The 63,691-nt window shown below is 38.4% G+C and overlaps 3 protein-coding genes across 15 annotated transcripts; 2 read left to right on the top strand and 1 right to left on the bottom strand.

The window, feature by feature from the left end:
• Positions 1–17,370: 17,370 nt before the first annotated feature.
• Positions 17,371–23,297, top strand: LOC110880328 (probable inactive DNA (cytosine-5)-methyltransferase DRM3). Of its 6 annotated transcripts, none has more exons than XM_022128923.2 (12): positions 17,371–17,523; positions 17,710–17,796; positions 17,872–18,000; positions 18,218–18,314; positions 18,492–18,538; positions 19,068–19,157; positions 19,641–19,751; positions 20,005–20,083; positions 20,628–20,725; positions 21,366–21,468; positions 21,622–21,701; positions 21,775–23,297. In XM_022128923.2, exons 2-12 carry the CDS (start codon positions 17,794–17,796, stop codon positions 23,137–23,139), a joined length of 2,202 nt encoding a protein of 733 aa, XP_021984615.1. In that variant the 5' UTR covers positions 17,371–17,523; positions 17,710–17,793; the 3' UTR covers positions 23,140–23,297. The 6 variants fall into 6 exon arrangements, with proteins under 6 accessions (XP_021984615.1, XP_021984611.1, XP_035833974.1 ...); XM_022128919.2 differs by having other exon boundaries at positions 21,363–21,468; XM_035978081.1 differs by having other exon boundaries at positions 17,372–17,466.
• Positions 23,298–25,650: 2,353 nt separating this feature from the next.
• On the bottom strand, positions 25,651–31,021 carry LOC110880326 (protein HIGH CHLOROPHYLL FLUORESCENCE PHENOTYPE 173, chloroplastic). Of its 4 annotated transcripts, none has more exons than XM_022128918.2 (13): positions 30,423–31,021; positions 30,147–30,359; positions 29,656–29,860; positions 29,514–29,589; positions 29,312–29,441; positions 29,134–29,238; positions 28,942–29,022; positions 27,038–27,127; positions 26,897–26,962; positions 26,729–26,785; positions 26,574–26,651; positions 26,440–26,487; positions 25,651–25,906 (listed from the first exon to the last, which is right to left on the bottom strand). In XM_022128918.2, exons 1-13 carry the CDS (start codon positions 30,945–30,947, stop codon positions 25,835–25,837), a joined length of 1,746 nt encoding a protein of 581 aa, XP_021984610.1. In that variant the 5' UTR covers positions 30,948–31,021; the 3' UTR covers positions 25,651–25,834. The 4 variants fall into 4 exon arrangements, 2 of the variants coding, with proteins under 2 accessions (XP_021984610.1, XP_021984609.1); XM_022128917.2 differs by having other exon boundaries at positions 29,312–29,459; positions 30,423–31,018; XR_004868314.1 differs by having other exon boundaries at positions 25,667–25,906; positions 26,729–26,809.
• Positions 31,022–34,306: 3,285 nt separating this feature from the next.
• Positions 34,307–38,146, top strand: LOC110880325. Of its 5 annotated transcripts, none has more exons than XR_004868313.1 (6): positions 34,307–34,591; positions 34,896–35,046; positions 35,128–35,391; positions 36,180–36,261; positions 37,184–37,609; positions 37,696–38,146. XR_004868313.1 is itself a non-coding variant. In XM_022128916.2 (6 exons), exons 1-6 carry the CDS (start codon positions 34,413–34,415, stop codon positions 37,930–37,932), a joined length of 1,110 nt encoding a protein of 369 aa, XP_021984608.1. In that variant the 5' UTR covers positions 34,309–34,412; the 3' UTR covers positions 37,933–38,146. The 5 variants fall into 5 exon arrangements, 3 of the variants coding, with proteins under 3 accessions (XP_021984606.1, XP_021984608.1, XP_021984607.1); XR_002559348.2 differs by having other exon boundaries at positions 34,893–35,046; XM_022128916.2 differs by having other exon boundaries at positions 34,309–34,591; positions 37,184–37,380.
• Positions 38,147–63,691: the final 25,545 nt, after the last annotated feature.

The raw sequence follows: 63,691 nt of genomic DNA, 5'->3' as shown, positions 1-63,691 counted from the left end.
GGTCTAGAAGGCGTCCGTTCAAGACCCTACGCAATAGCGGATCCAGAGAAATCCAGAACATACCTTTGACTCGTTAAAAATTTTATAGTTTTGCCAATACCAGGTACACGACACTTCCCTATAACAGACCTATAACACGGGTTCATGGATCGGCTCATTACTTAGGTCTAGGAGCATCCGTGGACCCTTCCAAGACCTACGCAAGAACGGATGAATAGAATTCCCAAGACCTACCCTTTGACTCGTTCCAAAAATTTTTATAGTTTTGCCAATACCCGGGTACACGACACTTCCCTTATATCAGACCTATAACACGGGTTTGTGAATCGGCTCATTACTTGGGTATAGAAGGCGTCCGTGGACCATTCCAAGACCCTACGCAAATACCGCATCTCAGAGAAATCCCTAGAACTACCCTTTGACTCGTTCCAAAATTTTTATAGTTTTGCCCAATACCCGGGTACACGACACTTCCCTTATAACAAACCTATAACACGAGTTCGTGGATCGGCTCATTACTTAGGTCTAGGAGGCATACGTGGACCCTTCCAAGACCCTACGCAAGAACCGGATGAAGTAGAATTCTGAAGACCTACCCTTTAACTCGTTCCAAAATTTTTATAGTTTTGGCAATACCCGGGTATACGACACTTCCCTTATAACAGACCTATAACACGGGTTTGTGAATCGGCTCATTACTTGAGTCTAGAAGGCGTTCGTGGACCCTTCCAAGACCCTATGCAAATACCGGATCTCAGAGAAATCCCTAGAACTACCCTTTGACTCGTTCCAAAATTTTTATAGTTTTGCCCAATACCCGGGTACACGACACTACCCTTATAACAGACCTATAACACGGGTTCATGGATCGGCTCATTACTTAGGTCTAGTTGGTATCCGTGGACCCTTCCAAGACCCTACGCAAGAACCAGATGAAGTAGAATTCCCAAGACCTACCCTTTGACTCGTTCAAAATTTTTATAGTTTTTCCAATACCCGGGTACGCGACACTTCCCTTATAACAGACCTATAACACGGGTTTGTGAATCGGCTCATTACTTGGGTCTAGCAGGCGTACGTGGACCATTCCAAAACCCTACGCAAATACCGGATCTCAGAGAAATCCCTAGAACTACCCTTTGACTCGTTCGAAAATTTTTATAGTTTTGCCCAATACCCGGGTACACGACACTTCCCTTATAACAGAACTATAACACGGGTTCATGGATCGGCTCATTACTTAGGTCTAGGAGGCATCCGTGGACCCTTCCAAGACCCTACGCAAGAACCGGATGAAATAGAATTCCCAAGACCTACCCTTTGACTCGTTCCAAAATTTTTATAGTTTTGCCAATACCCGGGTACACGACACTTCCCTTATAACCGACCTATAACATGGGTTTGTGAATCGGCTCATTACTTGGGTCTAGAAGGCGTCCGTGGACCATTCCAAGACCCTACGCAAATAGCGGATCTCAGAGAAATCCAGAGAACTACCCTTTGACTCGTTCCAAAATTCTTATAGTTTTGCCCAATACCCGGGTACACGACACTTCCCTTATAACAGACCTATAAACGCGTTCATGGATCGGCTCATTACTTAGGTCTAGGAAGGCATCCGTGGACCCTTCCAAGACCCTACGCAAGAACCGGATGAAGTAGAATTCCCAAGACCTACCCTTTGACTCGTTCCAAAATTTTTATAGTTTTGCCAATACCCGGGTACACGACACTTCCTTATAACTGACCTATAACATGGGTTTGTGAATCGGCTCATTACTTGGGTCTAGAAGGCATCCGTGGACCATTCCAAGACCCTACGCAAATACCGCAACTCAGAGAAATCCCTAGAACTACCCTTTGACTCGTTCCAAAATTTTTATAGTTTTGCCCAATACCCGGGTACACGACACTTCCCTTATAACAAACCTATAACACGAGTTCGTGGATCGGCTCATTACTTAGGTCTAGGAGGCATACGTGGACCCTTCCAAGACCCTACGCAAGAACCGGATGAAGTAGAATTCTGAAGACCTACCCTTTAACTCGTTCCAAAATTTTTATAGTTTTGGCAATACCCGGGTATACGACACTTCCTTTATAACAGACCTATAACACGGGTTTGTGAATCGGCTCATTACTTAGGTCTAGGATGCATCCGTGGACCCTTCCAAGACCCTACGCAAAAACCGGATGAAGTAGAATTCCCAAGACCTACCATTTAACTCGTTCCAAAATTTTTATAGTTTTGCCTAATACCCGGGTACACGACACTTCCCTTATAACAGACCTATAACACGGGTTCATGGATCGGCTCATTACTTAGGTCTAGGAGGCATCGTGGACCTTCCAAGACCCTACGCAAGAACCGGATGAAATAGAATTTCCCCTACCCTTTGACTCGTTCCAAAATTTTTATAGTTTTGCCAATACCCGGGTACACGACACTTCCCTTATAACCGACCTATAACATGGGTTTGTGAATCGGCTCATTACTTGAGTCTAGAAGGCGTCCGTGGACCCTTCCAAGACCCTACGCAAATAGCGGATCTCAGAGAAATCCAGAGAACTACCCTTTGACTCGTTTCAAAATTTTATAGTTTTGCCCAATACCCGGGTACACGACACTTCCCTTATAACAGAACTATAACACGGGTTCATGATCGGCTCATTACTTAGGTCTAGGAGGCATCCGTGGACCCTTCCAAGACCTACGCAAGAACCGGATGAAAGTAGAATTCCCAAGACCTACCCTTTGACTTGTTCTAAAATTTTTATAGTTTTGCCAATACCCGGGTACACGACACTTCCCTTATAACAGAACTATAACACGGGTTCATGGATCGGCTCATTACTTAGGTCTAGGAGGCATACGTGGACCCTTCCAAGACCCTACGCAAGAACCGGATGAAGTAGAATTCTAAAGACCTACCCTTTAACTCGTTCAAATTTTTATAGTTTTGGCAATACCCGGGTATACGACACTTCCCTTATAACACACCTATAACACGGGTTTGTGAATCGGCTCATTACTTGAGTCTAGAAGTCGTTCGTGGACCCTTCCAAGACCCTATGCAAATACCGGATCTCAGAGAAATCCCTAGAACTACCCTTTGACTCGTTCCAAAATTTTTATAGTTTTGCGCAATACCCCGGTACACGACACTACCCTTATAACAGACCTATAACACGGGTTCATGGATCGGCTCATTACTTAGGTCTAGTTGGTATCCGTGGACCCTTCCAAGACCCTACGCAAGAACCAGATGAAGTAGAATTCCCAAGACCTACCCTTTGACTCGTTTCAAAATTTTTATAGTTTTTCCAATACCCGGGTACGCGACACTTCCCTTATAACAGACCTATAACACGGGTTTGTGAATCGGCTCATTACTTGGGTCTAGCAGGCGTCCGTGGACCCTTCCAAGACCCTACGCAAGAACCGGATGAAATAGAATTCCCAAGACCTACCCTTTGACTCGTTCCAAAATTTTTATAGTTTTGCCAATACCCGGGTACACGACACTTCCCTTATAACCGACCTATTACATGGGTTTGTGAATCGGCTCATTACTTGAGTCTAGAAGGCGTCCGTGGACCCTTCTAAGACCCTACGCAAATAGCGGATCTCAGAGAAATCCAGAGAACTACCCTTTGACTCGTTTCAAAATTCTTATAGTTTTGCCCAATACCCGGGTACACGACACTTCCCTTATAACAGAACTATAACACGGGTTCATGGATCGGCTCATTACTTAGGTCTAGAAGGCATCCGTGGACCCTTCCAAGACCATACGCAAGAACCGGATGAAGTAGAATTCCCAAGACCTACCCTTTGACTTGTTCCAAAATTTTTATAGTTTCGCCAATACCCGGGTACACGACACTTCCCTTATATCAGACCTATAACACGGGTTTGTGAATCGGCTCATTACTTGGGTATAGAAGGCGTCCGTGGACCATTCCAAGACCCTACGCAAATACCGCATCTCAGAGAAATCCCTAGAACTACCCTTTGACTCGTTCCAAAATTTTTATAGTTTTGCCCAATACCCGGGTACACGACACTTCCCTTATAACAAACCTATAACACGAGTTCGTGGATCGGCTCATTACTTAGGTCTAGGAGGCATACGTGGACCCTTCCAAGACCCTACGCAAGAACCGGATGAAGTAGAATTCTGAAGACCTACCCTTTAACTCGTTCCAAAATTTTTATAGTTTTGGCAATACCCGGGTATACGACACTTCCCTTATAACAGACCTATAACACGGGTTTGTGAATCGGCTCATTACTTGAGTCTAGAAGGCGTTCGTGGACCCTTCCAAGACCCTATGCAAATACCGGATCTCAGAGAAATCCCTAGAACTACCCTTTGACTCGTTCCAAAATTTTTATAGTTTTGCCCAATACCCGGGTACACGACACTACCCTTATAACAGACCTATAACACGGGTTCATGGATCGGCTCATTACTTAGGTCTAGTTGGTATCCGTGGACCCTTCCAAGACCCTACGCAAGAACCAGATGAAGTAGAATTCCCAAGACCTACCCTTTGACTCGTTTCAAAATTTTTATAGTTTTTCCAATACCCGGGTACGCGACACTTCCCTTATAACAGACCTATAACACGGGTTTGTGAATCGGCTCATTACTTGGGTCTAGCAGGCGTACGTGGACCATTCCAAAACCCTACGCAAATACCGGATCTCAGAGAAATCCCTAGAACTACCCTTTGACTCGTTCGAAAATTTTTATAGTTTTGCCCAATACCCGGGTACACGACACTTCCCTTATAACAGAACTATAACACGGGTTCATGGATCGGCTCATTACTTAGGTCTAGGAGGCATCCGTGGACCCTTCCAAGACCCTACGCAAGAACCGGATGAAATAGAATTCCCAAGACCTACCCTTTGACTCGTTCCAAAATTTTTATAGTTTTGCCAATACCCGGGTACACGACACTTCCCTTATAACCGACCTATAACATGGGTTTGTGAATCGGCTCATTACTTGGGTCTAGAAGGCGTCCGTGGACCATTCCAAGACCCTACGCAAATAGCGGATCTCAGAGAAATCCAGAGAACTACCCTTTGACTCGTTCCAAAATTCTTATAGTTTTGCCCAATACCCGGGTACACGACACTTCCCTTATAACAGACCTATAAACGCGTTCATGGATCGGCTCATTACTTAGGTTTAGAACGCATCCGTGGACCCTTCCAAGACCCTACGCAAGAACCGGATGAAGTATAATTCCCAAGACCTACCCTTTGACTCGTTCCAAAATTTTTATAGTTTTGCCAATATCCGGGTACACGACACTTCCTTTATAACTGACCTATAACATGGGTTTGTGAATCGGCTCATTACTTGGGTCTAGAAGGCATCCGTGGACCATTCCAAGACCCTACGCAAATACCGCAACTCAGAGAAATCCCTAGAACTACCTTTTGACTCGTTCCAAAATTTTTATAGTTTTGCCCAATACCCGGGTACACGACACTTCCCTTATAACAAACCTATAACACGAGTTCGTGGATCGGCTCATTACTTAGGTCTAGGAGGCATACGTGGACCCTTCCAAGACCCTACGCAAGAACCGGATGAAGTAGAATTCTGAAGACCTACCCTTTAACTCGTTCCAAAATTTTTATAGTTTTGGCAATACCCGGGTATACGACACTTCCCTTATAACCGACCTATAACATAGGTTTGTGAATCGGCTCATTACTTGAGTCTAGAAGGCGTTCGTGGACCCTTACCCGATGCAAATACCGGATCTCAGAGAAATCCATAGAACTACCCTTTGACTCGTTCCAAAATTTTTATAGTTTTGCCAATACCCGGGTACACGACACTTCCCTTATATCAGACCTATAACACGGGTTTGTGAATCGGCTCATTACTTGGGTATAGAAGGCGTCCGTGGACCATTCAGAGACCCTACGCAAATACCGCATCTCAGAGAAATCCCTAGAACTACCCTTTGACTCGTTCCAAAATTTTTATAGTTTTGCCCAATACCCGGGTACACGACACTTCCCTTATAACAAACCTATAACACGAGTTCGTGGATCGGCTCATTACTTAGGTCTAGGAGGCATACGTGGACCCTTACAAGACCCTACGCAAGAACCGGATGAAGTAGAATTCTGAAGACCTACCTTTAACTCGTTCCAAAATTTTTATAGTTTTGGCAATACCCGGGTATACGACACTTCCTTTATAACAGACCTATAACACGGGTTTGTGAATCGGCTCATTACTTAGGTCTAGGATGCATCCGTGGACCCTTCCAAGACCCTACGCAAAAACCGGATGAAGTAGAATTCCCAAGACCTACCATTTAACTCGTTCCAAAATTTTTATAGTTTTGCCTAATACCCGGGTACACGACACTTCCCTTATAACAGACCTATAACACGGGTTCATGGATCGGCTCATTACTTAGGTCTAGGAGGTATCCGTGTACCCTTCCAAGACCCTACGCAAGAACCGGATGAAGTATAATTCCCAAGACCTACCCTTTGACTCGTTACAAAATTTTTATAGTTTTGCCAATACCCGGGTACACGACGCTTCCCTTATAACAGACCTATAACACGGGTTTATGAATCGGCTCATTACTTGAGTCTAGAGGGCGTCCGTGGACCATTCCAAGATCCTACGCAAATACCGGATCTCAGAGAAATCCCTAGAACTACACTTTGACTCGTTCCAAAATTTTTATAGTTTTGCCCAATACCCGGGTACACGACACTTCCCTTATAACAGAACTATAACACGGGTTCATGGATCGGCTCATTACTTAGGTCTAGGAGGCATCCGTGGACCCTTCCAAGACCATACGCAAGAACCGGATGAAGTAGAATTCCCAAGACCTACCCTTTGACTTGTTCCAAAATTTTTATAGTTTCGCCAATACCCGGGTACACGACACTTCCCTTATATCAGACCTATAACACGGGTTTGTGAATCGGCTCATTACTTGGGTATAGAAGGCGTCCGTGGACCAATACAAGACCCTACGCACATACCGCATCTCAGAGAAATCCCTAGAACTACCCTTTAACTCGTTCCAAAATTTTTATAGTTTTGCCCAATACCCGGGTACACGACACTTCCCTTATAACAAACCTATAACACGAGTTCGTGGATCGGCTCATTACTTAGTTCTAGGAGGCATAAGTGGACCCTTCCAAGACCCTATGCAAATACCGTATCTCAGAGAAATCCCTAGAACTACCCTTTGACTCTTTCCAAAATTTTTATAGTTTTGCCCAATACCCGGGTACACGACACTACCCTTATAACAGACCTATAACACGGGTTCATGGATCGGCTCATTACTTAGGTCTAGTTGTTATCCGTGGACCCTTCCAAGACCCAACGCAAGAACCAGATCAAGTAGAATTCCCAAGACCTACCATTTGACTCGTTTCAAAATTTTTATAGTTTTTCCAATACCCGAGTACGCGACACTTCCCTTATAACAGACCTATAACACGGGTTTGTGAATCGGCTCGTTACTTGGGTCTAGCAGGCGTACGTGGACCATTCCAAAACCCTACGCAAATACCGGATCTCTGAGAAATCCCTAGAACTACCCTTTGACTCGTTCGAAAATTTTTATAGTTTTGCCCAATACCCGGGTACACGACACTTCCCTTATAACAGAACTATAACACGGGTTCATGGATCGGCTCATTACTTAGGTCTAGGAGGCATCCGTGGACCCTTCCAAGACCCTACGCAAGAACCGGATGAAATAGAATTCCCAAGACCAACCCTTTGACTCGTTCCAAAATTTTTATAGTTTTGCCAATACCCGGGTACACGACACTTCCCTTATAACCGACCTATAACTTGGGTTTGTGAATCGGCTCATTACTTGGGTCTAGAAGGCGTCCGTGGACCCTTCCAAGACCCTACGCAAATAGCGGATCTCAGAGAAATCTAGAGAACTACCCTTTGACTCGTTCCAAAATTCTTATAGTTTTGCCCAATACCCTGGTACACGACACTTCCCTTATAACAGACCTATAAACGCGTTCATGGATCGGCTCATTACTTAGGTTTAGAACGCATCCGTGGACCCTTCCAAGACCCTACGCAAGAACCGGATGAAGTATAATTCCCAAGACCTACCCTTTGACTCGTTCAAAATTTTTATAGTTTTGCCAATATCCGGGTACACGACACTTCCTTTATAACTGACCTATAACATGGGTTTGTGAATCGGCTCATTACTTGGGTCTAGAAGGCATCCGTGGACCAATCCAAGACCCTACGCAAATACCGCATCTCAGAGAAATCCCTAGAACTACCCTTTGACTCGTTCCAAAATTTTTATTGTTTTGCCCAATACCCGGGTACACGACACTTCCCTTATAACAAACCTATAACACGAGTTCGTGGATCGGCTCATTACTTAGGTCTAGGAGGCATACGTGGACCCTTCCAAGACCCTACGCAAGAACCAGATGAAGTAGAATTCTGAAGACCTACCCTTTAACTCGTTCCAAAATTTTTATAGTTTTGGCAATACCCGGGTATACGACACTTCCCTTATAACCGACCTATAACATAGGTTTGTGAATCGGCTTATTACTTGAGTCTAGAAGGCGTTCGTGGACCCTTCCAAGACCCTATGCAAATACCGTATCTCAGAGAAATCCCTAGAACTACCCTTTGACTCGTTCCAAAATTTTTATAGTTTTGCCCAATACCCGGGTACACGACACTACCCTTATAACAGACCTATAACACGGGTTCATGGATCGGCTCATTACTTAGGTCTAGTTGGTATCCGTGGACCCTTCCAAGACCCTACGCAAGAACCGGATGAAGTAGAATTCCCAAGAGCTACCCTTTGACTCGTTTAAAAATTTTTATAGTTTTTCCAATACCCGGGTACGCGACACTTCCCTTATAACAGACCTATAACACGGGTTTGTGAATCGGCTCATTACTTCGGTCTAGCAGGCGTACGTGGACCATTCCAAAACCCTACGCAAATACCGGATCTCAAAGAAATCCCTAGAACTACCCTTTGACTCGTTCGAAAATTTTTATAGTTTTGCCCAATACCCGGGTACACGACACTTCCCTTTTAACAGAACTATAACACGGGTTCATGGATCGGCTCATTACTTAGGTATAGGAGGCATCCGTGGACCTTTCCAAGACCCTACGCAAGAACCGGATGAAGTAGAATTCCCAAGACCTACCCTTTGATTTGTTCCAAAATTTTTATAGTTTCGCCAATACCCAGGTACACGACACTTCACTTATATCAGACCTATAACACGGGTTTGTGAATCGGCTCATTACTTGGGTATAGAAGGCGTCCGTGGACTATTCCAAGACCCTACGCAAATACCGCATCTCAGAGAAATCCCTAGAACTAACCTTTGACTCGTTCCAAAATTTTTATAGTTTTGCCCAATACCCGGGTACACGACACTTCCCTTATAACAAACCTATAACACGAGTTCATGGATCGGCTCATTTCTTAGGTCTAGGAGGCATACGTGGACCCTTCCAAGACCCTACGCAAGAACCGGATGAAGTAGAATTCTGAAGACCTACCCTTTAACTCGTTCCAAAATTTTATAGTTTTGGCAATACCCGGGTATACGACACTTCCTTTATAACAGACCTATAACTCGGGTTTGTGAATCGGCTCATTACTTAGGTCTAGGATGCATCCGTGGACCCTTCCAAGACCCTACGCAAAAACCGGATGAAGTAGAATTCCCAAGACCTACCATTTAACTCGTTCCAAAATTTTTATAGTTTTGCCTAATACTCGGGTACACGACACTTCCCTTATAACAGACCTATAACACGGGTTCATGGATCGGCTCATTACTTAGGTCTAGGAGGCATCCGTGGACCCTTCCAAGACCCTACGCAAGAACCGGATGAAGTATAATTCTCCAGACCTACCCTTTGACTCGTTACAAAATTTTTATAGTTTTGCCAATATCCGGGTACACGATGCTTCCCTTATAACAGACCTATAACACGGGTTTGTGAATCGGCTTATTACTTGAGTCTAGAGGGCGTCCGTGGACCATTCCAAGATCCTACGCAAATACCGGATCTCAGAGAAATCCCTAGAACTACCCTTTGACTCGTTCCAAAATTTTTATAGTTTTGCCCAATACCCGGGTACACGACACTTCCCTTATAACAGAACTATAACACGGGTTCATGGATCGGCTCATTACTTAGGTCTAGGAGGCATCCGTGGACTCTTCCAAGACCATACGCAAGAACCGGATGAAGTAGAATTCCCAAGACCTACCCTTTGACTTGTTCCAAAATTTTTATAGTTTCGCCAATACTCGGGTACACGACACTTCCCTTATATCAGACCTATAACACGGGTTTGTGAATCGGCTCATTACTTGGGTATAGAAGGCGTCCGTGGACCATTCCAAGACTCTACGCAAATACCGCATCTCCGAGAAATCCCTAGAACTACCCTTTGACTCGTTCCAAAATTTTTATAGTTTTGCCCAATACTCGGGTACACGACACTTCCCTTATAACAAACCTATAACACGAGTTCGTGGATCGGCTCATTACTTAGGTCTAGGAGGCAGCTTTTTTCTTGCCACCAGACCTTTCTCCATCAATTATAAATCTGATGCCGTCACTAAACACATTCCTAAAATTGTAGCCATTTGTTGAGTTTTTTTTTGGTGTCTAATCCGCTTATATATATCACGATTGCCCTTGATTTTCTTGACTGTATATCTTTTAAATGTCAACATATACACGTGTGATTTAGTTTACGAAGATGTTTCAATGCCGAGAACCTCGATCAGAGAGTAAAAAAGGCTTAAGGTTCACAATGGTGTAAAAAGAAAATGGGATATACCGGGCTAGGATTCGAGTTACAGGAACAAGGGCCAAACCAACCACCCAAGAATGGAATCGTCGAGCGAAAACACTTGACAACCTCCTAGAAGCAGCTTTTCTTGCCACCAGACCTTTCTCCATCAATTAGGAATCTGATGCCGTCACTAAACACAATACTTAAATTGTAGCCATTTGTTGAGTGTCTTTTTGGTGTCTAATCCGCATATATATCACCATTACCCTTAATTTTCTTGACTGTATATCTCTTAAATGTCAACATGTACACGTATGATTTACTTTACGAAGATTTTTCAATGCTGAGAACCTCGATCAGAGAGTAAAAAAAGCGTAAGGTTCACAATGGTGTAAAATTAAAATGGGATATACCGTGCTAGGATTCGAGTTATAGGAAAAGGACCAAAACAACTACCAAAGAATGGAATCATCGAGCGAAAACACTTGACAACCTCCTAGAATCAGCTTTTTTATTGCCACCAGACCTTTCTCCATCAATTAGAAATCTGATGCCGTCACTAAACACAATCCTTAAATTGTAGCTATTTGTTGAGTGTTTTTTTTTGTGTCTAATCCGCATATATATCACCATAGCCCTTGATTTTCTTGACTGTATATCTCTTAAATGTCATCATATACACGTGTGATTTAGTTTACGAAGATTTTTCAATGCCGAGAACCTCGATCAGAAAGTAAAATAGGCGTAAGGTTCACAATGGTGTAAAATTAAAATGGGATATACCGGGCTAGGATTCGAGTTACAGGAACAAAGGCCAAACCAACCACCCGAGAATGGAATCGTCGAGCGAAAACTCTTAACAACCTCCTAGAAGCAGCTTTTCTTGCCACCAGACATTTCTCCATCAATTAGAAATCTAATGCCATCACTAAACACATTCCTTTAATTGTAGCCATGTGTTGAGTGTTTTTTTTTGTGTCTAATCCGCATATATATCACCATTGCCCTTAATTTTCTTGACTGTATATCTCTTAAATGTCAACATATACACGTGTGATTTATTTTACGAAGATTTTTTAATGCCGAGAACCTCGATCAGAGTGTAAAAAAGGCGTAAGGTTCACAATGGTGTAAATTAAAATGGGATACACCAGGCTAGGATTCGAGTTATAGGAACAATGGCCAAACCAACCACCCGAGAATGTAATCGTCGAGCGAAAACACTTGACAACCTCCTAGAAGCAGCTTTTTTCTTGCCACCAGACCTTTCTCCATCAATTAGAAATCTGATGTCGTCACAAAACACATTCCTAAAATTGTAGCCTTTTGTTGAGTTTTTTTTGTGTCTAATCCGCATATATATCACGATTGCCCTTGATTTTATTGACTGTATATCTTTTAAATGTCAACATATACACATGAGATTTAGTTTACAAAGATGTTTCGATGCCGAGAACCTCGATCAGAGAGTAAAAAGGCATAAGGTTCACAATGGTGTAAAATTAAAATGGGATATATCGGGCTAGGATTCGAATTACAGGAACAAGGGCCAAACCAACCACACAAGAATGGACTCGTCGAGCGAAAACACTTGACAACCTCCTAGAAGCAGCTTTTCTTGCCACCAGACCTTTCTCCATCAATTAGGAATCTGATGTCGTCACTAAACACATGCCTTAAATTGTAGCCATTTGTTGAGTGCTTTTTTTGTGTCTATTCCCATATATATCATCATTGCCCTTGATTTTCTTGACTGTATATCTCTTAAACGTCAACATATACACGTGTGATTTAGTTTACGAAGATTTTTCAATGCCAAGAACCTCGATCAGAGAGTAAAAAAGGCGTAAGGTTCACAATGGTGTAAAATTAAAATGTGATATATCGGGCTAGGATTCGAGTTATCGTAATAAGGGCCAAACCAACCACCCAAGAATGGAATCGTCGAGCGAAAACACTTGACAACCTCCTAGAAGCAGTTTTTCTTGCCACCAGACCATTCTCCATCAATTAGGAATCTGATGCCGCCACTAAACACATTCCTTAAATTGTATCCATTTGTTGAGTGTTTTTTTTGGTGTCTAATCCGCATATATATCACCATTGCCCTTGATTTTCTTGACTGTATATCTCTTAAATGTCAACATATACACGTGTGATTTAGTTTACGAAGTTTTTTCAATGCCAAGAACCTCGATCAGAGAGTAAAAAAGGCGTAAGGTTCACAATGGTGTAAAATTAAAATGTGATATATCGGGCGAGGATTCGAGTTATCGGAACAAGGGCCATACTAACCACCCAAGAATGGAATCATCGAGCGAAAACACTTGACAACCTCCTAGAAGCAGTTTTTCTTGCCACTAGACCTTTCTCCATCAATTAGGAATGCGATGCCGTCACTAAACACATTCCTTAAATTGTAGTCATTTGTTGAGTGTTTTTTTTTGGTGTCTAATCCGCATATATATCACCATTGCCCTTGATTTTCTTGACTGTATATCTCTTAAATGTCAACATATATACACGTGTGATTAGTTTACGAAGATTTTTCAATGCCGAGAACCTCGATCAGAGAGTAAAAAAGGTGTAAGGTTCACAATGGTGTAAAATTAAAATGGGATACACCGGGCTAGAATTCGAGTTACAGGAACAAGGGCCAAACCAACTACCCAAGAATGGAATCGTCGAGCGAAAACACTTGACAATCTCCTAGAAACAGCTTTTCTTGCCCCCAGACCTTTCTCCATCAATTAGGAATATGTTTAGGAATCTGATGCCGTCACTAAACATATTCCTTAAATTGTAGCCATTTGTTGGGTGTTTTTTTTGGTGTCTAATCCGCATATATATCACCATTGCCATTGATTTTCTTGACTGTATATCTCTTAATTGTCAACATATACACGTGTGATTTAGTTTACGAAGATTTTTCAATGCCGTGAACCTCGATCAGAGAGTAAAAAAGGCGTAAGGTTCACAATGGTGTATAATTAGAATGGGATATACCGGGCTAGGATTCGAGTTATAGGAACAAGGGCCAAACCAACCACCCAAGAGTGGAATCGTCAAGCGAAAACACTTGACAACCTCCTAGAAGCAGCTTTTCTTACCACCAGACCTTTCTCCATCAATTAGGTATATGATGCCGTCACTAAACACATTCCTTAAATTATAGCCATTTGTTGAGTTTTTTTTTTGGTGTAGGATCGTTGTGACGACTAATTGAGTCGATCAGAAGAGTTTTTGATCAAAACGAGAGGCGGAAACAGACGTTTTGATGAAGAATCAGCTAGATTTGCACTAAGAAGTAGTTTAATTGTCTTCTGTATTGATTTGACAACGTTTACAACCTGGAGACACTTCGGCAGAGCTTCGCTACCGGAATTTCCAAAGTTACAAATGAAATGATCAAGCACACTATATATAGGCATTCCATTCCGCACGAAATGGTACAAATCCATTTCGCACGAAATGGTCCATTTCGTGTGAGCATGCCATTTCGTGGGGAATGGCCATTTTGCATGAACTGGTCAATCAGCACTAAAACCCTATTTCTTTGACTACCTGCTCTGGATTATCCTATCTAGATACAAGACTCGATACAAGACGAAGTCGACAAACATATGCACCAACAGACTCCCCCTTGGATGTTGACGAAGTCTTCGGTGTCGAGTCTTCAGTATGACAAGTCTTCAGACTTGATCAGTCTTCTCGCTCTTTCCAAAGTGTCTAACATTGTAAGCATCCTCAATCTTCTCTCTTCTCTTTATCAGCATTTATACTCCCCTTGAATGTTGATCTTACAATCTTCAAGCTTAAATCTCGAGCTCTGTTCCAAGATCTGAATCTAGCTCTTACGTCCTTAGACTCCCCTTTGCTAGTAGACTCCCCCTTAAATTGTTCCGGGATCGCAAACTGACATAGCACTTTCACAGGTTCAAGAACGATTCCTGGCTCTCCAAGGATATATATGTTGACATTTAAGAGATATACAGTCAAGAAAATCAAGTGCAATGGTGATATATATGCGGATTAGACACCAAAAAAACACCCAACAAATGGCTACAATTTAAGGAATATGTTTAGTGACGGCATCAGATTCCTAATTGATGGAAAAAGGTCTGGTGGCAAGAAAAGCTGCTTTTAGGAGTTTGTCAAGTGTTTTCGCTCGACGATTCCATTCTTGGGTAGTTGGTTTGGCCATTTTTCCTGTAACTCGAATCCTAGCCCGGTATATCCCATTTTAATTTTACACCATTGTGAACCTTATGCCTTTTTACTCTCTGATCGAGGTTTTTGGCATTGAAAAATCTTCGTAAACTAAATCACACGTGTATATGTTGACATTTAAGAGATATACAGTCAAGAAAATCAAGGGCAATGGTGATATATATGCGGATTAGACACCAAAAAAAAAACACTCAACAAATGACTACAATTTAAGGAATGTGTTCAGTGACGGCATCACATTCCTAATTGATGGAGAATGGTCTGGTGGCAAGAAAAGCTGCTTCTAGGAGGTTGTCAAATGTTTTCGCTCGACGATTCCATTCTTGGGTGGTTGGTTTGGCCCTTGTTCCTATAACTCGAATCCTAGCCCGGTATATCACATTTTAATTTTACACCATTGTGAACCTTACGCCTTTTTTACTCTCGGATCGAGGTTCTTGGCATTGAATAATCTTCGTAAACTAAATCACACGTGTATATGTTGACATTTAAGAGATATACAGTCAAGAAAATTAAGGGCAATGGTGATATCTATGCAGATTAGACACAAAAAAAAAACACTCAACAAATGGCTACAATTTAAGGAATGTGTTTAGTGACGGCATCAGATTCCTAATTGATGGAGAAAGGTCTGGTGGCAAGAAAAGCTGCTTCTAGGAGGTTGTCAAGTGTTTTCGCTCGACGATTCCATTCTTGAGTGGTTGGTTTGGCCCTTGTTCCTGTAACTCGAATCCTAGCCCGGTATATCCCATTTTAATTTTACACCATTGTGAACCTTACACCTTTTTTACTTTCTGGTCGAGGTTCTCGGCATTGAAAAATCTTTGTAAACTAAATCACACGTGTATATGTTGACATTTAAGAGATATACAGTCAAGAAAATCAAGGGCAATGGTGATATATATGCGGATTAGACACCAAATGTTGGTGCATATGTCTGTCGACTTCGTCTTGTATCGAGTCTTGTATCTAGATAGGATAATCCAGAGCTCGGTAGTCAAAGAAATAGGGTTTTAGTGCGGATTGACCAGTTCATGCGAAATGGCCATTCCCCACGAAATGGCCATTCTCCACGAAATGGCATGTTCACATGAAATGGCATGTTCACATGAAATGGACCATTTCGTGCGAAATGGACTTGTACCATTTCGTGCGGAATGGAATGCCTATATATAGTGTGCTTAATCATTTCATTTGTAACTTCGGCAATTCCGAGGTGCCTATATATAGCGAAGCTCTGCAGAGGTGTCTCTAGGTTGTAAATCGTTGTCAAATCAATACAGAAGACATTTAAACTACTTCTTAGTGCAAATCAAGCTGATTCATCATCAAAACGTCTGTTTCCGCCTCTCGTTTTGATCAAAACTCTTCTGATCGACTCATTTGGTCGTCACAACGATCCTACATGTGGTATCATAGCTCAGGAGGAAGAGTTCTTACTGATTTAAGCTTGATTTCATCGAAATTCTGACTTTTACACCTTCTTTTTCACATTTTTCAAAATTAAACAAGATTTTACGGATAAAATGGTTTGATTTTCACATATAACGTGCGAAATACAGTTTTAATCAATCCTTGAAGGAATCAGACCTAAAATCGAACTAAAAGTTGATCAATTTGACAAAAATCCGACTGATTGGGTGACATCATCATTCATTTCGTACGTATTGAACTCTCATTTTGCACGAAATGGATTTTTAGTGTGACCATTTCGCTTGAAAAGCCCATTTCGTGTGAAACATTGTTTCATTTCACACGAAAAGCCCATTTCGTGTACATGGTCTTCAGATTAGTGGGTAGGGTGCTGGCGGTGGTGGTAGGTGGTGATTGTATGGTTGATGGTGGTTGGTTGTCTTCAGATTAGTTGGTAGGGTGCTGGTAGGTGATAGAAGAGGTTGAGGGAGAAAGGGATGAGAGTAAAAAAAGGTTTTAATGATTAATTATAAATAGAGTTTTTTACAAACTAGTCCCTAAACTTTAGTTTTTTACACAATAGTCTCTGAAGAGATGAAATGACAACAATGCCCTCATGTGCAAGGCACATGACCAGATTTAACCAAATATTCTAACTGGGTTTGACCTAAAGAACAAAACGTACAAAATTTTAAAAGGTAAAGGACAGCGCCTGTCAACTTTTGGGCAAAAGGATAAGCCTGAAATTTGATGTAAAAATAAAGGACAAAACAAATTTACTCTTGTTTAAGTTATCTTTGTGCATTGAAAAATTGTTTTTGAGTAACTTCTCATATGACTTGTATATAAGTTAATAAGTCGTATTTTTTGAGTAGAATCCCAATTCCCAAACACCCCTAAAGCAGCCGTCCTCTTGTCTATCTCCCCTGTTCGCTCCGTATTCTAAACCTAAAAAACAGCCAGCAGCAGGTAAGGTTCAATTAGCCACCATTTCTTCTCTATTAACATTTAAGGTTCAATCAGCAGGTAAGCTTCGATTAGCCACCATTTCTTCTGTATTACATTTGAATTGTTTTTTCGGAACGCCATTATGGTCGACGGAAACGCGATCCCGAGCGAACCTTCGTACCGCGAATTGGATCGGACGAACCAAAACGAAAATCGTGCCATGACCAGCGAATTATGTGACTATGTTAAGCTGTTGTTTTGCAGATATATATTTACAAAGGGCTTGGTTTATGTAACTTGTTATACCGAAAGCTATCTTCTAAGCCACCTGCTCCTTTTCATGCCAAGATGGTATACCAAACATCATCATCATCATTATCCAGTATTTTGTTTGATAATGACAGTTTTGCTGTTTTAACTTTGCAGTTTGAAATAACCAATCTATCAGACAGTGAAGATGAGGTCAAACCAGAGCTTAGAAGCCTTACAAAAGTAGAGACCATAGATTGCAATGGTTTTGCGTGTGAAGACATGTTCTTGAGTCATGTTAATAGGGTATGCCTGTTTTGTAGCCTATGGTTATCGTTTTTCTTGTAAAGCATCGTCTTTCTTATTTTAACAAGTGACTTGAGTTCAAGTTGGGTTGAAGGGTAGTTTTGTTTATTGATTATGTAGTTGTTTATAGTTAGTAGAATAGTAGTTAGTGGATACTCATGTTAATGTAAATACAACTCCACTTAATTAGGAGTGCCGTGTGTTATCTTTCTCACAGAACGATGGTGCGAGTTCATCTGGAAGTAATGTAAGATCATCCCTCCTAGGAATGGGATTTACGCCGGATCTTGTTGACAAAGCAATCAGACAAAATGGTATGCTATGCACAAACTGGATCTATCTATGTAGGGAAATATAGTGAAGGTTTGAGTCCATTTGATGTTATCTACTTCTGTTGTAAAGTTCTTTCTGGTTTTTAGTGTTTTCAGGGTCGTGTGCTTAGGGCTCCTACGTGTTTGATGTTTATCTGACGTTTCACTTCTATAATGTAGGCGAAGACAATATGGATTTGTTATTGGAGACTCTATTTGCATATTCTGTAAGTGGCTGTAAATAATCTACGATTCAACATTTGTTATATTTTTTTGGGCGTCTTTTACTTTAGCCCAAATATGGCACAAACTGTTGTTAGCTTTTGTTTACTTTCATGGTTTAAAAAAGTGCTTCTTTCATATTTAAAAAGTAAAAACAACCACTATTTTCATTTCAAGGCATCCTATGAAATGTGCATGTTTTATTTTCGGAAAATTTGCAAGTTCAAATTAAACATTTACCTGCTCACAAATTGGTTTCTGTTAGGATCCTTCTATCATTTTTTATAACTGAACAAATGACTAATACGACACTTGTGTTAAAAAACTTTGTAAGTCAATTATAAACATTGACATTGGTGGTAGGGAGTATCAAGTAGTGTTTTGCGTACTGTGTGCTTTATCTATTTTCTACACGCCATCTTGTATTGTCACCCTTGTGCTAGTCATATCATTTGAAATTTTGAATTAGCCTGCATAAATTATTTATACATATGAAGCGGAGTTATAAATTATGTATATTTTTTAACAAAACAGACGCTTCAAACATCAAAGGTCAGATCACTGCAGCCTGCTAATGGGTCTTTCTTGGACAAAGACTTGGCGCAAAGTAGTGGAAAAAGGAAGGTAATTGCCACCACATGACCTTGCAATTTGGTTTTGCAGGATTGGTTCGTATAAGAGTTATCTGTAACAACTGCTTATTGTTCTATAATAATATGAAGCATTCTTGAATTCTGTTTATGCCAACAATGATTGTTAAAAGCTCGCCTCTATTCTTTTTTGGTTGTTAGAGGATGCTTTCCTGGTATCATAGGAGGGAGGGTAATTAACACTTGGAGTTTATACCATATCTTATAAAACATTGTTATCCCCACACAATATTTTTTATCAACCTAGCCGTGCAGTTAGTTGATGGTGCAAGTTTGTATTATATATTTTTATCGAAGAAAAACATTTTACCTTGTGGAACGACAGGAAACTATATAATTAGTTCAAAGGAAATAATGACTGCTAACTATTAGCGAGACATGCCTTTATAGATCATGTTTCAGTTGCCATTTTTTAGCTTTAGATGACTGTAAGTGACTTTTTATGTGAATTCAACAGGCTGTTCTTATATCAAATTCAGAATCATCTGATTCTCTGAATGACTTATTCGAAGATGAGAAGGATGTAAGCAGCCGGGGCATTGGCTCTACAGATATTCCTTTAAAAGAGGTAACTAAGTATTTGGCATATAAGGGGGGAGTAAATATCTTTAGTAAAGCAATAATAAACAGATTAGTAGTTTAACACAATAGTCACCTTTCTTTTGCCTGTAAACCTGTGAAAAGTTGAAAATAAGTCTCATCTAATACCTGCGGCTGTCCACTTTTGGCACCAATAGTGAGGTTGCCTTTTTCTAAGGTCTTTCAATTTCATTTCTTGTGCCCCTTGATATCACGTTTGTGATTTTCTTCAATCTATGCAGGACCCTGATGACAAAAAGGCGTCCTTACTAATGATGAACTTTACTATGGAGGAAGTTGAGTTCGCAATAAACAAACTTGGTATTGTAACTTCTATATACCAGTTTATTATTTTCTCTCTGTCTGAACAAGAACAAGCCTAGTAACTGCAGTTAGTAGGGGTGGTTTGAATATAAGAACTTTTGGCTGCTTTTTTGACATATGTACTATGCAGTAAATATCGGTGATATATCGGTTATATCCGTCATATCAGTCCCTTAGTAAAATATCGGTGTCAAATATTGGTACCGATATTATCGGCGATATTGACCGATATAACTGATATATCACTGATATTTGACCAATATAACCGATATATCACTGAATTATTGTTAAATTGCTATATATATATATATATATATATATATATATATATATATATATATATATATATATATATAAATTCTGCATTATATTAAAATTACAGATATCCCACTGATATCTCACCGAGATAACCTATATTTCAAATATCGGTCCTTGACCGATATCCGATATATTACCTCATTAACTGCATAGATGTAGCAAAAAAATTCACATGGCATACAACTTGGTAATTTAGAGACTATCTTTTCTTGATTCTTAACAGGGGAAGATGCCCCTTTACACGAACTCGTAGATTTCATATTTGCTGCTCAGATGGCTACCACAGATGATTCAAACAAGAGCCATGCAACAAGGAATGAGGTTTATTATCTCCCATTTACCATTATATTTTCTCAATTTCTTCTTTTTTTGGCGTAGTGCGATCCATTAACCCCCTGCTTCTTGTTATTTTCTGCTACTTTATTCATCTCTCGTTGTAGACTGTAAGTTGTGATCTTACCAAAACACGTCACACTTGATTTTAGACAGTCAATACGATTACGTCTCAAGCTACTTATTGATTTTTTTATACATTTTGTTGCCAATTACTTATCGGTTGTCGTTTTATACCAATGTCCATTCATATATAACTATAAGTTTGGTCTCATTCTCAAAATCAATCATGAAACCTATGATTTTCCTCTCATCTTCTTGTGTTCAAAGTGCCGGTGGTAAATCAGAACCAATCACTTTCCATTGTTTAAAAAATGATATTACATATTAATTATAACAAAAAGAGCTATTTTGTGATGGTTAATACCGCCTGCAAAATTTTGTGAAATTAAGTATTAAACATGTATTGTTCACGCACACGCACCGATGTGGTAAAGTTGCAGAATACATCATATTTCAGTATATCGCTTGTTTATGGGACAAACGTTCTTGCATGTTTTTCTAGAATATTAATATCCATTACAAGTCATATTATTTGCTGTAATACTACTTGGGTTAACATTAGCAGGATGCCAACACTGAGACCTTGTTTGGGACCATGGACAAGACTCTTAGGTTGCTTGAAATAGGCTTCTCGGAACAAGAAATTTCTGCAGCCATTGAGAGATATGGTGAGTAAATATTCATATTTTTCTTCTATTAGACTAGTTATGTAATTATCGTAGTCTAGAAGTATCCAAGTGTAATATTATTTTCTATATATAGAGTTTATGCAAGCCTATAATATATAAAATAATACTGCAATTTGATTAATCTTGTATCAGGTTCGGAAGTTTCCATATCAGAGCTTGCTGAGTCGATTGTTTGTGATAGGATGGCTGGCCCTGGTGTTAAAACCGAAGAGGTATTCTTTTTTTTACCTTTTCTGTTTGGTTTATTATTGAGCATGGCTCTGACAAAATATCTTGACTTCACAGGATTCATGGATGGCTGGAAATAATAAATTCAAGTCTACAGCTATGGGGCCGGAAAAAGTGTTAGATGCCAGTTTTTATAGTAAATTAGCATTACGAACTGAAGAAAGTATTCAGGCTGCAGCTTCTCAGAGGAAGGCCTTGGACGTTTTTAAAGGGAAACAACCAAAAGAAGATGAAACGGCTGATGAACCGGTTAGTTTACAAAGACCAAAACCAGAGTTTGATGATTTGAGCAGCTATCCTGGACCAGCACACACTGTACCAAAACCCCCGGTTAGCTCCAAGGTTTTACAGAGACAACAGAAGTATAGGGCTAAGCGTATGGCGGCAATGGCAGTGCCGAAACTCATCCAGCCTACTTCATGTAGCAGTGTGGACCAAATGGTAGCCAAAGCTCCGTTGTTCTTTTACGGGAATGTTATGAACTTATCTGATGATTCATGGATCAAAATCTCTAAGTTTTTGTATGCAATTGAGCCTGAGTTCGTCAACACCGAGCTTTTCTCAGCATTGAGTAGGAAAGAAGGGTATCTACATAATCTGCCAACCGAAAACCGGTTTCACATCCTGCCAAAAGCACCTTTGACGATAGAAGACGCGATACCACTGAAGAAGAAGTACTGGCCTTCATGGGATACAAGAAAGCAGTTGACTTGTATTAGTTCTGAAACTCTTGGAATTTCCCAACTCTGTGACAGGCTGAGAAATCTATTGATTAACTCAAACGGGCAACTGTCTGTTGAACAGCAAAATAATCTTCTTCAGCAATGCAGGACCTTGAATCTTATGTGGGTGGGCCGCAACCGATTAGCACCACTTGGACCTGAGTCGGTGGAAAGGATTCTTGGGTACCCACTGCATCACACAGAGGCGGATGGGATGAGCGCGGGAGAAAGGCTGCAATCTCTGAAACACTCTTTTCAAACGGACACTTTAGGGTACCACTTATCTGTTTTAAAGTCTATGTATCCTGAAGGAATATCTGTGCTTTCAATCTACAGTGGAGTTGGAGGGGCGGAAATCACTTTGAACCGCCTTGGGATTCGGTTAAAGGTGGTGGTTTCAATTGAGCCGTCGGAAGTCAAGCGTGGGATCTTGAAGCGGTGGTGGGATAAGTCAGACCAGACAGGGGAGTTGGTTCAGATTGCAACCATTCAAAAGTTATCGAGTAGTAAGCTTGAGAGTCTGATGAACAAGTTGGGTGTTTTTGATTTCATCATATGTCAAAATCCATATAACCACTCTCCTAGAAGCGTTTCTATGGCTGCTGCAGAAATGGAAAGCTTTGCAGGTTTGGACTTCTCGATGTTCATTGAGTTTGTTCGTGTTCTGCGAACAGTTCGGGGTGCCATAAAGACCAGGTGACCGAGTATTTATCTAACATAAATTATTGGTGTAGTTTGGTACAACTTAAAACTTGTATGCTTCGGCAATAATTAACTAGTATGTATTTTGGCTATTTACAAATCCTGTCTTTTTCACTGGTTGATGGAAAATTAAGTAGTGAAAGCTTAACAGTAAAATGGTTGCTTTTTAGGAATTGATAATAATTTCTCTTTATATTTTTTACTTATTATAACCGCAATATTTATTTATAGGAGAAAGTAAACATGAGACTATTGCACATCCAACCTTAGATGTGAAACCACCCAAAACTACCCGGTTTTGTTAAAAATGTTTCCATTTTAATACAAAGTAAGTTTCCTACATTATATCTCCAACTTCTTAGTTCAGCACCACAACTCAAAAAAAAAAAAAAAAAGAAGTCATTATACTTGAATATACTTATAATCCTAATCAGACAGGTTTCAAATTCTAATCATATAATTGTTTTCATTCTGATCTTCTCCATAATTGTTCATCAATTATTTGTTTCTAAGATTCTAGGGGGGTCGTCACAAAGTAAACCATTTTTTTTTCAAGTTAATTACACAGATGGATCCTATGGTTTATAGCTACTTTCACCTTTAGGTACTAATTTTTATTAACAGATTTAGGTTTTATGGTTTCAATTTTGTAACGCCTTTGGGTACTACCACCAAAATTAATTAATTTTATCAATGTAATGACTAAAATACCCTTCTATTTTTTTTTTTAATTTTATCAATGTAACACATTTGGGTACTAACACCTATTTTATTTAAGTTTAATCAATTTTACAAAGAAATATAAACCAAATAACTGGTGTTTGATTTTTGTTAATTTCTTGTCACATAATTAAGGTTTTGCTGGTAGGATTTAGATATTATTTTCAGTATTTTTAAGGTTTATATACCTCTCCCCGATGAATTTCAACCTAATACATGAGGTTTGGTTTTTGTCATATAAACTAACTGAAGCATTATTACAAGCACAGACCGATATTTATATTTATGTATCACTAACACGCCATTATAATGGATTTATTTTATTATGATAACGAAACTTTATAATGTAAAGGCACAAATTTAGTATTTCATACAACTAAGGGTGTAGGGAGTGGTTAGACACTTGAAAGTGATAAACTTCAAAATCAACCAATGAAGAATAATATATAAAATGTAAATTACGTGCGTAATCATCTTTTATATATGATTCTTCATTTTTTTTCATAAACATGTCCATGTAACATACATAGTAATAATCTACTAGTATATTATATCTGGTTTATTTAATAATAACCGTTTCAAAACATATGGCTAGTCAAAACATTTTAAAATTGTTATAGACAAAAATAATTTTAATTCAAAATTCTTTGTAAAATTGATTTAAACTTAAATAAAATTAGGTGTACCCAAAGGTGTTACATTGATAAAATTAAAAAAAATGAAAGAGTATTTTAGTCATTATATTGGTAAAATTAACTAATTTTGATGTTAGTAACCAAAGCTGTTACAAAATTGAAACCATAAAACCAAAACCTGTTAAAAAAAGTTAATACCTAAAGATGAAACTAGCTATAAACTATAAGTTCTATATGTGTAATTAACTCTTTTTTTTATATAAACGCCGCAACAAACGTGCACCTCCACCTATACCACTTCCATTCACAAATAATTAAAGTACGATCATTAAAATCAAAAAAGAAAAAAATAACATTTGGGTTTTTTATTTTTATGAATGATTGTGTGTTCATTTTATGTAATACGGTATAGACTTTTTTTTTTGAATGTGTTAAAATAATTGTACGGTGGGCGGGCTCAATGGAAAAAGACGATGAGAATAGCATATTTTTTTTAAGGGTAAATTTGAATAACTGACGGACCATTGAAGTATCATCATGCCACTAGCAGAACCACCCGATCATATCCATCTCTACTAGGTAATAATGTCTATACACCAATTCAGGAGGAAACCCAATAAATCTGGGAAAAAACCCCTTTGTGGGAAACGAACCTATGACCTAATGGTCATAAACCTTATCTCACCCCCGAGATACCACTAGGCTATAATGTCATGGGTAAGATAGCATATAAAGGCAAGATTACTGAAGATCAAATCTTGAAACAAAAAGGGCCAATTATATATACTTCTAGCTTTTATATCTCAAGTTCATATATTTCATACATTTCATATTTTATATATTTATTTCACATATTTATACTTTCATTTCATGTATTTACACATTAATTTCATATATTTCTAAGCAAAAGTTTTAGCCCAAGTTTGATTTTTGCTATTAACTAAAATTAAATAAACTATGGATAAAAGATGTTCGTATGTTATACTATTCAATTCTCGACCACGAATTAATTTAATAGCGGTCAATTCAGTTAGTCTATTTTATTAACCAATCAGTTTTCAGTTAATCACTTCGGTTTATTCGGTTAGATTGACGGTGTATACCATACTACAATCAGATACACAATTACAAATGGTTACGAAAGTGAAACTACAGGGACAAAAAAGACTATTAGTTAATTCAAGGGATATAAGAGCAAAGATCATCCCGTGCTTTTCGATTTACATGATTTAAGTCCATGCTTTACAAGTAGTTCAAGAGGTATATAATTCCATGTACATAATCCCTGGTCAAGCAAGATAGATAGATAGATATATAACAGCAAAGACCAGTAGTATCTCATGTGTTCTTTTCCAAAGCTGATAATGCCGGTGTTAGATAGTTATTAGCTTTGTCAGGCAGATGTGCCACCTGCGTAGGGAAACATATCAAATATCATCAAATGGAACATCATCTATTGTTCAAAAGTTTTAAGTCGTCTAATGTGGTTAGGGTGCACCCCTCATGAGTTTGGGGGAAAATTTCACCCAACCAATCATAATATGCCATGTCATTTCCCCTCTCATTGTCCCCTCTTGCCCAAAAAAAAAACAAAAAACATAGGGGCGGTTTCCCCCAAACCATTAAAAAAACAAAACAAAACATTCAGTTCGGTAGAACACCGATGAGAGGATCATTTTTTCACAAAAGCATATGATTGCCCCTCAATCGCCAGTACCTCCTCTCCCCCATTAACCCGCATGCGGCAACTCTTCCCCGATTCAAGACCTCCCCGCGCGGCTAAAAATGGTGGCAGCGGTGTTCCCCTTGCGGAAAAGGGGCTTGCCGCTTCCACCCCGTACACCCTCATGTTTAAAATAACTGTTTAACCTCTATAGTCTAATCCAGACCACTTATCTGGCAGTAAAAACCGAGTACATCTACTTAATAACTGCAGCCCTTACCAACTCATACAACTCCTTCCCCGGCTCAGCAACATATTCATAGCATACCTGTTCATATATAAAATAATATAATATAATCATCACTCAGTTCCATCGAAGTCATCTATGGTGAAAGTAAATAATATGTTACTGACATCGAAGCTCTTGTTCCTTGCAGTTGAATCATGCAATGCCTTTACACAGATATCAGCCACATCGGCACAACTGATACCCTACAAGTGGTCTGATGCTAAGCTTGGACACGTCTTAAAATATGGACTGTTTATTAATTCGTTATCACTGTTCTCACCTGAGATATCCTGTTTCCTTGATCAAAAATGAGAGCTCGCTGTCCCCCAGGTTCTTCCTGATAAACCCAATGCAACAATCACTATTGAACAATAAGATAAAATAAATGAACTCCAACCCACACATGCAGAACTAAAACGCGTTCAGAAGCTAGCTATGATGAACTCACCATTAACGGACCGGGGCGAATTATTGTGTACCCAAGGCCTGATCTTCTCAGAGAGTCCTCTCCGGCCTATAGAAGAGATCTCAACAAACAGATAAATATATAACATTAAAAAAAAAAAAAGTAGACCAAGAAAGAACAGACCTTCTTGGCTCGTAAAACCTGCTCCCTTCTACTAGTTTCAATTCCCGACCCTGTACATGAGACCAAGATGAAGTCCGTTTCTTGTCCAGTCTGCAAAACAGGCTGTTATTCAAATTCTAGGAGAAAGTTGATATTACAAGTTACATACTCCCTCTAGAAATAGAAAACAACTATGACACTTGATACATGTGTAAACAAAAGCAAACTACAGGTGCTGTCAGGCCTGTAAACGAACCGAACGAACACGAACATAGGCATGTTCGTATTCGTTCATTTAACTTTAACCGAATACGAACATGAACACGAACACATAATCGAACACATTTTTTTGTTAGTGTTTGTTCATTAAGAAATCGGGCATGTTCGTGTTCGTTTAAAGCCTAAACGAACAGTTCACGAGCATAAACGAACACAAATAAACATAAACGAACACAAATGAACATAAACAAAAAATATTAACTGAACATATTTGAATAAACATAAACAAACATAAATTAACATGATTAAACATACATAAACGAACACAAATGAATGTAATTGAACAAATATGAACAAACACAATTTAACATTAGTGAACACAAACAAACAAGTCTAATATAGTAGTTTTTATATCCGAAAACACATCTAAATTAAGGTTTATAGATACTAAAATGAAGTAGTTTTTTTTATAAAAATATCAAGTAAGTGATCAGTTACCATCTAAGAAAATTTTTAAAATTTTATTTTTTATTACTAGAAAACTCAATTACTAATTAGTTATATTTATATAAGTAGTTAGAAAACCTAACATTTATATAAACATAACTATTTATGTATTTACTAAAATTTAAACGAACATAAACGGACGTAAATAAACGAACATACACAAACGTTATCGAACATAAATGAACAAACATAAACGAACGTTCACGAACATAAATGAACGAACACAAGGAGTGTTCATGTTCATTTATTTAATTAAACGAACACCATTTTTTGTTCGTGTTCGTTCGTTTATTAAATAAACGAACATAAACGAACTTCCCGCCGAACAAGTTCACGAACAGTTCATGAACGTTCAGTTCGTTTATAGGCCTAGGTGCTGGTCCAGAAGCTATTTCATAGACTTGTCTTTTAAGAGCCTTCTGAAGTTCGTTCAGAGGTTTCTACTGGTCCTTTATCTTCTAATAACTCAGAAGTGTGTGAAGATTTAACTAAGTTTTGGAAAATACTTGGCCAAAGGAGTGGGAAGCAAAGAGGCAGAAAACAGCTTTTTAGATATAGTGGTCGCATGGCATGGCATGGGATGCGAACATTTTCTTTCATTTATTTTGGTGATGGTGCTTACATGGTTAAACTTCCTGGAGACTTTTTGTGTCTAGTACTTTCAGTGCCATACATTGAAGATGAACTTGAGGCCAAGTTTAAATTTTGTTCTGACTTGTCATAACTCAGAATAACCTGACTCGCTTTCTAGTGAATCAGAATTGGAGGTTGGTTCAGATATCGTCCAGAACCTCTGACCCCATAAGTCATGCTAACCCAGAAGGTCTCCTGGACGTAAATCAAGCTATGATGTTGTATCACATTTTGAGTTTATGGGTGGCAGTGTTTTCACAAAGGATTTACTCTGCTCCAACGAATCTACTAAGGGTTGTCCATTATAATGATTTCAATAAGCTGGTGCATAACCTTGTGTGTGGAATTTTATTAAGTTTTTCTAATTACTTTACCTAGAAGTGAGCATAGAATACAGAATCAATTCGTAATGGACTTGGTATATACGAATTGGAGAGAGTTTATCCTCTTTTTCCTGAAATTGTCATTTTTTCCTCTTTGAAATAATCCCTTTCCTTTTACTCATGGTGGGTGTTATGTGTCAAGAAGTAGAGCCAGGGACTATATTGTAATTGTTCTATACTTACCGGCAATGCTTTTATATATTCCAGTTTCAGTTTAAAGCTTCTTAAGTCCTGGTTCGTTCCAACTGGTCCTTCAGCAGCTCTCTGTCAAAGTGAGAATTCATAGCACAATATAGTTGTTGTTTGGTTTTAACTCATAGACAATAAAAATGCCCATGTATGAGTAACATGGGACTGAATAGTATGGAAACAAACCTGTCTTCTGGGTTCAAAACGTATGGTCAGTGTGTGAACAAGGAACGGATCCAGTGGTGGATCAGCTGGATTGACAGGCCGGAACGAAGTAAATGGGACTCGTACCTATCATCAAGACATGTATGAGGTACCTTTCCTTTAAAAGCAATAATAAAATGGCAAATTTAGGATGACTCACCCTGCAAAACCCCACTTTTGTGCTAAATCTAGAAAAGTAGAGACTGCTCTGGGTTGTGTCTCCTCCGGCTTCAAGAATCAAAACATATGACCTTCCATTCCCCCCTACAGAAAGTACGAGACCTTCATACCTGAAGTTGGGAGGGAGACTAGACTTAATTAATTAAGCAGAATCCAGTGAGCATCAGCTATTTGGGAAGTACCTGTCCAACGTGCTACCAAGAGGAAGTGATAGCTTAGTCGACAGTTCAACATATCCTCCTCTAGTAAAAACGTAACCTGTTTGTTTACATACCAAACACTTTAACATCAATCATTTACCTATACTAAAAGAAATTGTTATACCTGAAAAAACTGCATCTCCGCTCTCACTGAACTCAAATTTAGCATCCATTCCTCCATCATATTTGGCAGCGACTGTATCCTGGAAATAAGTTCCCTTGCGGACTTCCCATTCATTCAAGGAATCTGCGGACTTGAACTTTGCAAGTAAAAGCTTGCTCTTGCTGCTTTTTCCAGCCCGCAGCTGTGCTAGCTTATTGTTGTAGTCCTTAAACAATACAAGAATATCTAAGATCACTGTCTGACAGAAATAACTCGACATTCAATTAAACCCTGTAAGTAATAGTTCATTAAGGATCGGGTTGTTGTACTTTGGTGTCTCCTGCTAGTTTGTCTAAGCAGTTAAATTCATTGATTGGTTTTGTAACTGACTTGGTGCCACATTATTGGTTGGTATGAGCTACAAATAAGTTGAAAACAGACAGACATACATACATACTCTAGATCTATTTTTATACTGCAAGCAAAACCAAACAAGTTTATGCATGATTTACCTGAAAGGCTTTGCTGAGGTTGTATACACCCTGATGATCAACTCTGTTGAGATCGACAGTAATCGAAGAACGAGCAGTGGCACAATAGATAATCTTGTTGCAACCTTCTACAGCATCCCGGAGAGTGGCAGGATCTCCAACGTCCCCAACCACAATCTTAACGGAAGTTGGCAACATGTCCACAACTTGTTGATCCGCATTCCTTACCAGAGCCTAATAAAAAGTGGAATGAATCATCATAAGAAAAGAAAAAGGAAAGGAATGTTGTTTACTTACTTTGACCGAATAGCCCCTGAGCATGAGCTTGCGGACAACAATACGACCAACACGGCTGGTAGCACCGATGACGAGAACAGTGGTGTTCTGAGCCCCAGGGATTGCAAACTCGCACATGGGGCCGCCCTCCTGAATAAGAAGGATACTCTCGTCGTTGGTGCGGGTGGTCCTAGAGATCTGACCCAATTCCGAGAACTTGCGCCAGGCCTCATCGAATATCTGCCTGGACCGTCTCCCTAATCCAACGGGGTTCGCGTCCACCAGCCTCTTCATCACAGAGACCTTGCCTTCAACCTCCTCCTTCTCATCCTCATCGTCTGTAGGCGGAGTAGGAGGAGGAGGAGGGGATGGGGGTGAAGAAGCCCTAGAAGAAGAGATCATTAAGCGTCTGCAAGGTTGATGATGATGATTGGCAGCACCACTCCAACTACTGAAACCATTGAGGCCGCCGAAGTCATTGCTAATTTTCACTTTGCCACAGCCAAACCCCCCGGCAGGTAGTGCAGCAGCTGCAGCAGTTGTCATTGTTGTACAGTCTAGTATGGAGGAGGGACGGATTACTACGCCCCCTCACTCTTGTCTATAGTATTTAATCCGCCAGGTCAGCTCACAAACTCCAGCCACATAAATAATCCAGACTTGACAATCTGACACGTAGAGTCGCTCACCTTCACTTATTATTATTATTTTTAATCCTAAAATTGCTATTTTAGATAGCCTTTAACTTCAATAATTACAATCACAATCATTTATTTGTAAAACCCATTACATGTTACGTCCTTTAAAATTTTTAATTAAGTTTATTCATGTAAGGGCAATTTAGTCTTTTTAACGAATTATTTATAGTATTTAATAAATAATCAACTCATCATCTTCACACATTAAAACACACAGTTCTGCAACAATGGCAGCTCAATTCATAGAACCACAATGCAATATTCAACCTGCTCGCAAGCTCAAATACTTCCTTCAAGACTAAAACCTCCCGTTCCCGCGCTCTCGCAAATCCTCCGTCTTCCTCCATGCCGCCGTCAAATACTCTTCCATCCGTACCATCTCCCGCCGTTTCTCCACCAAAAACCGCTCCACATCACCTCTTCAGGAGCCTAAAATCACCAGAACAACCTCCGTAACCGTCAAGGACATTCTCCGCTGAAAATCCTTCCGAGATCTGTCAGATCCGGTTGAATTTCACGCTCCTCTAGTGCCGGATTTCTCACCGGAGTCTATTCGCTGTACAACGTCCACCGGTTTGCCGAGGAGTAGTAGTTGTAGCCGTAGTTGGTGCGATAGTGATTTCACCGTCGGTGATTCACCGGAATGTTTCTGTACATTCTCCGGTGAATCAGAGGTTGTTGATAAGAAGAATTTTCACGTTAATGTCATTGGTGAAAGGAAGAATAGAGATTTGCAGGTATAAACTGTGATGAACCTAATTGTGATGAACTAAATTTTGCAATTGAGTGTTTGTTGATGAAATTAGGGCTTATGATTATATCTAAACTGTAATACAGGATCAAATTGTCCTTGTAGAAGAAGAGGAACAACATATTTATATACGACGGCCGATGTTGGTTCTGGATGGATTTGGTGGTGCTAGTTGTTGGATACTGTGTGTTTTAATGTGTGAAGATGATGAGTTGATTATTTATTAGATACTATAATAATTCAGTAAAAAGACTAAATTGCCCTTATATGAATAAACTTAACTAAAAATTTTAACCTAGTTAGTGTTAAAGGACGTAACATGTAATGGGTTTTACAAACAAAGGATTGTGACTGTAATTATTGAAGTTAAAGGCTATCCATTGAAATCTGATACAAACATAAAAGACGAAAATTGTAATTTACCCTTTTTTTAATTCACAAAACCTATAAGGGTGGAGGGAGTGGTCTCGGGGAGTGCTTCGGGGAGGGGAGTTTGCCGCGTGAGGAACCATTGCCAGGGGTATAATCGGTGAGTTGGGAGTGTCCAATCAGTGTATACTCACCGAGTGTTTGAAGAGGTGAGAGATGGGAGGGGGAGGGGGTTAATGGTGGGTCCCAACCCCTTTCAACCAATCACAAATTTATCTTTAAAAAAATTGTTTACCACCCTCCATGTGTTTGACCATTGTTAGTGATTGAGTACAAAATGGGTAGTGAAGTTGGGACTTGACATGACATGACATTATTGGTTAGAAAATAGTTTAAACACTCACCATTTGGTGGCCACTCCCTCCACCCTAATAGCATTCACAATTCGTCCCTCAAATTCTATGAGGTGACTTTTTAGATTATGAAAAATAATTATAGGTGGTTGAAAATGATTGTGAGTATAGCAGAAAGAAAATGTTACTGTTCATCAGTAAATTTGAGGGGACACTCTTCACCCTCTATAGTTTTTTAATATATTTTGAAAGTGGTTGTGAGTGGAGAAGAGATATATTGTAATGATAAAACTATAAAAAATATGATTTAATTAAAAGGAAGATGAAATGTAGTTATTTTTAATGAAATTATAAAGTAAAAAAATATGGAATGAATATAAATGCTCTAATCTATGTAGAGTAAATTCTCAAAATGTTTTTTTTTTTTTACTTTTCAAAAATTTGTCTCAAAATGGCTTTGACTTTCGGCGTATATAAAGGTTTTTTTTTTTTTTTTTTTTTTTTTTTTTTTTTTTTTTATTGTTGAGCCACTGGCATAATTTTTTTTTCATTTCAGCTGAAATTTCTAATATCGTCAAACAAGGTCTATCAACTTAGGGGTGAATATATCATTCCAGACCTCGCCATTTTGGCTTTTTTTATAATTGTTTTTTTTTCATTTATTGTATATAAAACTGGGTCAAGTTATTCTACAAAGACTCCTAATTGTAAGAAGTGTAAGAAGTATTTATAGAGTGAAAAATGTCAAATAACCTAAAATTAAACCCACTACATTACCACCCAAAACCTAAACACCCACCCCCACCTCACCACCACCCAAAAACCTAAACCCCCCACCCCACCACCACCCAAAAACCTAACCCCCCCCCCTCCCGCAAAAACAAAAAAAAACTATACCTCACCAAAAAACCTAACCCTCCAACCCCCCAAAAACCTAAAAAAAAAAAACTAACCCCCCTCCCCACCCCCAAAAACCTAACCCCCCACCCTCACCACCACCCAAAAACCTAAACCCCCACCCCCCACCCTCTCGGCAAAAAAAAAATGGGTTTTAGGTTTTTGGGTGGTGGCGGATGTTTAAGGGTTGTTTTTTTTTTTTTTTTTTTTTTTTTTTTTTGTACTGGGTTTTTTAGGAGCCTTTGTACACTTCTTATAATTAGGAGCCTTTGTATTTGATCCTAATCCTATAAAACTCACCTCACTCTCAAATAGGGGCGGTAATTCTTGACCCGACACGAAAAATACAGGTTTGAATTGACTAACACAACCCGTTTAAAAAAATAGGCCGGGATTGGGATAACCTGTATTAAAAACAGTTCGGGTTAACTGTATAAAAACGAGTTGACCCGTTAAATTATTATTTAATTAATGTTAGTTTTGCCATACTATATCATCCGATAAATTGTTTATGATATAAAAATACTGGTTAAATCGACCGAATGCGGTAATGTAAGAGCATTCACATTTTACCCACCAAAATATGTAAGAAGAGGTTTTTATATTATAAAAGGTATAAAAAGTGGTTGTGAGTAGAGGAGAGAGAAAATGTTACTGTTCATCTGTATATTTGAGGGAACACTGTATATTTTGAAAGAGGTTGTGAGCGTAAGAGGTAATGATAAAAGTATAAAAAGATATTATTTAATTGGAAAGAGAGAGAAATAATAGTTGTTTTTAATGTAATTATAGGGTAAAAAGGATGGATAGGATGTGAATGCTCTGAAAAGGGGAAATGGATTGTGATATGGACCTCCCTCCCTCCCTCACTCCCTGCCTCCGCGTCTGCCGATAAGAGCAATGTGATTTATTATTTTAGGGTGTGTGTGTGAAGTAGGGAGCGATGGATAATATGTGGAGCAGAGAATTTTTCTTATCACCGTCGACGTTGTGGAGTGGATACACCCTTGCTGTTGTAACCCTAATATTTGTGTGGCAGATCGCCCCCAGATTCTTCTTGAGGAGGACCTCGGAATCCAACAATCCCCTCGTTTCCATTGCATCTCCATCCCAACAAAACGGGTTAGTTACTGTTTTTCATTCAATAACTCTTATCTAAACCTAACTTATCATCTATCTATAGCTCGCTCGATAACTAACTGTTCATCACTAAAACGTTCAAGAAATGAAATGAAAGGAGAAAACTGGAAATCATGTACAGTTTCTTCTTGGTCACATATACTAGAAGCCCTTTTCCGGATTCCAAATGGCATAACAAACCCTTTCATTCAACAAGCAACAACATATTATATGATTTTGGAATAAGTGACTGAGTACCCTATGTTTGCAATTTAACTGAGTACCCTGGTGTCTTCTTTTGCAGCAGAATATCAGATGTCATTACTGATTTGGATCTTAAACTTCTGATGGAAAATCTGGATGAGCCTCCTCCTGTGCTTCAAAATAACAAGTGGGAGAGTGTTGTCGATAAAAGAAATGATTCACTCTCTTACTCTGTCAAGTCTTGCAAACCCAAGGTTATCTTTGATATGCTTTTCATTTTTTTACCCTTGTTGTTGGGTACTTGGGTGTGTGAAGTTTTATGTTATTACTTGCAGGATGGTGGGCCACTCAAGTATTTAAGTACAACGACATTCAATGATTGTTCTCGTGAGACTTTGAGAGACTTCTACATGGATAATTCTTATAGGAAGGAGTGGGACAAGACCTTGATTGACCATGAGCAGTTGCAGCTGGATGAGAGTAATGGAACTGAGTTTGGACGCACAATAAAAAAATTTCCCCTCTTGACCCCAAGAGAGTACGTTTTAGCCTGGAGGATCTGGGAAGGAAGAGATGGAACCTATTATTGTTATAGTAAGGTATTACGATATATATATATGTTGAGTGTGCACATAACCTCTTAACTGGTATTTCTTTGATTTTATAATGCATGTGTTCCTTGACTATTTTTTTTTTTGTTTGCGATATGTTTAATTATATGGGGTTAGTTAACGTACAATTGGCCTTAACGTATGATGCGTACACGATGAAAATATAACATGCGGATTTTAGGCTATTACATGCGCATTTTATGACTAACACCTGATGTTTTATAACATGCGGATTTATGGTTTTCCAACATGCGGATTTATGGTTTTTGAGGTTTATAACGTGCGGAATTCTCATCGCGTACGCTCGTACGTTAAGGCCAATTGTACAGTACACTTTCTCTAATTATATTGGGGTGACTAATAATTCTACTACTAAAACCTTAGATTTGCATATAATACAAAAACTAGATTACTTTTAATAGTGACTATGGGTGGAACATATAAAAAAAATCAAAGTGTCTATCTATGAATACTTTTGCCGCCGAATCATTTCCAAACACTCAAAATTGCTCAGAAACACTAATAAAACAGAATAAAGCATTTACGTTCTAAGCTACAAGTCGTTTTCCATACTTGGCTCGTAGGGGAATATTAAACTATATCATATCTAGAAGGTATCCAAGGTAATGCTATTTTATAGAATATAGATAAGAGGCCTATTAGCCCTACTATACACAATTGATATACAATTACTCTAACTTCATATTCTGTTTTTTGTTACACATTTTGAATTTGAATTTTTGATGTTTATACAATAACTAAAATCATGTTGTTAGGAATGTGAGCATCCTTCAGCTCCAAGACGAAAGAAGTATGTACGGGTTGGTCTTTTTAGATCTGGCTGGAGAATTAGGGAAGGCAAGTTTCTAGGTTACCCTTTTTTTACCTGTTTTTGTTTTCTTAATTTAAATTGGACTGTTTATATATTTCTTAAGTAGCTCAATTTTTTTTTATCTTTTAAATTAGGGCTGCAAACAAATCAAACGAACACGTACAAGACCTTGTTTGTGTTCGTTTGTTAGGAAAATATGTGTTCGCGAACTGTTCATGAACACTTACCGAACGGGATTTTATGATCGTGTTCGTTTGTTAAGGAAATGAACGTGTTCGTTTGTGTTTGTTTAGGAAACGAACACACATGAACACAAACTAATGTTCATGAACCCAAACGAAAACAAACAAACAAACATAAATAAGCATTCATGAACAGAATATATAATACATTAATACTTATTAAATATGGTATTTGTCGGAATTTTGAAGTATTTAAATAAAATATAAAAACACTAATAAACTATTGAACACGTTAACGAACGTTAACAAACATGAATGAACGAACACGGCCTTTGTTCATGTTCGTTCATTTAACTAAACGAATGAAATTTCTTGTTCGTGTTTGTTCATTTATCAAACGAACTTCCCGCCAAACGGTTCACGATCGTTCGCTAAACGTTTGGTTCGTTTGCAGCCCTATTTTAAATATTATAAAAGAGATGAGCAAAAAGTAAATTATTATCTTCATTTGCATGTTTGATGGTTTACCTGAAACATGTATTATTGCGATAATATTCCACTTTTGACGAACGGACGAATAATATGATTATAAGTTTAACTTGCAGTGGAAACCGTCACCTCTATAACTGGGGACCCTATTGCATATTGATACAAACAAAGTATGAGCTAGAACTGTAGGGGCATCTGCATTCTTATCCACTGTGCTGTATTTACCTAAATATGACAAAACATTAGTCTAATGTTTATTTTTTCTATTCTGCTGAAGTACCTGGTAGAAATTCATGTCAGATCAAAATGGTTCACCAAGAAGATGCCGGGTTGAATGCTGAAATGGCAAAAATGATCTTTGCCAAAGGCATATGGAGTTATGTGTGTAAGATGGATAAAGCTCTTCGGAAGTATTCTGCCGTCAAACGTATTCAGTTGACTGCAACTGTTAGTGCAATCACTTTTGTTCAGAAAGTGAGTGCTCTCGTTAATTTTGAATGACTTGTGAAATGTGGCTAGGCGGTGTTTGGGAATACATTTACTGATTGATTAAGATTATTGTGGTTTTCAAATCATTTTTGAGTGTTTGGGTGCTTATCCAAAACTGGCTGTTGGTCATCTTAAATCATTAGAATTTCCAAACATCTGATTGTTGTGACATTAATCAAAACAGTAGAAGCACATCCTTTAGCAGGTCATTTTGGTAATAATTATTCCATATCACATTATTGTAACTTTCAAAACGCAATCTCGAAACACCTTAGTAACGGATTTTCTTTATTGATTTAGGTACCACTTTCATTGGATTCCACTGGCGAGAGGGCTGATCCAGAAGTCTCGGTCTCTGAAGAGTGCAATAAGAAAAAACTGTCTAGAAAGCCTTCAAAGAAAGTGATAGCGAACGGGTTGATCATTGCTGGTGGTGTGATCTGTTTGGCTCGTGGACACACCAACTTCAGTGCAAAGGTTGCAATGGCATACATATTAAGTAAGTTGACAAAGCGTCGTGAAACTTCTTTGCACTAGGGAGGGGGCATGTAAATGCTTTTTATGGAGATTTGATATGCCAATACAACCGAATAACACAAGCCATGTAAATTAAAATCTTAATTGCTATTCAAAAGGAAAGGTAGTAAGCTACACTCCTAAGATTTACTGCTGCTGTAACCATTATAATTGATATCCAACTCTCGAAAGAAAGAACGAGGGAAAAAGCAATTTAAACTTTTGTTTGTTGTCATTTTGCTTGCCTATAATAGTTCATAAAACTCACTTTTTACATGATTTCTTAATAACTATTTCACCAAACACTAAATTTTCCACCATTCTGGTCTAATCTACTTTCACATGAATTGATCAAATCCGTATTCTGAAAATCCATTGTTCGGTTTAACATGAATTGATCAGCCTTTACCCCCACACAGATTTTATTGTATCGGGAGGGATTCTCCATCAACTTGAATCTGCTGTAGAGGGCCTTGGTAGAGGAGGGAGATTGCTGTTGGGTAGGGATGTAAAGGAGTCTAGCCCAATAGGTGTTTGTTAAGGTGTACCCATTCTCAAGTTGTGCGGGTTCAAGTCACATTATATTATATATTTAGGATTAGGATCAAGGGAAAACCCCTACGAGTTGTGAAGACTTAAAGAACTCGATCTTCCCGTGTGAGTTTCGACCCCATGTTTTTACACCCCTAGTTTAAGACGTTTCAAAGTCGGCTGTAAAAAAAAGTAAAATATAAAAAATGTTTAAAAAACAGTTAAAAAAGCTAAAATTGTTGTGAAACTAGTCTAATAGTAAAAGGAATATAAAGAACAATATGGAGAAAGAGATTGATTTTATTGATTGAGATGTATACTACAAGAGATATAAGAGACTATATATAATATAGGAAAACTTGTGAAACAAGCCTTATCTATTTTAGGTGTTGATAACCACATTAATAATAAATATATTCATAAAACTCCCACTTGGTTATTAACATAATACGCTTGATGCTGTCTCGTTAAAAACATTGCTAGGAAAACCCGGTAGGACAAAACCATAGCTAAGGGAAAAAGGGTGCAGCGTGTAATGCGCATTATCTCCCCCGATACTTCTGGATCAGGTATGTTGCCTTATTAAAAACGTTACTAAGAAAACCTAATGGGACAAAACTTAGTCAAGGGAAAGATAGTGCAACTTGAATAAGTCTCCCTCTCATTTTAACATGTATCTTTTAAGACTAAAGGGTATGGAGAGGATGGGCTTGGAGGGGATGAGCCGACACGTAGGCGCCACGTAGGAGTGGCTTGGAGAGGATGGACCTAGGGGGGTGGGGGATGAACCACTTTGTGTATATATATGTATGTATGTATAGGTATATGTGAGAGAAGAAAGGAGGAGAGAGGAGCATCAAGCCCGGCTGTGGGCTGCCGGGTTAGACGAGCCGAGCCCCAGGGGGGCGGTGTGGGGGTCCGGCGCCGGGCCTAGCCGGGCATCAGCCGGCCCCCATACCTTCTAGTCTAAGTGACGTGTGTCTATCTTCCTTGAAAGTCGAACAAAGCTTTTGTAGCCAATAATTTTTCGCTCGATCCTTTAATGTGCAATCCTTTATGTTGAGCAATGTTGTATAATCTTCTAACGAGACTTTAGGTGCCTCATTTCAAAAAATATCACGTCCACCACTGTGTTTTGTTACATTCCTGCATCTACAAGACTAACCAAACTTGTTTTGATGGGTTAGTAAAATATAATCAAATATCGTTTATACCTGAAATATTTCTTTGAACTCATTCCAATGTCTCTTCGCTTGACAAAGGTTATATCATGACAATAAGCTCAAGTGAAAGATATTATAACCATACATATCTAGCAAAAACATATTAATGCACGTATGCATAACTATGGTACTTCTAGACTGAAAATCTCTACTTTGGTACGAGATGATAATAGTCATTCTTATAACAAGTGACTGAACAATCTTTAACATACCTTAAGGTTGAGCTTTGTCCATGCTAAAATGTCCCAGTATCTTCTAGATGTAGTTTGATCGATGGATAAAAATACGATCACAAATATACTCGAACGGCAGGTTTAGTAACTAGACTGTGCCAGGGTCATTCAAAATTTTCTCCTCTAAAAGCTTCACGGTTTCTCTCGATGGTGCCTAGACATCATCACTTTAAACTAAGATTATAGTGAACTTTAGGAGAGGACTTTTGATAAAGATGGATAATATTATCAAACTCATATTGCTCTTTATCAGAATATCTCATGAATTGTACAACACCCAACCCGATTATTTTATCCATACTATATTTTTAAGTTTATAAAGATACATTCATGGGGTTTTGAAACCAATGCTTCAGGCATTTACCATCAATTACATACTTCTTATCACTTTGAACAACGTATTTGCATATACTTTTTAGGAGTTCTGTTACATAAACCTCCTTATTGATTTCTATATTATATGCAAGAATGTCTTGAACATTTGCTTCATTTGTAAAACCCATATTGTACCATGCTTGTACACTGTACATTGAAATGCTATAATCACAAGGTACAAGTTTTCTATATATGTTTATTGGTGCACAAAAATTACATCCATGAGATGTTTCAATTAACCTTCTAAGCACTCAATTTCTTTAGGATAATCATGCGGAGTTCCAATTATATTCAATTCGATATTATATACATGAATTTGATGTTAGGATCAAAATACACTCACGAACACAGAACTCACACACACACACTTTTCTGATGAAGAACACAAAGATTTATAGTGGTTCAGTCGGTTCTGACCTACATCCACTCTTAGTAACTAGGAATATTTGTATTAGTTAAGCTTGTTACAAGTATTTCAGATACAAAACAATCTCTTATATAAGATTGGATGAAAGAGGAAAGTGAAGAAAACAAGATCCGTGAATAATGGGTCACAGACCCATGTCCCCTTATCCTCTTATCCTTTTGATAAGAAAGGATTTTCTAATCTCCACTTGATCAAGTGGCCTTCACACTCAACAATCTCCCACTTGAAGCCACGGGATAATCTTCACCTGTGCTTCAACTGTGCATCAGTATCTCTGTAATAACTTTGATCTTCTTCACATTCCTAGTTACCCGACCTTCTCTTCAATTAACCTGAAGGCCAGTTGAAGCTATGCAAAGCTTCAACTTCTCTAAGGTGACAACCTTAGTCAACATATCAGATGGATTTTCACTTCCTTTGATCTTCTTCAACTTCAGAGTGCCTTCACTAACTTGCTCTCTGATGAAGTGATATCTCAGCTGTATGTGCTTTGTCTTCGAATGGAAGACAAGATTCTTTGCAAGATGAATTGCACTTTGATTGTCAGAGAATAATGCACAATCAATTTGTTCCTTACCGAGCTCTTTGAGAAAATTCTTCAACCATATAAGCTCTTTGCTTGCTTCAGCAACTGCCATATACTCTGCTTCTGTGGTTGAAAGGGCAACACTTTTCTGCAGTCTGGACATCCAGCTTACTGCAGTGCCTCCCACTGTAAAGACATATCCGGTGGTGCTTTAGTAAGATTCTTTACAACCACCAAGGTCAGCATCTGCAAAACCCTTCAGAATAACCTCTTTCCCCTTAAACTGTAATGCCACTTTTGAAGTCCCCTTCAAATATCTTAGCAGCCATTTAACTGCTTCCCAATGTTCTCTCTCTGGATTGGACATAAACCAACTAACAACTCCCACTGCATGAGCTATATCTGGTCTCGTGCGTACCATTGCATACATGAGGCTACCAACTGCCGATGCATACGGAACTTTAGACATTTCTGCTTTGTCTTCATCTGAGCTGGGTGACTGAACTTTAGAAAGCTTAAAGTGACTTTCCAAAGGTGTGCTTCGAATCTTGGCATCTTTAAGGCTGAATCTTTCTAACACTTTCTCAATGTACTTCTCTTGAGAGAGTGTTAAAGAACCATCTTCTTTGTTTCTGAAAATACTCATCCCAAGTATTTGGTTTGCAATTCCCTAGTCTTTCATCTCAAACTCTTCAGAAATCTGCTTCTTCAGCTTCTTGATCTCTGTCATGTCTGAACCTGCAATCAACATATCATCCACATATAGTAATAGAATGATATAAGGACCCTTAAACCTCTTGATTTAACAATAATGGTCATTGCCACATCTCTTGTATCCGACTCTTCCCATGAAGTTATCAAACTTCAAATACCATTGTCTGGGCGCTTGTTTCAGACCATACAAACTCTTCTTCAACTTACACACCAAGTTTTCTTTGCCTTTAACCTGAAAACCTTCTGGTTGTGTCATGTACATATCTTCTTCTAGGTCACCATGTAGAAAAGCTGTCTTGACATCTAGCTGCTCTAGATGCAAGCCTTCTGCTGCTACAATACTGAGAACAAGTCTGATAGTAGTCATCTTCACCACTGGAGAAAATATTTCATTGAAATCAATTCCCTCTTTCTGCTGAAATCCCTTGACCACTAATCTTGCTTTGTACCGTTTGGTACCATCATGTTCATCTTTGACCCTGAAAACCCACTTGTTCTGAAGAGCCTTCTTCCCAGCTGGAAGCTTTGTTAAGTGCCAGGTCTTGTTCTTCTCAAGCGACTTCATCTCATCTTTCATTGCTAACTCCCACTACAATGAATCTTTCAACCCCATGGCTTCTGAGTAACACTGGGGTTCACCATTTTCTGTCAAAAGTATGTAATTGATGGATGGTGAATATCTGTCTGGTGGTCTAACGACTCTGGAGGATCTTCTTGGTTGAAACTGAGGAGTTTATGAGGATTCTGGAATTTGAGGAGCGACCTCTTCTTCTTCTTCTTCTTCTTCTGCAGAATCATTACTAGAGATCATCCCCTGAGCTCCCACTGTTGATTGACTCATTCCCATTTTCTGGAATGTCGACTGAAGCTTCTTTTCTTGTATCACCACTTCCAAATTCAACATAGTCTTTCTGAACTTCTGGCCCTTTGGTGTTTCTGTCTTTATACAATTCGTTTTCATTGAAGACGACATTCTTGTTTCTGATTACTTTTCCGCCTTCATTATCCCAAAGTCTGTAACCCATTTGTTCTGACCCATAACCAATGAATGTGCACTTCTTGGATTTTGAGTCTAACTTATCCCTGTCACCAGCTTCTAACAAATCGTAAGCACTACAACCAAAGACTCGTAAGTGTTCGAGACTTACCTCCTTTCCTTGCCACATTTCTTCAGGCAACTTGAAATCTAAGGGACCGGTTGGTGAACGGTTGATCAAGTAGGCTGCAGTGCTAACTGCATCGGCCCAGAATGTCTTAGGCATCCCGGCATTTAGCCTCATGCTTCTAGCCCTCTCATTTAGAGTTCTATTCATTCTCTCAGCTACACCATTCTGCTGAGGAGTTCCGGGAACTGTCTTGATCATCTTTATCCCTGCCTTGGCGCAATAGTCAGTGAATTGCTTGCTTATGTATTCACCACCATTATCAGACTTTAAGCACTTTACCTTCAAGTTAGTTTCATTTTCAACAGCAGATTTCCATATCTTAAAAGCATCAAATGCAGCAGATTTATGCTTAAGAAAATATACCCATACCTTTCGTGTTGAATCATCGATGAAAGTAACATAATATCTTGAGCCTCCTAGAGATAAAACTGAGGTTAGTCCATATACATCCGAGTGAACAAGCTCTAATTTCTGAGCTTTCGGTGTCCTCCATGTCTTCACAAAAGTAACCCTCTTTTGTTTTCCAAGAACACAAGGTTCACATAATTCAGTTTCCACTTTCTTCAAGTCTGGAAACTTACCTTTCTGAGCCAACATCTTCAATCCCTTCTCGCTCATGTGTCCGAGTCGGTTGTGCCATAAATTTGATAGACTCGGACCGGTGGTCATTGCATGAACACCTTCAGCAGAAACTTCTGCCATGTATAGAGTACCTTGCTTCTTTCCTTTGGCAATCACTACATTGCCTTTGATCACATTCCATTGTCCACCCCCAAAGTGAACATTAAACCCTTCATCATCCAGTTTACCAACTGAAATCAACTTTCTCCTCAAATTAGGAATAACCCTAACATTTTTCAATGTCCATATAGTTCCTAATGAGGTCTTCAAGTCTACATCTCCAATACCTGTGATATCAAGCATTTGATCATCTGCTAAACGAACTTTACAAAAGTTACTTGTTCGTAGATTCTTGACCATATCTGGGCATGAGATAGCATGGAAAGAAGCACCTGAATCCATAATCCAAGATTCAACTGATGTCACACCCCTATTTTTCCACGTGTCACCGGTGGGCCCGGTGGGGAGTATCGTGACGTAATTGATATCATCATAGTCAAACAACACAACATATAAATGCACAGCGGAAGCAAAAGATAGATTTATTTCAAATGAATAATTTGTAATGTCTAAGTATCACAAAACAGTCGAAACAGATCCACAGGCGGATCAAATAAAAAGGAAAACTGTTCAACAGACTTTGACATCTAAAGCTTGCGAGACTTGAGTAATGATGCCTGGAGTAGCCAGCCTATTTCGTCTAGTACCTGCACTTAGCCTTTTTGGAAAATACGTCAGTTTGTACTGGTAAATACAACTTAACTGGCTCATTTTGAAAAGAGTTTGAAAATTGATTTAAATGCACTTCGGCAAAATATTTTATAACTTGGGACAATTATTCAAAATAATCTTGTATACAGTTTTACTCATTTGTCGTCCATTAGGGCCGGTTTGTAGGGCCGGACTTAAGTTAACTGACACGCCACAGGTATAATGCCCACAAGGTCGATTCCTTATAGTGGGATACCAGTTTTTACATAATGCAACTGTCAGGTGTACGCCTACACCCCGTGCTTAGGTCGTGGCCATTTCATGAATGATGCCAAGGATATCCGGGACATGGTCATTTAACCCCCAAGGGCCATACACCAAATAATACATATCAAACAGGTTATGTAAATACATCAATCACAATACGATCTAAATGACTACATACACCCGACCAAGCGGTACTTTTATAGTACCGTATCCCAAGCCCGTATAGGGAAAATAAGTTAAGGGTATTTACCTGAGCAAAGTATAATTCAAATACAGCAAGTGCACGTAGCTTTTACTGGGCTCCTAATCTGGAACGAAGGTTTTAATAACCTATTAGAATCCTAACAGGTCTTTAATTAAGCCTAAACTTAGACCGGTTAGTTTTCAAAAGGAAGGCACGGTTCAAACGCATGATAAAGCGAAGACCGGCTTAGAATGTGGTTTTGACCCGACAAGCTTGTATACTTGTTTAATACGGGTAACTTAATCATATTCTGGATTTTGAGACAAAAACGATATGGTTTGACCCGTTTCGGCTAATATACGCAAACTAGTTACAAACGCCGATCCGAACGCGAAACATGCGTAACGGGTAACCATAAGAGTCATGAACATGTTCCATAAGTTAATATGCCTTAAATATGTTGTGACATCAGTAGGATGTCTTCTATTATGACCCAAATGATTTTAAACTCGAATTACACCTCGTAAGGGTATTTTGGTCATTTAAAAGGTTACAAAAGGGTTTAAACATGTTTCTGAGTTTCGGATCTGATGTAATCAGTAAAAATACTCAATTTACTAAGTTATATCACTAGGTATAACTTATAGGTGAAATCTATCCTTTATGACCAAACTATGCATCTTAAGGGCATTTTGGTAATTTCACATAAGCCTGAAAGGTCAAAGTCGGAAATTTGAGCTTAAGACCTTTGCTTACTGTTAGAATGTAAATATTTACTAAAAATATCAATAAGCATCAAACCTTATATTTATAAAATGGTTTTAATATATACTATGCGTTAAAAACGCTTAAAAAGGCGATTTGGAGCCATTTCCGGCTTTTTTAAAGAAAAGCTGATATTTTTATTATTCCAGAAGGCTCAAAATACTTTATTTATCATATTAGATCAGTAGAAAAAGGTTTGGGGTCAAAAGGATTTATAAAACTTATTTTATAGCCCAAAAGGGCAAAACCGGCAATTACCGAATCAAGCTTAGAATCCTAAGTTATGCTCAACCTAAAAATAAATAAAAATCTTCAAAAATCCCAAAATATTATATTACATCAGTGGGTAATAAGTTTGGTATTAAAAATTGGGTTTAGATAGGCTATATGCGGTTTATTTACTTAAAAGCTTCTTAATTACGCTAATGAGCATAACTCTTAATCTAGACCTCAAACTGATGTCAAATTCTAGGGACAAGTTTATAAATTAGTAGTGAAGGTTTCTATTCTTTCACTTTATCAAAAATCATGTTTTAAGGTCAAAAGGGCATAATAGTCAACATTTAAGCATTTAACGGAATCATGCATATGAATCGGATAACTAATGAACCAAGTTGTATAATCACAGAGGGTTATACTTATAGGTAACTTGGTCCTAATAAGGCTCTAAGGCATTCCTAAATCATGCTTAAACGGGTCAGAACTGAAAGTCAAAGCATAAGTCAAACTATGCGACTTTCGGTCCCGAAACTAGCCTAAACTGAAAATTGTCGAGTTGAACATGTTTAGACATGTTCTTACATTAATTACCAAGTTATATTAATGTCAAAACAGGTTGCATAGCTTCTACATTGCTAATTATGCATTTATTTGAAATTTAGCTTTCTGTTGACTTTTTATAATCAAGTTTGACTCGACAATTGACCTAATTATAGTGGGAATCAGAGGGTGACCTTTTAGGGGTTTAATGCCCACATAATTACCAACTCATAGGTACTTTCATAATGAAATTTGACTGGAGCAATTAAGATTAATGACGAAGTCAAATCTTAATTACGACGATTTGACTTTACACTAATAAACTAAGCAAAACTGAATTAAAGGAGGTTAATTACACTTACAACAGTCCTATGCACAACTAATGATCACTAGGAAGGATGCTTGAGCTCCAGGAACCTCCAAGAAGAGAGTTGTGATGGTTACAAGTGAATGAGCAAATGAAAAACCCAAAGTTCATGGCTTTATATAGGTTTCTTGGATCAATTTGATCATGCCAAACAAGTCTAGGATTGTTATGGGATCATTCCAAGTGTCCCTAGGCCTTAATATACTAGCAAACAAGCCCATAGAATCAAAAACAACCATTTTAAGTCGGTTAAACGGGCTGGAACAGACAACTGTGCTTATTTCTGCATCTGGGGACCTTAGGCGGCCCACGTAAGGATCCATAAGGATCTTACGCGCCCCGCATGGCCAGTCTGATCCGGTTACAAAGTTTCATAAGTTGCAATTTTGGTCCCTGGTCCTTCCAAACTTGATTTTAAGCTTATTTCTTGCACTATAAACCCCCAAACTTGACTTTTAAGGACCCCAAGTCATAAACCATCTTTGTTTAGTCCCCGGTTATTCATACGTTCACCGAAAAGTCTTAAATTTCAACGTTGACGCTTTTAATCCCTCGTATACGAATATTGTCATAACTTTCTCATACTTTATCGAAACCTTGTGAAATTTTTATCACACATTTTTGTGAGTATAATTTATCATTACAAAGCTTCGGGTCTGCTAAAAGATCACTCAGAGGTATACTTTAAACATGTTGACACATTTAGCCCCTGTAGTTTGTAATTCCTCACTTTCTTTCACAATTAGCTTCGTATGATCCATGATTTATTCGTTTAAGGATATAAACATCATGTAGGGTTATTGAAAGACATATTTATCCATTGTTGACATTCTGAACCCTTATATTCACATACTTTCTCTGTTTGTCAACTTTAGTCCTTCATACGTAATCTTTTACACGTTCAAAGCTTATGACACGTGTCAATACATTATTGGACATGAATTTTCGAGGTGTTACATCCTCACCCCCTTAAAAGAAATCTCGCCCTCGAGATTTGCTAAAATGCTGGAAGTTATTTTTGTCGCATAATGGACTTAACTTTTATAGCATATCTGGAGTCTCTCCAAGCTCCCAAGTTGACCTCTATAATAGGTATATGTATCCTTTTTGGAGCTTCTTAACCTATCGATCCTTCATCAATACAGGTTTCTCATCATATCATAAATCTGCATATCATTATGTGATAATGCTCCTCGACTTATGGATGAAACATATCCTTAAATCATTAGTGTGTAATACATGGCAATCTCCGCCAAACTCTTTTAAGTAGGTTTTAGCTTATAAGCTATTTAATCTTGATACATTCGATTCCTTCGAATGATTCTATATATTCAGAGCTTAACTAGTCTGATAATTAACAAATTGGCACACCCTTCCAGGGTGATATCTTTTGTTGAACCTTATTTCTTAACAAGAACTTAGGAAATTTGCTATTTCCATTAATCTTGATTTTCTGCCAAATAATGGCAACTTACATATGATTCTGGATTGTCTGATCTTATTCATTGTTTCCAATGCAACTTTCAGATCCTGATAATTGGACTTACAAATCTTCTGTCCAACATTAGATGTTTAGGTCTCCCAAGGAGCAGCCTAAATACTTATTTTAACTATTATAGAAAAGCTTATCTTAAGGTGAGATGTTTATTCCAACCACTGCTTAAAGCTAGTCTTAAGGAATAACTAATCTTTACAGCTAGTCGAACAAATCGACGATCCTGGGCAACTGATGGCAAATTCTTAATTGTTGCCTAATTAGGGTTGCGGTAATCAAATGCATAAGCAAAATGAACCGTCTTTCTTATTTGACTATTCCGAATTCTCAGAATATTGAGTTAGGCTATATGAATCCTTTATTTTAAAACTTACTTAATCAAGGTTTCGATTCTTTCAATGATGGCACTAGCCGTCTAGGAGATTTCATAATAATACATCCCTAAATGGGATATAATCTTAACTCTACTCACCTTACAAGAGGTAGACAGGGTAGTCTTAGGAGAAGATAATCAAGATACAAGGAGGTTACAGAGATTTCCAAATCTCTGGCTCCAGTTCATCCATCATTGCTTGTGTCAAATAAGTGACACATTATATGTTACAAGTCCACGAATTTCCTTAATCGAAGACCTTTACTTGGTCAATTCCCTTCTGGATATCTTCTTTGAATACCTTTAGCTGACTTTAGTACCATATGACCATCGGAATATCTCTGTGGTTCCATGCATTAAACCTCCATACTGATCAGGCATGGAAGCAATCTATGGAACATATTAAGATACACCAATCCTCATATGGTGCTTTTTGTCATACCATCTGGTATTCTTAATCGATAGAGATCAAGAGATATCAACTACATATTCTGACGTACTTCATCTGGAGAGAGGGTACACTAGAATTTTACGACTGAAGGTTTCTGACAGGTACAGAAGAAATGGTTCTTATGATTTCGCCTGTAAGTTTTACCTTACACTTAATATCTTGGGTTCTTATGGGAAAATTTCTAAAAGTTTGCTAAGCTTATGGTTTTATGAGAGACTTAGCAGCATCTGAAACCAAACGTAACTCCTAGCAATAAAATCACAATAAGGGTTTTATCTGGTGTCATTATTAATGTGAGCTGTCTCTAATCATTCACCAGGAGGGTTAAATGCCTCCATTCTTAATCCTTTAAAACTTAGCTGCAAAATCCTTGACAAATTTTTAGGGCAGTCTCAGCTTTGACTGGTTATTTCTTAATCTATACAACGCGAGCAGCTGAGGTAGATCCATAATGGATTTATAATGAGCAGGCTTTGAAACCTTAATGTGCCCTCTTATTGCCGGTGCTAACCACCAATAACTATTGCATTAAGCTTAGGCTTTGGGTAAATGGAATAGGGTACTATCTCAGCCAATGAATTAAAATCTGCGACATACTGTCGACAGTCTAAACTTTTATGGTGAGAGTCAGAAAATTGTTATTCCATCTTTTTCCTTCGTGATGCGAATAATAGGTTACCCTAATAAGGTCCTTAAAACTTGGACCATCCCATATTTGTATAAGGGGATCCTTCTTGTGGACTTCATTAATGTCCTCACTAATTAAGGGTATTGCCATCGAATTACTGTAATGCATACCTCACCGAGTCCTTTCCAGCATAGCCGCTGATACACCTAATGGTTTCTATTTCCTCCAATAATTTCCTGCAATCCATGGTCCCATTTTACTATTGAAGTCTCTGGACTTCCCAGAGACGAAGTACTTTTAAGTACATCCAAAATAATGGGCTCCTTGCCATATATGCCTTTGTTGGGTTTGTTCTTCGCATTTGAAGTATGAATGAAGCTCTTCTCATGAGCAGCGACATGTGTTTTAGAGCAAACAGCATTCAGCTTCTTGATCCTTTTCATGGCTTTTCTCCCAGCCTTTCTAATGGCTGTGTTAATTACCGTTTTGGAGATTAACTCCATTAAGATTGAGGTTCATGTTTGATGCACCGTTAACATTTGTCGCATCTCTAACCTCACAACTTGTTGTTTATCTCTTCCGAGTTTCCCATACTCGAAGCTTTGGTATTAAATACCAAATTCAACAAGTGCTCAGGCAATCCTTACTATGTGTCTTCCTTGAATTGCAAGGGCTTAACATAAAAAGTCTTGATAACTACTTGCTTCTTATTACCCCCAATATGGGCTTGGTTACAGGACGACCAATCCATTCCTATTACTATATTGAGTCCCTTTATTTTAACGGAAACAAGGATAGCGGAAAAATGATTCCTAATGGATATAAAACATCCATCTAATATTGCTGAAACAGTCTCTAAGGTACTATCGACCAATTCTACTCCATACTTAACGCTTAGAGTTTTAACAGGCAGATTTAAAGATTTACAAAATCCATTGTCTACGAAAGACTTATCTGAACCTGAATTAAATAATACTCTAGCATGAGCGTTATTTATAAAGAAAGTATCTGTTGTGACATTGCCATCCGGAATATCCTCTTGAGCATTCATCTGAGAGCTTCCAGCTTTGGCCTTCTTAGCCTTTCCAGGCTTCTTGGTTTTATTCGGGCAATTAGTCCTGATATGCCCCTTCTCGTTGCAACCATAACAGGTCGCATCTTTCAACTTCTTGCAATCCAAGGTCTTATGCTCCTTGGACTTGCAGATTCCACAGGGTAGAGGCTGAAATTCAAATCTGCATTTCCCGAGGTGGTATTTCCTACAGGTTTTGCATCTGGTCTTTTCACCTGCCTGCTGGTTGTTCTTCGAGTCCTTGCATTCATGGGTCTTGTGATCCATCTCTTTACAGAGGACACATCCCCTGATCTGATCATAGAAACATTTTCCGAAGTGCTTCTTCCCTCAGGTTTTACATTCGGGTTTTGCCTCCTTTGGCTTGGACTGGTTATAGCTTGAACTGGTCTTACCCTTCTTATAACCCTTATTTGGGGTGTCATCGCACTTTCGCTTATGATCCTTCAACGCACGGTCCACACCGTTGTTTACGGCTGTATCTAACATAGCCTGTAACTTGGTGCCCGATAATTTTAGTCTTGCACCATCATCCTGATCAACTGGACGATTGTGGGCTTCATAGGAATCAGCCATGGTGAAGCTTTGAAGGCTACAAACCATGTAGTAATAATTTGCTAAATTGTCGAACTTGATGATTAAATAGCCATGGTGTAAATCAACCATATAGGCCAATAGATAGTATTTATTTGATTATGTTTTGCCTAGGTTTTTAAATAAACCATCTTTGGCGTCTTGAACGGAATATAATTCTTCATATTTATTAGACAGGGGACATTAGTCACGACTGTCAATGTCGTACCGACATTTTATATAGCACAAGGGCTTGTTCCAAAGGACTTTTTGATAGCACAGAGACCTTGTCACTAGGGAAATTTTAAAACATAATCAATGATTCCTTTGGATCGGAAAATTTCACAGTTCTTTGTTTGACAAGAAGTTATGAAATAAAACTATCTTTTTCATGCATACATCTTTGCTCGAAGGCATACATTTCAAATGAATGTTTTGATGTATTCATCGTGTTCGACGTTTATTAGCCATGATTCCTATTGATCATTTAAGCTAGATAAGGGGGTTTGGAAGTTCCTAATATAAAGATGACAAATGTGATTTTATCGCATCACTGTTGTCAGGTGTGCTAACACGTTTTCAGGTGTTAATAAGGATCTGAATCTCTTTAAACAGGTTTTACCATCTTAGCCAGGTCTTTAATGACATTCAAGCTAGGTTATACCTTTTAAGATTCTTTTTAATACATATACTAGCAGAAAAGGAATAATATTTATTTTATTCAGGATTTCCATTATAACCCTAAATTATAAATAATAGCACAAAAGGCCTAGTCACGTAGACAAGTTTAATTTATAAGCCATAATTCTTACAGAATCGAGGCATTAAGGTTTGAATCAAAGTTCATTACCCATTCTAAACAGGGAGTTGTAGGCTACCACTGTCTTTAGTCCCAGAGGACGTTAATCATAGCCCGTGGGCACTTCATCCTTAAGGGATGATTATTTTAAATAAGGGAATTTAGATTACCCCTTTTTAAGAATGACTTATGTGATTTTATCGAATCACACTTTGTCAAGCATGATAACATAACAAATGTTAATAAAGGTTGAATCTTTCGAATAGGTTTTTACCATCTTGGCCATGTCTGCAATGACAATTAGGCTAGGTTTTACCATCTTGGCCATGTCTGCAATGACAATTAGGCTAGGTTTTACCATCTTGGCCATGTCTGTAATGACAATTTGGCTAGGTTTTACCTTTAAGATTCTTTTAATATTTAAACGCAGAGCAATCCTAAATTGAGATGTATGCAAGGATCTGAATCTAATTGTGGAACTACCATCTTGGCCCTGTCTTAAGGTGACATAAGGCTAGGTCTTGTCCTTTTTAGATTTTGCCATTGTATTATAATGGTAGATCTTATAATATAGGAATCTAATCGTCCCATTAAAATTTAAACAATACATGGTTGCCCTAAACGGGACTTCTAACTGAAAATGACTTGCCCATTCAAGGGATAATCATAAAAATAACAAAGGAAACAAATAAAAGATAAAACGGATTAGGATTCGTCCTATGTTCTTGTCTAGACTCAAGAATGTGCAATTGTGTAACTGAGATTAAACACAAAAGGCTAGTGTTTAATTCACTCAGTGTTGGCTCTGATACCAACCTGTCACACCCCTATTTTTCCACGTGTCACCGGTGGGCCCGGTGGGGAGTATCGTGACGTAATTGATATCATCATAGTCAAACAACACAACATATAAATGCACAGCGGAAGCAAAAGATTGATTTATTTCAACTGAATAATTTGTAATGTCTAAGTATCACAAAACAGTCGAAACAGATCCACAGGCGGATCAAATAAAAAGGAAAACTGTTCAACAGACTTTGACATCTAAAGCTTGCGAGACTTGAGTAATGATGCCTGGAGTAACCAGCCTATTTCGTCTAGTACCTGCACTTAGCCTTTTTGGAAAATACGTCAGTTTGTACTGGTAAATACAACTTAACTGGCTCATTTTGAAAAGAGTTTGAAAATTGATTTAAATGCACTTCGGCAAAATATTTTATAACTTGGGACAATTATTCAAAATAATCTTGTATACAGTTTTACTCATTTGTCGTCCATTAGGGCCGGTTTGTAGGGCCGGACTTAAGTTAACTGACACGCCACAGGTATAATGCCCACAAGGTCGATTCCTTATAGTGGGATACCAGTTTTTACATAATGCAACTGTCAGGTGTACGCCTACACCCCGTGCTTAGGTCGTGGCCATTTCATGAATGATGCCAAGGATATCCGGGACATGGTCATTTAACCCCCAAGGGCCATACACCAAATAATACATATCAAACAGGTTATGTAAATACATCAATCACAATACGATCTAAATGACTACATACACCCGACCAAGCGGTACTTTTATAGTACCGTATCCCAAGCCCGTATAGGGAAAATAAGTTAAGGGTATTTACCTGAGCAAAGTATAATTCAAATACAGCAAGTGCACGTAGCTTTTACTGGGCTCCTAATCTGGAACGAAGGTTTTAATAACCTATTAGAATCCTAACAGGTCTTTAATTAAGCCTAAACTTAGACCGGTTAGTTTTCAAAAGGAAGGCACGGTTCAAACGCATGATAAAGCGAAGACCGGCTTAGAATGTGGTTTTGACCCGACAAGCTTGTATACTTGTTTAATACGGGTAACTTAATCACATTCTGGATTTTGAGACAAAAACGATATGGTTTGACCCGTTTCGGCTAATATATGCAAACTAGTTACATACGCCGATCCGAACGCGAAACATGCGTAACGGGTAACCATAAGAGTCATGAATATGTTCCATAAGTTAATATGCCTTAAATATGTTGTGACATCAGTAGGATGTCTTCTATTATGCCCCAAATGATTTTAAACTCGAATTACACCTCGTAAGGGTATTTTGGTCATTTAAAAGGTTACAAGAGGTTTAAACATGTTTCTGAGTTTCGGATCTGATGTAATCAGTAAAAATACTCAATTTACTAAGTTATATCACTAGGTATAACTTATACGTGAAATCTATCCTTTATGACCAAACTATGCATCTTAAGGGCATTTTGGTAATTTCACATAAGCCTAAAAGGTCAAAGTCGGAAATTTGAGCTTAAGACCTTTGCTTACTGTTAGAATGTAAATATTTACTAAAAATATCAGTAAGCATCAAACCTTATATTTATAAAATGGTTTTAATATATACTATGCGTTAAAAACGCTTAAAAAGGCGATTTGGAGCCATTTCCGGGTTTTTTAAAGAAAAGCTGATATTTTTATTATTCCAGAAGGCTCAAAATACTTTATTTATCATATTAGATCAGTAGAAAAAGGTTTGGGGTCAAAAGGATTTATAAAACTTATTTTATAGCCCAAAAGGGCAAAACCGGTAATTACCGAATCAAGCTTAGAATCCTAAGTTATGCTCAGCCTAAAAATAAATAAAAATCTTCAAAAATCCCAAAATATTATATTACATCAGTGGGTAATAAGTTTGGTATTAAAAATTGGGTTTAGATAGGCTATATGCTAATTATGCGGTTTATTTACTTAAAAGCTTCTTAATTACGCTAATGAGCATAACTCTTAATCTAGACCTCAAACTGATGTCAAATTCTAGGGACAAGTTTATAATCAGTAGTGAAGGTTTCTATTCTTTCACTTTATCAAAAATCATGTTTTAAGGTCAAAAGGGCATAATAGTCAACATTTAAGCATTTAACGGAATCATGCATATGAATCGGATAACTAATGAACCAAGTTGTATAATCACATAGGGTTATACTTATAGGTAACTTGGTCCTAATAAGGCTCTAAGGCATTCCTAAATCATGCTTAAACGGGTCAGAACTGAAAGTCAAAGCATAAGTCAAACTATGCGACTTTCGGTCCCGAAACTAGCCTAAACTGAAAATTGTCGAGTTGAACATGTTTAGACATGCTCTTACATTAATTACCAAGTTATATTAATGTCAAAACAGGTTGCATAGCTTCTACATTGCTAATTATGCATTTATTTGAAATTTAGCTTTCTGTTGACTTTTTATAATCAAGTTTGACTCGACAATTGACCTAATTAGAGTGGGAATCAGAGGGTGACCTTTTAGGGGTTTAATGCCCACATAATTACCAACTCATAGGTACTTTCATAATGAAATTTGACTGGAGCAATTAAGATTAATAACGAAGTCAAATCTTAATTACGACGGTTTGACTTTACACTAATAAACTAAGCAAAACTAAATTAAAGGAGGTTAATTACACTTACAATAGTCCTAAGCACAACTAATGATCACTAGGAAGGATGCTTGAGCTTCAGGAACCTCCAAGAAGAGAGTTGTGATGGTTACAAGTGAATGAGCAAATGAAAAACCCAAAGTTCATGGCTTTATATAGGTTTCTTGGATCAATTTGATCATGCCAAACAAGTCTAGGATTGTTATGGGATCATTCCAAGTGTCCCTAGGCCTTAATATACTAGCAAACAAGCCCATAGAATCAAAAACAACCATTTTAAGTCGGTTAAACGGGCTGGAACAGACAACTGTGCTTATTTCTGCATCTGGGGACCTTAGGCGGCCCGCGTAAGGATCCATAAGGATCTTACGCGCCCCGCATGGCCAGTCTGATCCGGTTACAAAGTTTCATAAGTTACAATTTTTGTCCCTGGTCCTTCCAAACTTGATTTTAAGCTTATTTCTTGCACTATAAACCCCCAAACTTGACTTTTAAGGACCCCAAGTCATAAACCATCTTTGTTTAGTCCCCGGTTATTCATACGTTCACCGAAAAGTATTAAATTTCAATGTTGACGCTTTTAATCCCTCGTATACGAATATTGTCATAACTTTCTCATACTTTATCGAAACCTTGTGAAATTTTTATCACACATTTTTGTGAGTATAATTTATCATTACAAAGCTTCGGGTCTGCTAAAAGATCACTCACAGGTATACTTTAAACATGTTGACAAATTTAGCCCCTGTAGTTTGTAATTCCTCACTTTCTTTCACAATTAGCTTCGTATGATCCATGATTTATTCGTTTAAGGATATAAACATCATGTAGGGTTATTGAAAGATATATTTATCCGTTGTTGACATTCTGAACCCTTATATTCATATACTTTCTCTGTTTGTCAACTTTAGTCCTTCATACGTAATCTTTTACACGTTCAAAGCTTATGACACGTGTCAGTACATTATTGGACATGAATTTTCGAGGTGTTACAACTGAATCTTCAACAGAACAGATGAGAACATCACCTAATTCTTCCGAGGATACACTGTTTACTTCTTTCTTTGAAGCGGGTTTTGTACATTGGCTCCTATAGTGACCTTTTTCTTTGCAATTCCAACATTTAACGTCTTTTCTGTTCTTTGACTGTCCCCTTCTTCTGGACTTGGACCTGCCTCGACTATGTCCTCTTTCGTTTCTTCTTCCTCTACTTTATGTATGCAATAAAGAACTAGAATTAGAAGTCTCACCACTGCTTCTCCGTCTGATATCTTCGTTTACTATCAAGTCACGAATACTATCGAAAGTGAGTTTGGTAGTGCCGGATGCACTACTAACAGCTGTGACTGTGCCTGACCAACTGTCGGGCAACGATGATAAAAGGAGTAGTGCTTGTACTTCATCTTCAAACTTTTTTTCAACTGAGGCTAAACGAGAGATAATCGAGTTAAACTGATTTATGTGGGCGGTAACCGACATGCCTTCCTTCATCTTGGTGTTAACCATTTGTCGGATGAGGAATACTTTGTTTGAAGCGGATGGCTTTTCATACATGTTGGACAAAGCTTTCAATACACCATATGTGGTTGTTTCATTGGCAATGTTGTAAGCAACACTCTTTGCCAAAGAAAGCCTAACCACACCCAAAGCTTGTCTATCCAACAACTTCCATTCTTCAACATACATGTCATCTGGTTGTTCACCTGACATAGGCAAATGCAAACTTTTCTGATACAATAAATCTTCAATTTGCATTTTCCAAAATCCATAATCACTTCCATCGAACTTATCAATTTTGATTTTACTATCTTTTGCCATTAAAAAAAATTACCAAATTACTACTAACCAAACGGGTTTGTACTGCTAAGTGGTAATTTATACGAGCGAAAGCAATAATCAGAAACAAATAACTTATCTGTTTCAAGCTTTAATGGCAAGGGACAAGTATTGATGGATAATGAGATCTTGTTCAAAGTTGAGGGACCTTTCTTGATAAAATTGAAACTTTAATTTCTCCACCAGAAATAAACGTTGAGGGGGCCTTTCTGATAAAATTGAAACTTCAATTTCTCCACCAGAATAAAACACAGACGTGTTCTCCTTCTTCCCCAAATTTCACTAGAACAAAAAAAAAGAACCTGCTCTCTCTTTTCTTCTTCTTCCTGCGATGAACAAGAGACTGGGTTCAATCGGAACCCTAGTTCTATCTCACTGGCCAACTTCTTCTTCTTCTCTCCTGTTCGTGTGTCACACAAGAGCCAAACTGGGTTCAATCGGAACGCTAGACAGCGGCGGCGGAGAGAGCATCAGCGGTTCTGGCGGCGGCGGAACTGCCAGCGGTTGACGAGTGGCGGAGGCGGCTGAACGTCTCTGATCAGAACCCTAGTTCCGATTTCACAGGTCAATATCTTTTACACCTCTGTTTCTGTTCTGTTTATGTTCGGTTTAACAACAAGAGCCTGAGCTCTGATACCAGTTGTTAGGATCAGAATACACTCACGAACACAGAACTCACACACACACACTTTTCTGATGAAGAACACAAAGATTTATAGTGGTTCGGTCGGTTCTGACCTACATCCACTCTCGGTAACTAGGAATATTTGTATTAGTTAAGCTTGGTACAAGTATTTCAGATACAAAACAATCTCTTATATAAGATTGGATGAAAGAGGAAAGTGAAGAAAACAAGATTCGTGAATAATGGGTCACAGACCCATGTCCCCTTATCCTCTTATCCTTTTGATAAGAAAGGATTTTCTAATCTCCACTTGATCAAGTGGCCTTCACACTCAACATTTGACAATTTAAATCCATCAAGGACTTTTGTCACACCCCAATTTCCACGTGTCACCGGTGGGCCCGGTGGGGGAGTATCGTGACGTGGTTGGCAACGTAATAGTCAAACAACACAACATAATAATGCACAGCGGAAGCAATTTAAATTATGATACAACCGAATTTATTTATTGTAATCAAAGTCACAATATCCGGATGTTTATCCACAGTAGGATCGAAACAAAATAATATTTATGGTTCAACAGACTGCAGGCATCTTAAGTTTGCGAGACTTCTAGTGATGCTTAGGAGAAATCCCAGCCCATTTCGCTTAGTACCTGCATTTAATCTTTTTGGGAAAATACGTCAGTTTACACTGGTAAATACAATCAACTGACTCATTTTGTAAAATGATTGAAAATTGGTTTGGATGCACGTGGCATAAACATTTTTGTTTAACTTGGGAGAATTATTTAATATTATAATCTTGTGAACGAATTACATGTTACTTATGCGTTCAGTAGCCCGGATCTTGTCCGGGTTAAAGATCAATAGACACACCACATCATAGAGTTATACACGGACGGTGTACGCCTACACCCCGTGCTCAGGTCGTGGCCATCTCGTAAGATGATGCCAAGGATATCCGGGACATGGTCATTAACCCCCCAAAGGCTGTAAAGTAAACAAGACTGTTTAAACGAGCCGATCAAATTATTCAACTACCCACTTTAACGGTGGAGATTTGATGCCCGATCAAGCGGTATGCTATATACCGTAACCCAAGCCCGTATAGGGAAAATAAGTTAAAAGTATTTACCTGATGCAAGTATTAATCACAATAAGCAAAATGCACGTAGCTTTTACTGGTTCTCCTAATCTGGAACGAAGGTTTACAATAATCTATTAGAATTCTAACGGGTCTTTTATTAAGCTTAAGCTTAGACCGGCTAGTTTCAAGATACGGTTCGTACGCACGATTAAGCGAAGACCGGATAGAATGTGATTCAGACCCGAAAAGTTTGAAGACTTGCTTAATATGGGTTTATTATTCACATTCTGGATTTGGAGATAAAACCGTTAAGGTTTGACCCGTTTCGGTTAATTTATGTAAACTTGTTACATAAGCCGAACCGTACGCGTAATAAGCGTGACGGGTAGTCATGAGAGCTATATACAGGTTTCCTAAGTTAATTATGTCTCAAATATGTTGTGACATCAGTAAGGTGGCTTTCATTATGCCCGAAACGTGTTTAAACACAAACTAGGCCCCGTAGGGGTAGTTTGGTCATTTTAAAGGTTGTAAAAAGGTTTAAGTGTTTAACTGAGTTACAGGTCTGATGTAGTCAGTAAATATACTCCAATTAATGAGTTATGATAGTAAGATAAAGCATATGTGTGAAATTTATCATTTTTAACCAAACTATGCCCCGTAGGGGTATTTTGGTAATTTCACATAGGCCGAAAAGCTCAAAACTGAAGTCTGAGTTTATCCACCTTTGCTTACTGTTAAAATATTATAATTTGCCTCTTATATCAGTAGGTATCAACCCGGGTATGTCCAATATGATTTTAAAACATACTATGCGTTAAAAACGCTAATTAAGGCGATTAAAGGCCATTTCCGGGTTCGATACTTAAATCTGATATTGTTATATTTCCAGAAGGCTTAAAATAATTTATTTATCATATGTGATCAGTAGCAAAAGGTTTGGAGTCGTTTAGATATGTAAATCTCATTTTATGGCCCGTAAGGGCAAAACCGACATTCACCGAATTAAGCCTACGACTTTGAGTTATGCTCAGCCTAAAATTAATTAAAAATCTTTAAAAATCCCAAAATAATATATTACATCAGTGGGTAAAAGATTTGATACCAAAAAGTATGTTTAACTAAGCTATACGCTAATTACGCCATTTTATTATCATAAAGCATAAATTTTGCGATAATGAGCATAACTCTTAATCTACAAGTCAAACTGATGTCAAACTTTGCGTACAAGTCTATATATCAGTAACTAAGGTTTCTACACTTTTACATTTTCATAAACCACGTTTTAAGGTAATAAGGGCATAACGGTCAACATATGAGCGATTAACGGAAACATGCATATTAATTGGGTAATCAACGAAACAAGTACAGAGGCTTATACTATCATGTAACCCAACCCTAATAAGCATTAAGGCATTTCTAATTCCATCTAACTCGGGTCAGAACTGAAGTCAACGTAAAAGTCATAGTTTCGTGACTTTCGGTTCCGAACCGGTTTAAGACTGAGAGTTGTCGAGTCTGACGAGTTTATACATGTCCGTACACTTATTACCAAGTTATATTAAGTTTAAAACAGGTTACACGCATCACGTATTGCTAATCGTGCATAAAATCGTAATTTACATAACTGTTGACTTTTTCGGTCAACGTTTGACTCGACAATTGACCTAGTTATGTCTGAAATCAGTAAGTGCCCTTATAAGGGTTTAATACCCATATGATTATCTATCTAACGGTGCTTTTAAATCGAGATAAGACTGAGTTATCATTAACTAATCACGAAGTCAAGCCGTAGTTACGTCGGTTTGACTTTTAGTTAAATAATTAAGCTAAAACTAATTTAGAAGGGATTAGCAAGCTTACTAGTGTTTAATGGTTGATTAGGGAGGCTTGTGATCTGCTTGAAAGCTCCTCAGATGATCAGAAGTGAGTTGAGAATGGAATGATCAAAGAGTTGCAACTTATGAGGTTTATATAGTGTCCAAGGCACCATGATTCATTGACAACCAGGTCTACAACTCTCCACAACTGATATACACATGTTACTAGTGTTTAGGGGTGCCTAGGGGTCGTCCACAAGTGAGAAGAACCGGCCAAAGTGGTGAAAATCGCGCATAACAGGCTGCTGCCCGTTTCTGGTCGCTGGCAACCTCCATACGGACCGTAAGGTCCTACCCTTGCGGTCCGTAAGCTTGACATCAGGCTTGACATTGGTTGATTTTTGAAGTTTTGAAAGGGCAACCACTTGTGTCGACTTTGGGACTTTATTTTGACAGTTAGGGACCTCTCAAAATGCCTTTTTACAGTCCCATACCCTACCATTTTCACTTGTTTCCTTTGAATCATTTATAAAGTACCGAAATTTAAGGGTTATCATGCTTTATCTTCGTAGAATTCCATTCTTGTGCATGAATTCAATTATTGTGGGCATTTACCGGGCTATATCAATTGTTGATAATAAGTATTAGGGTCTTGGGATTTATATGAGGTCGTTCAGAGGTAAAATTAACATGACGCCATCTTTAAATCCTGCCAAAACATTTTTATTAAATCCGGGTTTACAACGCATTCATGATACGTGTCGTTATTATATTGAACCCGAATTTTTTTCGAGGTGTTACATCCTCACCCCCTTAAAATAAATCTCGACCCGAGATTTACTGAAATAAATAGGGGTACTTTTCTTTCATCGTGGATTCAACCTCCCACGTGTATTCGGGACCTCTACGGGCATCCCATTTGACCTTAACAATAGGTACATGCTTCCTTCGAAGCTTCTTTACCTGTCGATCTTCAATCGACAAAGGTTTTTCAACAAATTTCAAGCTCTCGTCTATATGCACATCCGTGTGTGGTATAACCAGTGATTCATCAGCGATGCATTTCTTCAAATTGCAGATGTGGAACACATTGTGAATTCCACTGAGCTCTTCTGGTAAGTTTAACTTATAGGCAACTGAACCGACACGTTCGATAACCTCGAAAGGTCCTATGTATCTCGGGCTTAGCTTGCCTTTCTTACCAAATCGCATCACCCCCTTCCAGGGTGACACTTTAAGCAGGACTTTGTCACCTACTTCGAAGTGGAAAGCTTTACGTTTCGGATCTGCGTAGCTCTTCTGCCTATCACGGGCAGCTTTGAGACGGTCACGAATCTGGACAATCTTGTCCGTTGTCTCGAACACTATCTTCGGTCCAGATAGTTGGACATCTCCAACTTCCGCCCAACAAACTGGCGATCTACACTTTCTACCATATAATGCCTCAAAAGGCGCAGCCTTAATGCTGGTGTGGTAGCTATTGTTGTAGGAGAATTCGATCAATGGTAAGTTCTTATCCCAACTACCACCCAGATCGATTGCACATGCACGTAGCATATCTTCCAACGTTTGAATAGTACGCTCACTCTGACCGTCAGTCTGGGGATGATAAGCCGTACTAAAATTTAAACGCGTGCCCAAAGATTGTTGGAAACTTTTCCAAAAATGCGATGTGTATCTAGTATCTCTGTCGGAGATAATAGATACAGGTATGCCATGCAGGGCTACAATCTTATCAACGTACAGTTGGGCTAACATATCGGAGCTATAAGTCTCCTTGATGGGTAAGAAATGTGCTGACTTAGTCAGTCTATCGACTATAACTCATATCGTATCATTTCCTTTCCTTTCCTTGTCTTGGGTAACTTGGTGATAAAATCCATAGTTACGCACTCCCACTTCCACTCGGGAAGTTCAGGCTGTTGTAGCAAGCCTGATGGCTTTTGATGCTCAGCTTTGACTTGCGCACAAGTCAAGCATTTGGCTACATGGGCGGCTACAGACTTTTTCAAACCTATCCACCAATAATTTGCCTTCAGATCTTGGTACATCTTATCAGCTCCAGGATGAACGGAGTATTTAGAACTGTGGGCTTCCTGGAGGATAACCTCACGAAGTCCCCCATAAATTGGAACCCATATTCGTCCATTCAATCTTAAAATTCCGTCTTTGCTAAGAGTTAACTGCTCCTCAGTTACTCCTAACTTTTCATTAGGATAGTTAGCTTCCAACACAGCTTCTTTCTGTGCAGCTAACAATCTTTCCATCAAATTATTCTTTATCTCCATGCGCTTGGCATTGATTCGGATAGGTTTCATCCTTTCCTTTCGACTCAAGGCATCAGCGACTACATTCGCCTTGCCGGGATGGTACTTGATTTCACAATCATAGTCATTCAAGGTCTCCATCCAACGGCGTTGCCTCATGTTTAATTATTTCTGATTAAACAGGTGTTGGAGGCTCTTGTGATCAGAATAGATCACAAACTTGATTCCATAAAGATAATGCCTCCACAGTTTTAGTGCGAACACAACGGCACCCAATTCCAAATCATGGGTGGTGTAATTCTTTTCATGCACCTTTAACTGTCGTGATGCATAGGCAATAACCTTGCCCTTCTGCATAAGCACACACCCCATGCCGGTGTGTGAAGCATCGCAGTAAACTACGAATTCTTCAGTACCTTCAGGTAATGCCAGTACAGGAGCGTTGCTCAACTTTTGCTTCAG

This window comes from Helianthus annuus, chromosome 9 (assembly GCF_002127325.2).
Source record: "Helianthus annuus cultivar XRQ/B chromosome 9, HanXRQr2.0-SUNRISE, whole genome shotgun sequence".
In the NCBI taxonomy this organism is placed as follows: Eukaryota; Viridiplantae; Streptophyta; class Magnoliopsida; order Asterales; family Asteraceae; genus Helianthus; species Helianthus annuus.
Note: the sequence above shows the minus strand (reverse complement) of the source record. Positions and strands in the feature narration are given on the sequence as shown.

What these genes read in the sequence shown, in the direction of transcription:
- LOC110880328 (XM_022128919.2), top strand. An exon ending in CAGATATTCCTTTAAAAGAG is followed by an intron (nt 19,752 to 20,004) that starts GTAACTAAGTAT and finishes CAATCTATGCAG; the next exon opens with GACCCTGATGACAAAAAGGC. An exon ending in CTGGTGTTAAAACCGAAGAG is followed by an intron (nt 21,702 to 21,774) that starts GTATTCTTTTTT and finishes TTGACTTCACAG; the next exon opens with GATTCATGGATGGCTGGAAA.
- LOC110880326 (XM_022128917.2), bottom strand. Translation starts at nt 30,947, where the DNA reads ATGACAACTGCTGCAGCTGCTGCACTACCTGCCGGGGGGTTTGGCTGT. An exon ending in CTTGGTAGCACGTTGGACAG is followed by an intron (nt 29,460 to 29,513) that starts GTACTTCCCAAA and finishes AATTAAGTCTAG; the next exon opens with TCTCCCTCCCAACTTCAGGT. An exon ending in GGAAGGAGTTGTATGAGTTG is followed by an intron (nt 25,907 to 26,439) that starts GTAAGGGCTGCA and finishes TTCCCTACGCAG; the next exon opens with GTGGCACATCTGCCTGACAA.
- LOC110880325 (XM_022128914.2), top strand. Translation starts at nt 34,413, where the DNA reads ATGGATAATATGTGGAGCAGAGAATTTTTCTTATCACCGTCGACGTTG. An exon ending in TCTCCATCCCAACAAAACGG is followed by an intron (nt 34,592 to 34,895) that starts GTTAGTTACTGT and finishes CTTTTGCAGCAG; the next exon opens with AATATCAGATGTCATTACTG. An exon ending in TGGCTGGAGAATTAGGGAAG is followed by an intron (nt 36,262 to 37,183) that starts GCAAGTTTCTAG and finishes ATTCTGCTGAAG; the next exon opens with TACCTGGTAGAAATTCATGT.